Raw genomic sequence first — 71,857 nt, 5'->3', positions numbered from 1 at the left:
AATGCAAACTGATATCCGTGTGAGATAAAAACATGTCACGTCCATATGTCAATCAAATATTCGCACGGATATCTGTGAGAAAGTAGCAGTTGTTTGGCTCCAATTTTGCTGCAGCTGGTCAACAGTCTCTTTTCTTGCGCGGGCGTGCCAGCACCGTTCGGGTGCGATCGTCGGGGGTGTCCCTTGACCTGACTTCTATCAAGCGATTGTAGACGAGGAGAGCACCAACCTCGTCGTGGGATTCTTTGTGCCTCGTGGTGAGGACTTTGCTGAAGTTTCTTCTTGTTCACAAGTCGATACTCAATATTGCAGATCGAGCAGAGCGAAATCACCGGGAAGTATTGAGATCTTGCTAAAGCGTGACTTTAGCTTGGCTGGGTTGCTAGGGCGTTACCCTTGCTTGGCTGGTTCTGTAACCGTTGTGGTCGCGGCACTACCGTCGGCTCCCGAGGAGACTAGGACCGAAGCACGTTGACAGAGGGTTTGGTGGCACTGAAAGTCGGCTTCTGAGAAGACTAGGACTAGGAGTGTGATCACCGGTAAGAGAAAGAGAAGGAGAGGAGTTGCTCTTAGAGAGGTTGCTCTAGAGAGAACTTAGATCATCTTAGAGATGTTTTGATGTTGTGTTGTGAATGTGTGTCTTAGAATGAGAGGAGAAGGTGTTTATATAGGGAAGAAAAAGAAGAGTGAAATGATGAGTGGAAGAAAAATAATGAAAGTAGATCTAAGTTCACTTGTAAAATATGGAAAAGATAGAGAAAAGATGAAATGAAAGCAAAGCATGAAGGTGCAGCAACATGGAAGTGGTGATGATCTATTAAAGAGATTGTAGAAGAAAAATATATCCAAGGAAAAAGAGAAAAGCATCTAGCTTTCTTCATGTGGGTAGGAAACATGAACATGTGAATATTGAGCTGGTTTTAGGTCAGTTTCTGCCCCTTTATTCCTTCAATTATTTATCCAACAAGACTTCATTATATGCCTTCGACTTCTTCATATGAAATGTTCCACTATGAGTGTAGATCATCCTGACAAATTTCAGATTTTTATTCCATGTGGTTGGGCCGAAAATGCTGCTGGACCTCTTACAGGTCCAGTTTTCCAGTTTTGCTTCTGTAGAAAATTGGGCTGATTGTTTGAAGGCCTTCCACTCAAAAAAAGCTCTTGCACTCTTCATAAGAAATGATCCTTGGGCTGTCTAGAATGGATCTGGAAAGTTTCAGCACATTTTGATTTCATTTGGTTAGTCTGCCGCCCCTCCTTCCTTGTTTAATTCGGTTTCTCCTAGCCGAAGTAGGAAAATGTGCTAAAGTTAACTTTTCATGCTTCCATGCTTCCATAGTAGGCTTTATTTAGCCTCTAAATATATATTTCGAGCTTGTCGACAATATATAGCTTGAGCCACTGACATTGGCTCAATTTCTCCAACACATGCCTTGTCAGGCCAAAATGTTCATTTTGGGTCCAAACAGCAGTTGCTATAAATGACTGTGTAAAACTTCATACAGATATCAGTGGTTATTTCACATTCACACAGACGACAGTGTGGAAGTCGTTGTAACTGATGTCTCTATGAATTAAAACTCATCTTGCAAATTATAATTTTGCTATTATTTACCGATATTTGTGTATAAATGATTTACACAGATATCAGTATAGACAAAATACTTGGTACATCTAGACATCTGTGAGAAAATCTACTCACACTGATTTCAATGAGTAAATGTGTAAGCATTTTCTTGTGTGGGACCCAATCATTCAATTCTCACGAATGTCTGTATCTACAAGTTAAAACTCACTGATTTTTTATCAGTGAGAGAGTTAGTGTGTTTAAAATTTGTGTGTATTGCTCAGATCTGTTGAACTTCATTGTAAATTGCAAATTGATTTCAATTAATATTTCTGATATAATAGGGATGCATGAACATCAATAACACATGTACAGGGCCGGCCCTGACTTTTTGGAGGCCTAAGATGAACAATTGAAATGAGACCTCCACAAGGAAATTGAAATACATTTTTATTTTCTTCTTAAAATAAGTATTTAAAAGTAATTTCTCTATCGATCAAATTGTCAATATTCTAGGAGTTGTGTACTTATAAGAAAAACCCTAGCAGAACACGAGTGGTGTTTTGAGGCGGATCAGTGCCGTTTCCGGTGACTGTGCGTGGAAGCTTTTTGACCGGGATCAATGATGAGTCTTCGGGTTCTAGCATGGAACTATCAAGGGATTGTAGAGGGATGTCGACAACGAGCGTTGGTGGACCTGATCAGGAAAGAGAAACCTATTTGTTTTTGTCATAGACTCTGTGCTCTCAAAGCCAGCTTGAGACTTTACCGGTTCGGACCGTTTTTGACAACTATTTAGGCAATAAAGAAAGCGATGAGTCGCCGGGGGTAGCACTCCTCTAGATGAATGACGTACCACTGCGTATACGCAACTACTCTGCCCGACATGTGGATGTATCTATTGGCACTGCAGGTTCAACAGAGGAGTGGAGATTAACCGGCATCTATGGGTATGCTTAAACTTGTGACCACAATCGAACTTGGGAGTTGATGAGGCAATTGGTAGCGTTGTCTTCTCTCTCATGGGTCCTTATAGGGGACTTTAACGAAATCCTTTCCAAGAAGGAAAAATCTGGGGGGGCACAGATGCAGGCCTTCAGGGCAGCGATGATGGACTGTTCGCTGATAGACATGGATTTTTTCGGTAGCCCTTTCACTTGGTTCGATCATCAGACTAAAGAACGCCTTGATCGAGCCTTATGGACGGGTAAGTTAAAGGACTTGTTTCCATCTTCCTCTTTAACGCACTTGCCCCCGAGTACCTCAGACCGTAGTCCGCTGTTGTTACAGGTTTGCTCCAGTCCTCAACATTGGCGACACCATGGACGCCGCTTCCGGTTTGAGCAATTCTGGGCCACTCATCCAGTGTGTGAAAGTGTTACGCCGCGGGGTTGGGCAGCGGTGAGTCAGGGCGACCCACTTAGTCAAACAACTATGAAGATTAAGTAAACTGGTAGAGAGCTGCAGGCTTAGCAGTAGCCTACTTTCATGTTTAGGAAGGCAGAGATGAGAGCGGTGCCCAACCAGTTGGATAAGTTGTTAAATATGCCTTTCGACCCCACTCACAATGTTGAAATGCAAAGATTGAATGCTAGGTTTCAGGAGTTGCTCACTCAAGAAGAAACATTCTGGATTTAACGTTCCAAAGCTCTGTGGCTAAAAGCAGGAGACAGCAACACTGCCTTCTTCCACTGCAAGGCATCTAATAGGCAAGAATGCAATTCAATTAAGGGTTTGCTTAATTCTGATGGGGTTTGGGTGTCCGATATGAAAGAGATTGAGCAGGTTGTTATGGGATACTACAAGACTTTGCTTACATCGGAAGGACTAGTGCACAGAACAGCTTTGGATATTATTTTAAATACGTACTGTACAGTCTCGAGTCACTATGGAAATGAATCAGGAACTAATGAGCCATTATTCTGATGAGGAAGTGAAGCTAGCATTATTTCAGATGCATCCATCAAAGGCCCTGAGACCTGATGGAATGTCCCATTTTTTCTTTCAGAAATATTGGCATGTGGTTGGTCCAGATATGTGCACTGCGGTGAAGTTCTTTCTGTCTTCGGGAGTTTTACCAACTGAGATGAACTTCACACATGTGAACTTCACACAAGGTTTCTAAACCTAGCAAATGACAAATTTACGTCCTATTGCTCTATGTAATGTGCTCTACAGGATATGTTCAAAAGTTTTGGCTAACAGGTTGAAGCGACTATTACCGGATGTTGTATCTTCGTTGTAAAGTGCTTTTGTTCCGGGTAGGCTAATTTTGGACAACACTTTGATAGCTACTGAGGTTGCCCATTTTTTGCATACTAATAGGAGAAGGGAGGATGCACATTTTTCTCTTAAACTGGATATTAGTAAAGCCTACGATAAATTGGAGTGAGATTTTATCAGAAGCATCCTGTTGAAGTTAGGCTTTGTAGCTGCATGGGTTGATTTAGTAATGACCAGTGTGACTACGGTCAGTTACTCATTCTTGGTGAATGGGGAGGTTTATGGTTATGTAAAGCCGGCTAGAGGAGTTCGTCAAGGGGATCCATTATCACCATATCTGTTTATTTTGTGTGCAGAAGGATTGTCATCCCCCATTCAACATTTTGTGCGACAACAATGGATTAAAGGTATGAGACTTACTCCTATGGCCCCAGTGTTACATCATTTATTATTTGTAGATGACAGTTTTGTGTTTGGAACTGCTGATGAGAAGGAATGTCAGCAGTTCCGGAATATATATTCTATACAATTATGAAATTGCCTTAGGGCAACGGATCAATTTACAGAAAAGTAGTGTGGCTTTTAGTTGTCATCTGGATATGGGCAGACAACTGGCTTTAGCAAATATTCTGGGTGTTCAGTGATTTGATAAGCACGACCGCTATTTGGGTCTTCCTATACATGTAAGGCGGAGTAAAACTGCAGCTTTTGGTTATCTGAAGGAGACCAAGAAGTTAATTAGTTGGCGCGCTAAGTTGCTAAGTGGAGCGGGAAAAGTAATTTTAATTAAGGCAGTGGCTCAGACGGTCCCTAATTATGTGATGAACTGTTACATGCTACCAGTGGGTTTGTGTGATGATCCGCAACAATTATGTGCGGGTTTCTGATGGGGTGATACTGATGAAAAAAACAAAATTCATTGGCATTCGTGGGAGAGGCTCTGTATACCTAAGCATGAGGAGGGTATGGGCTTCAAAATTTTGCATTGGTTTAACATGGCTATGTTGGCTAAACAGGGATGGCGCTTACTGTAGAATCCAGGTTCGTTGATCTCACAATTGTATAAAGCCATTTATTTTCCTGTGAGTGATTTTCTGCATGCTCAATTGGGTTCGGGGCCATCGTTCTCCTGGCGGAGTATTATGGAAGCTAGGGAGGTGCTATGTAACATCCCGTATCTCAATTTACCCGTTTACTAGTCATTTGGACGGTAAACGACAACTACTTTCACTTTTCACTTTGTTTTGATACTTTTAGTGGCCTTAAAAGTTGACTTTTTGTTTGGATCAGTTTTTGAGAAAATTTTCTTCACGGAAATCGTAGAAGATGTTATACCGAGTCCGTGCATATGTGGTACGCAAAAATCAGAGTTCGTGTGCGAAAGTTATAAGCGGAAAACGGAAGTTATTGTTCATGGTAATTTAGTATATATTTGAAAAATTTACTATGGTAACTCTCTCTCTCCTCCCCCGAGCTCTCTCTCCTCCGCGTCGGCCTCTCTCCTTCTTCCATTCGGTTTGTCATCGTCCGACCACCAACCGGAGAGCCACCGGCCATTTTAGAACCACCTCCTCCTCCTCTACATGCTAGTGGTAGTGGGTCACGGCAATTTGGCCGGAAAATCACGAATCGGAGCAAACACATTCACTGTAGCAAATCGGAGTTTTCCGGTGATTTCTTCCTTATCCGACCATCTCCGGCAACAAAACTAGGCTTGATGGAAGCGCCTTGAGACACCCTTGAAGCCCTCTAAGTCTCTTGCAGCAAATCGAAGCATGGAAGACGAATCGGCGATTTGAATTTTTCACTGTTCAAATCAGGTACTTTCGTTCAACTCGATTTCCAGCCAAATCCAGGTATTTTCAGACTTCGATGTAGTTGAGAAAGTTGTTGGGCTTGTTGAGTTGCACCTGTTAGTGAAATTTGGTGACCAGAGGTGGAGTTGACCGGCGGCGCGTGGGCCACTTTGAATGGCACGTGGAGGCGCGTTGGGCAGAGATAAATTTCTATTTTTGGCTGGTTGAATCATGTTTGAGTTGTAGGTTTTGTAAATGTGATTTTGGTGGAAATTGGAGAAGTTTGTTATCGATTGTGAATTTCCGAAGTTTGGAGTTTCGGATGTCGATTTATAGGAATCGGACCTTCGGATTTCCCTTGTTTCCGCTATGGAATACTTTGATCGACGGATTGATATTAGTGGTGAAGTTTGGGTTGAATCCGGAAAGAAATGGAGATATTATTGGTTTATGAGGGGTTTTCGGGTTTCGTTTTAGATTCGTATTTAATTTTCAAATTGTCGTTTACGGAATATATTTGTGTACAGGACGATGTACCGACCCATCGCTCGACAAGAACCCTTACGCTTGGGTGCCACGTTAGCCGTTTACTGTGAGTGGACTTTTGTTTTAAATAATGATGAATGCGTTTGTTTCTTGAATTAGTGCTTTATTTAATTATCATATTATTTGCCGAGCATATTCATTAGTTTTAGATATTATTTGGTTTTAGAATATTTTATTCAAATATTGATTGGATTTCCATCATGATTTTTGAATGAGAGTTTTCTATGCTCGAATTTGAATTTACCATTTATAATGATTTTTGACTATTTAGTTTCAGATGTGATTTTCAGAATTGATTATATGTGTATTCATTGTTATTGAGATTTCTGAAAGGTTTTCGAAATGGGATTTCGACGGGATTGTATTTCTTGATTATTTATCGGCTTTCCGTTTTGGCATTGGGAATGCCTTAGTAATGATTTCGGATTGGGATGTATGATTTTATTTAATATTGACTTTTTGGTTATTAATTTGAGAATTCTTGTGACGTGTGGGACACGTCGTCGATTTACTTGATTTACCTGGAAACTTTTCCGAGTACGGTTGGGAATCGTACTCGTGTTTCTTTGAGAGATTTTAGGGAAGGCTTTATGGATTTACTGTTTCTCTCATGTTTTCTTTCACCATGCGTGGGTTGCTTTATATTTTAGTTCTCCTCCTCACGTGAGTTGCAGTTGAGGCTCCTCTTCACTTACTTTATGTTTGTGGGTTGAAGTTGAGGGTAGAATCTGGGAGGCTCCGACCTGAGTCTGGGAGACTCCATGTTGTATGGTGTAATTCTTCCCTATATCCTGCTGTTACTTGACTAGTGGGACTAGTCTGATTTTACCTTAACCAGTGGGGCTAGTCTTATTCTCTTGAGCAGCAAAGTTTTAGTTTTCTTAAATTGTTGTTTGTGACTAGCGAGGCTAGTTGGTTTTCTTGAGCTGATTATCATTCGGATTATTTTCCTTAATTGTTGCATGCATCGGGTTTTCGAATGATTAAACATGGCAAAGTATAAAATCTCTCTTCCTTACTATCATTTATTTTTGTCCACTCATGCTAACGTTTTTATGTACTTCCCCCTGGGCCCTTCGGTTTCAATTGCTCAGTCTGCAGAGTAGCTGGTACGGCATAGTAGGATTCGGGGCATAGCATCTGCTGCTGTTGTTATCAGATTGTAGGTTAATCGTTGAACCTACTTGTATTTTGAATTCTTTTCCTTTTAGACTTCTCTGATCACCTGTGGGAATTTTGTTTTAAAGTTTGGTAGATACATTTGTGGATTTGGAATATGTTTATTTCAGATTTCAATTGTTTATTGCGGAGTTGTTGTGATTTGGGGAGCAGAGTGGCTCCAGGAGAATAAGGATGATTTATTATAAGTGTGAATGTGTTTCTATAGATTTTAGGTAGCCATTTTTAAGGGTGACTTTACTGAACTTTCGGTAGAGTTATTCCTAAGGTAGGCCCCACAAGGCCAGCTCGGATTTCAGGGTGGAATTCGGGGCGGGTCCTGTCATACTAAGTCAAGGACTTGGATGGCGTGTTGGTAATGGAACATAGATAGACATCTGGCACGATAGATGGATTCCGGATACTTATCCCATGTGTCCTTCTCCTCTACCACGGGGGGCACCCAAATTTGTTTCAGAGCTTATTGATCCTATACTACATTGCTGGGATAAGAACAAGTTGGAAGAGTTTTTTACACCAGCGGATGTGGGTCTTATTCTTTCTATACCTTTGGGACGCAGGGGAGTACAAGATCGATTAATTTGGCACTTCCATCAGCACGGTTTCTTTTAACACTAACAGTGCATATTTTGTAGCTAGAGATGTTGCTCTTGGGACTGTGCTGGCTCCGCCGTTGCCATCGGATCCTTTTCGGCCATTATGGAAGGCTATCTGGGGTACCAAGGTTCCGGGTAAAGTAGGGTTACATGCTTGGAGGTGTTGTTCTGCTATGTTGCCTACAAGAACAGCTCTGAGTCAAGAAGGGTATATGGGTGACATGGGATGTTTGTTGTATCCGAGCCTAGTGGAGTCTGCAGAGCACCTTTTTGTGCAATGCCCGTATGCACAGGATTTGTGGGGTGCTGCCAATACTACTGTTGACTTGCATGGCAGTACGTGTATCAAAGAGTGGCTATTAAATTTGGCTACAACACAATCAAAAGACATGTTTGCAAAGAATCTCGTAGTGATATGGTCTATTTGGAAGAAGAGAAATTTGCAGCTCTAGGAGGGTAAGCAGCAGCACCCTTCTGAGGCTGCCATGCTTAGCCTAGGGTGGCTAGAGGAATATAGAAAGGCTCAAGCTGTGGAGAAGCAACCCTGTACCAGAGTGCCACAACGATGGTCCAAACCAGCGTCGGGTGGATCAAATGCAATATGTTGATGGTGCTTATCTAGCAGCGACACGAGTGGCAACTTCTAGGGTTGTGCTTCGGCTTGAGGATGGGAGTTTTGTGGCAGCTGTAGCAAAGCCTTTAAGGCAGATCACATCCCCATTTCATGCGGAGGTGATGGCCTTTCTGGAAAGGTTGAAATTAGCAGAAACTTTGCATTATGAAAAGGCTATTTTTGAGTCGGATTGTTTGTTGTTGGTGCAAACTATTGGCAAGCAAGTAGCTGATATCTCTAGCTTGGGTACACATTAGTGGAAGAGATCAGAGACTTCTTACTTCGAAAGCCGGACTTCAAGGTGTACTATGTACCTCGAGAAGTTAATACACTGCTCATAGGCTTGCCAAGTATGCTTCGACTTTGTTAGAGAGTCAAGTATGGTTTGTTCTTGCTCCTGGATTTATATGGGATGTCACTCTTAGTGATTGTAATCACTATTGAATTTAATGAAATCTCTTTTTTTTTTTTAAAAAAGGTACTTAAAAGTAAAAATATAACCTAGAATAATAAAAAATCATATAAAATAAAATTAAAAAATGAATTTGGGTGTCAAATACCCAAAAAATTAAGATTAAAAAGCATATGAATTAAAAGTATAAACAACTTCAAATACAAAAAAATAAAATTAAAAATTAAAAAAAAAAAAATATATATATATATATAGATCCTATCCAGAGCGGAGCTCCGCTTTGGAATTAACGTGTGAAGTTTGAGTTTTTGGTCACTTTTCAGTCGCACATCCACATCTCGACCATTCAGTTTTTAGATACTAGTGTATAGATCATCTCTGCAAATTTTCAGCCAAATTGATGATCGTTGAGGTATCTAACTCGCTTAAACCAATCGACGGACTGAATCTGTCAACCTGAACCGTACTAGCTTTAAGGCACTTATCAATGCCTTAACGATCATCATTTTGGCTGAAAATTTACAGAGATGATCAATACACTGGTACCTAAAAACTGAACGGTCGAGATGTGGATGTGCGACCGAAAAGTGACAAAAAACTCGAACTTCACACGTTAATTTTCAAAGTGGAGTTCCGCTCTGGATAGGATCTGTATATATATATATATATATATATGGTGGTTCTAGTTGTACCTCTAAATTTGATATTTGGACCTCCATCTTTTTTCAATTATCAATAGACTTTGTCAACTCATATGAAAAGACAAATAGAGAAAAAAGAAAGAAAAAAAAAATTGTTCTTGTTTAAGTAAATCCAAAATATGTATCTGGCTCAAACTCTAGGTTACTTGACCTAGTTGTAATAGAGTTTTGAATTAGAGATATTCTCTCCCAATTATCAATAAAAGTACGACATAATTCTCTCCCAATTTCAGTTTTCCTTAAACACATTATCAACATGAAGCCCTAATCCTGAAACCCTAAATTCGTAGTCTTCAAATTGCAGAAACCTTCGCCGCCCACCTTGAAGCCCCAAATCCCAGGAGTCCAAAACCGGCTGCGCCACCCCAAGAACCGGCCGGATTTATACCGAACCGGCCTCTAGAAGAAACCAAAAGTTCCCTGACCGGTTCGCATTCTTCCAATCCTCCTCCTGCCGTGAAATTTTTCCAAGACAGGCAGCCAAAATCCAGAAGTCGGGAACCGGAAATATTAAGGCAAAAACAGGCCGGAAAGTACTTGAACCGGCCGGCAGGACCTCTGCACCTTGAACCGCCAGCTAAACCTTCATCTGCACAAGTGAACAGTCACCCAGCCCAGACCTCGACGAGCCCAGCAAGCGAGGAGCCCAATGATGCAGCCCAGAAGGAAAAGCAAAGCGCGGCCCAGAAGGAAAAGAAAGAGAAGAACTCGGTCCAGAAGCAGAAGAGAAGCCCTCGGCCCACAACCAGGAGAGAAACCCTCGACCCAGAAGAAAAAAGAAGCCCAGAAGCCCACTGCCACGTCAGCACCCTATGCCGCGTCAGACCACACTAGACCTGCCACGTCAGCTCCGGTAGCTTTTCCGGCCGCTGCCGGCGACTTTCCGACGACTTTTCCAGCGACTTTTTCCTGCCAGATTTTCGGTGACCTATTTCGAAGGTATTTTTTCCTAAAAGTTCCCCTTTTTTTAGAGTCTTTTTTTAATTCAATTTCTCTTCTTTTCTCGGGGACTTGCAACCTCCCTTCTTCTACCCCCCTTTCTTCATCATAGGGGAGACCAAATTAGGCCGAACTGTGGGGGTTCGTGCTCACTCCAAGCTTGGAGCTTGTAGAGTCCTCCAAACTTAGAGTTTGTTAAGAAGAAATGATCGACCACAAACATCATTGTTTCGATCTAATCCAACCCCTCTTGGAATCGAATTTCTTGGAAACGACTATGCTCAGAAATTTTTATTGTTTTCGTGGTAGCCTTTTCGCTTCGCCTCTGGCGCCGCCGCCGTCCACGACCAGCCTAGGGCTGGTGCAGTCTCTATCCATGACGCCATGGATGGTGTCCATCATGGTGATGGCACCCTAAGTGATGCTGCAATCACCAACTTTGCTTTAAATAGCGTTTCAGACGCTCAGACCCAACCACAATCCTCATTGGTTGCTTCTAAGGCCTATTGATCAATTTACAAAGCCTGTTCCTTAGGGAAAATAGGACTGAGACCGTCCTATGCGAAGGAAATGAACATACTCATTCTGTTTTTACATAGAATCCGTGGGGATTTTGTGGACTAGTTCAACCAACTTGCGGACATTTAAATATCTCATGATGTTGGTTGACAAGCAAACACGTTGCTCACGTGTTGTGTCGTTGTCCACTTGTAATGCTGCTTATAATACACTCCTAGCACATATCATATGACAACGGGCTCACTCCCCGGATCATCCTATTCAGTCAATTGGATTTGACATTGCTAGAGAGTTTACATCGAAGACTTTCGATGGTTATTGCATATCACTGGGATTGATGTTGGACATCATATTCTCATGTACACACCCAAATGGTCTCGCAGAAACGACTACGATGGTAATCCGGATATTGGTAATGTGCACTCATCTCCTTATATCCGCTTAGGGTGATGCAATATCGCATGCAGATATGCTAATTCGTCTACGACCCACCGCCACTCAATCTACCTTTGCGTTATAGCTAGTGATTGGGTACAAGTATCGTACTTACGCATATTTGAGTGTGCCATTTATGTGCCAATTGCGCTGCCACAGCGCTCTATGATGGGTCCTTACAGATGAATGGGCAACTACGTTGGATTTGAGATTCCAACAATCGTCCGCCACTTAATGCCCTTGCTAGGCGATCTTTTTACTGCATGTCTTGCGGATTGTCACTTTGATGAGACAGTCTTTCCGTCATTAGGGGGAGATAAGAACACGAATGTTCAGCAGGAACGACAGGAATTGTCATGGTTTGTCCCCACTATGTCTCATCTCAATCCCTATTAAAGTGACGAGATCACATATATCTGCTGCAAACATGCCTGCAAGGATGGACGTCCCTACTAAAGGACGTAGCGCCACCCTACACGGAGGTACGCATGGCGCAACGCCAAAGAGAGTGGCACTCTGGCGTTACAGGCCATGGCCCCAGCAAGGATGCATGGGAGGCCCGTGTGTTTGAAAGATACTTTGGCACAACCCAATCCTTGGATCATCGACACTCAAAATCCGTCTCATGAAAATCTTCTAGATTATGGTTACCGTTGGGGGACGCCTCAACGTCAGAACCTATTCCTGAGAATATAGAGCTCAATGAAACTTACACTAGTGTACATGAGACGTGGGATAGAAACTCCATCATAATTGATGATGTAATTGCGCATGAGTTTGTTGAGTCAGATGATATCGAACCACGCTTCATTGATGAATGAATGCCAACGTAGAGAAATTTGGCCTAAATGGAAAGATGCGATCCAGGATTCTCTAACGAAGAGGAAAGTTTTTTGAGCCAGAGATGCCAACACCTCCTGACATAAAACCTGTTGACTAATGGGTCTTCGTTAGAAAGCGTGATGAGAAAAAGATATGGTAATCTCACCTTACAGCGCAAGGCTTCTCACAAAACGCCCTGGAATCAACTACGATGAGACATATTCTCTCGTAATGGATGTCATTACACTTCACTACCCTGTCAGTTTGGTAGTTTCCGAATAACTGAACATACAGCTTACAAATGTGGTCACTACGTATCTCTATAGGGATCTAGATACGGAATGTACATGAAGGTTCATGGTGAACTTCATTTACCCAAGTCAAGTGGCCTAGACCACGGAGCGCGTTTACAGTAAGATTGAAATGCTCACTAAAGTGACTACTTGATTGGGAAGGGATATGCCCACGCGTTTCCATAACAAGTTTCAGATTCCATCGCGGTTTATGTTGGACATGATCTTCATTGGAAGCCTTTAAAGGGTTAAGGGAAACCGCTGAACACTTAAAATCTGAGTTTGAGATGAAGGATTTTGGGAGAACACGATTATGTCTCGGTTTGGAACTTGAGCATCATATTGATAGATGCTTAGGCATTTTGACAAGGTCAAGCCTTCAAACACCCCCATGATCCTCCTTAGTCTTGATCCTGAAAAGGATCCTCTTCATCCAAATGATGATGACGAAGATGTGCTAGAGGCAGAAGTGCCTTACTTAAGTACAATAGGTGCATTATTGTACTTAGCTCAATGCACAAGACCGGACATCTCATTTGCAGTGAACTTGTTAGCTAAGATATAGTTCTGCGCCAACGCGACGCCATTGGATTGGTGTAAAAGATATCTTTCGGTACTTGAGATGTACGATTGATATGGACTTGTTCTATCCCTATAGAGAAATGATGGATTCGGACCCATCACACACCAGGAACGCCGCCAACACTGGCCTGCGTCCTCTATCCCCATCCTAAAACAACATGTATTTTGGAAGGTTTTGCTGATGTTGGGTATCTCTCTGACCCACACAAAGGTCATTCCCAAACAGGTTAAGTGTTCACCATGGGTAAGACCGCGATATCTTGGAGGTCTACAGAACAGACCCTAGTCGCTATATCTTCGAACAATGCGGGGATTATTGCTCTTCACGAAATGGTTCGTGAATGTATATGGATTGGATCCATAATTACGCATGTTCGAACAATTGTGGTTTGAAGTCTACCACAGATGAGCCTACGAGCATTTAGGATAATGCTGCTTGTTTTGAACAAATGAAGCAAGGCTACATCAAAAGCGACAACACTAAGCATAATCAACAACAATAGACTCTCCTCAAGATCAAAGTGAACCAGGTTCTATCTGAGGACAGTGTGGCAAACTTGCTCACTAAGTCATTGCCTAAATTCCACTTTCGAGAAACATGTTGGTAGCATCGTTTGCGGAAGTTATCCGAACTCCCATGACCGTAGTCATCAGGGGGAGATGCAGACATCAGGGGGAGATGTCTACATGTATGGTCTTGAAACGTGAAGGGTGTGTTGTGCTATTTTTCCCCTTCGACCGAGGTTATTTTTGTCCCAAAGGGTTTTTGTTACTCGGCAAGGTTTTTAATGAGGCAACGAGAGGAGCACCACGTTTGGGCGACACAAGGGGGAGTCTTTAAGTAAATCCAAAATATGTGTCTGGCCCAAACTCTAGGTTACTTGACCTAGTTGTAATAGGGTTTTGAATTAGAGATATTCTCTGAGTTATTCATAGATATCCGATTAATTGTACGATTATATTTTCTTGTACAACTCTGATTCTATGCCTTGTAATCCTCTATATAAAGAGGCCCCTATTATCAATGAAAGTACGACTCAATTCTCTCCCAATTTCAGTTTTCCTTAAACAGTTCTTACCTCCCCTAATATAACATTCAATTTTTTTCTTTGGACAATCGCATTAACATTCAATTTTTTTTGGAATTTCCTTATATTACCTATATCACTTTATAATTTACCTAAAATAATTAAGCAAAAATAATAAATTTCTATAGATGACCCCATTATTTAATAAAAAAGTAAATTCAAAGCAATTTGATTTGAAATTTTCTTAAACTAAATTTATTGAATATTTTAGTGTAGTTATTACTAATTAAGATCCCAGGTAAACGCAAACCCTAAGGCACCGCCACCTCCTCCGTGCGCTGCGCACTCCAGCTATGCTTCAAGGCAACATCTTGCTTTGGAACTGCAGGGGAATAGTAAATAATGAGATACAATGAGCCCTTCTTGATATCGTACTTGCAAAGAAACCTACCCTAATCTTCCTCTCGGAAACCTTAGCACAAAAAAGCACCATTGAGTCGATCACGCGCAAATTGGGCTTCAAAGATTGTTTTTGCGTTCCACATGAACAGGACTGGCCATTATTTGGACAGAGGATACCCATGTCAATGTGCGAAGTCACTCTCCAAACCATATTGATACAGAGATTGGTAAACCGGGCACTGATCTATGGAGGTTCACGGGTATTTATGGGATTGCTGCAAGGGGATTTCAAAACCCTAGCCATACTTGGCACTTAATCAAAAAACCCTAGCGGCTCAAAACAGTCCCCTACCATGGCTGATGGCTGGGGATTTCAACAAAGTTTTGAATCGAAAAGATAAGTCTGGAGGGCCTCCTCGAGCCCTATCGGCAATGACAAAGTTTAGGAGAACTATGACCTCTTGTGGACTCATTGACATGGGTTTTGTAGGTAGTAGATTCACGTGGTCAAACAGGTTTACCAAGGAAAGGTTGGATCGAGGTTTCCAAAATGTTCAGTGGCGCAACAGATTTCCGCACAGCCGAGTCATCACGCTCAACCCCTCTGAGTCTGATCATAGCCCTTTACTCATTGAAGCCTATAGTGAAAAAAAAATTCGAAGGAAAATCAACCGGCCTTTTCGTTTTGAGGAGTGTTGGTTTGGTCGAGAAGAATGCATGAAAATCATTCAGCAACATTGGGCGGCACCTACAACGGGTAACGCACTGCAACATATTGGTAACAAAATAAAAGTTCTGGGTGACAGTTTGAGTCGTTGGCATCGAACAGACTTTAATCAATAGCAAATGGAGATGAGGGAAATTCAGGAGAAGCTTAATGATCTAATGAAACAACCTCACTCCTCACAACTCTATGAGGAGCAAAGGAAACTTCAAGTTCGGTACAGTCAGTTGTCATCACTACAGGAGAAATATTGGAGACAAAGATCTTGTTATGTCCCGTATCTCAATTTACCGGTTTACTAGTCATTTGGACGGTAAACGACAATTACTTTCACTTTTTACTTTGTTTCGATACTTTTAGTGGCCCTAAAAGTTGACTTTTTGTTCGGGTCAAAATTAAATAAAATGTTCTTCATGAAAGTTACAGAGGATGTTAAACCGAGTGAGTGCATATGTGGTATGTAAAAATCGGAGTTCGTATGCGAAAGTTATAAGTGAAATACGAAAGTTACTGTTCATGGTAAATTGGGTATATATATTAGAATTTTACTGTGGTAGGTTTCCAAATCCGGAAACCCACCTTTCTCTCTCCTCTCCCCCGAGCTCTCTCTCTTTCCCTTTCGATCTCCGTTTTCTTCCTTTCGATTCGCCGCCGTCCGGCCACCTGATGGCGTGCCGCCGGTCAGTATAGGACCGTCTCCTTCCGCTGCACACGCCGGTGGTAGTGGGTCACGGAGATTTGGCTGGAGAAGTGAGGATCGACGACTTGAAGTTTACTGTAGCAGTTGGAGGTTTTCCGGCAATTCTTTCAATTCCGGCCATCTCTAGTCACCAAACCAAGTCCAATAGGTGCGCCTCGAGCCATTTGACTTTTCCCCTCAAGCTTCAAGCATCGATTTGCATTGTACAGGAAGAATCAAGCAAAATCCCGATTCTAGGGTTTTGAAATTTCTGGAATATTTTCATCGGCCAAATTCGAGCACTTCAAGGTAAAATTGGAACTTGTTGTAGTTGAGAAAAGTGTTAGGCTTGTTGAGTAGATGTTGTGGCTGAAATTTGGTAGTCGGAGGTGAAGTTGGCGTGGGCCCGCCACTGTAGGTCGCGCGTGGAGGCGCGTATGGCAATGCTATGGGTTCTGTTTTAGCTAGTTAAATCCTATTTTTGATCTAGGGCTTATATATGTGAATTTGGTGAAGATTGGTGAAGTTTTGAATCGATTTCTAATTTTCGAAGATTTAGAATTTTGATTATCGATTTATGAGAATCCGACCGTCTGATTTCTCTCGAATCTGCCCTAGAACTTGTAAATTAATGAAATGGTGTTGGTGGTAAAGTTTAGGTTGAATTGAAGGAAATGGAGATGTTGATTTAAGAGGATTGATTTTGGAATCGTATTTAATTGTCGAATTGTTGTTCACGGAATATAATTGTGTACAGGGCGCTATACCGAGTTACCGCTCGACGAAGAAACTCGTATGTGTGGTCACCTATATAGTACTGTGAGTGGACTTTTGTTTTAAATGTTGATGCATGCATTGTTTCTTGAATTAATGCTTTATTTAATTATCATAATATTTTATCGAGCATATTATTTTTAGTTTCGGATATTATTTGGTTTTGGAATATATATTTGGAATATTGATAGGATTTTCCATCATGATTTTAGAACGAGAGTTTTCTACGCTCGAATTTGAATTTACGATTTATAATGATTTTTCGAGGAATTATTTTCCGATGTGATTTCTGGAATTATATATTATATTTCTATTCATCGATTTGAGATTTTTAAAAGAGTTTCGAAATGGGATTTCGATGGAGATATTTTTCTTATTTACACATCGACTTTCGGTTTTGGCATTGGGAATGCCTTATTGATGATTGTGGATTTGGTTTTGTTTCTGAGTTACGATTTATTGATGATTGTGGATTTGGTTTTGTTTCTGAGTTACGATTTATAATTTGATCTCGCCTATTTGTTATGATTTTGAGAATATTTTGGCGTGCGGGGCCACGTCATTGGAATATACTTATTTTTTTCTCGTGAGATATTGGGGAAGCTTTATGGATTTATGGATTTACTGGTTTTTGATTGTTTTCCTCACCATACTCGGGTCGTTTGGATTGTGTCTCCTCCTCACTTACTTTGTGTTTGTGAGTGGCAGTCGAGGTGATTTATTCTCCTCCTCACGGTAGTGGTAATCGAGGTTATTAGTTCTCCTCCTCATACAATCTATGTGTGAGTGGCAGTCGAGGGTAGGTAGAGCCTGAGGGGCTCCTTTACCCGTATGGTGATATTTCTTCCCCATATCCTATTATTACTTGACTAGCGGGGCTAGTCCGATTTCTCTTAACCAGCGGGGTTGGTATGGCTTCACGAGATTTTGAGTTTAAAGAAATACGTTTTATAAACGTTGCATGCATCGAGGCTTTATAAGTTTAAATACATGGGAAAGTATTCAAGTTTGCTTCTTTTAATTATCTTGATTATTTATTTTTGTCCACTCACACTAACGTGTTTTTCAATACTTTCCCCTGGGCCCTTCGGTTTCTAATGCCCAGTTTGCAGGCGAAATTAGTTGAGGTCAGGCGTACACGGGTTGAGGCATAGTTGTCACTACTTCCGCATTGTAGGATCTATCGATCCTTCACCCTCTTTACTTTTATTTCTATTATACCTTTTGTTTTAGAATTGCTTTGATAACCTGTGGGATTAATGTTATTAAGTTGAGATTTGTGTAATGTGAATTGGAAGATGTTGTGATTTGGGGAGCAGGGTGGCTCCAGGAGAATAAGGATGGATTGCTTAGAAGTGTAAATGTCTTTCTACAGGTTTTGGGTAGTCCATTTTTAAGGGAAGTTCTGCCAAATTTTTAGTAGAATTTCTTCTAAGGTGGGCCCCCCAAGGCCACTTCGGATTTCAGGGTGAAATCCGGGGCGGGTCCTGTCAGATCTCGTGCCTTGTGGTTGAAGGATGTAGATCAGTTGAGCAAGTGGATGAGGTGGCAATTGAAACTGTTGTCACTGCAACTCCAAACCGAGTCACACAACGAATGAATGAAGCACTTTTGTCTCAATATACAAATGAGGAAATAAAGAAAGCCCTCTTCCAAATGCATCCTTCGAAAAGTCCTGGACCTGATGGTATGTCTCCCTTCTTTTACCAGAAATATTGGAATATTGTTTGTGAAGACGTTTGCTTGGCAGTTTGAAACTTGCTTGAAAATGGTGATATGTGGCCTGACTCAATCTATACCTATCTATGCTTAATACCAAAGATCCAAGATCCCAAAGAAGCAATGCACTTTCGACCTATAGCCCTATGCAATGTCATCTGTAGAATTAGTTCTAAAGTTGTGACAAACAGACTCAAACGTTGGCTTCCTGAGATTGTCTTTCCTCTACAAAGTGCATATGTCCCAGGTCGACTGATTTTAGACAATACTCTAGTGGCAAATGAAGCAGCAAACTTCATGCACAAGCTCAGACATCAGGAAGCAGGTTTCTTGTCTTTAAAGCTTGATATTAGTAAAGCCTATGACAGACTTGATTGGTCTTTTATTTTTGCTATCTTGACAAAGCTAGGTTTTGATTCTCGTTGGATTCGAATCATTATGAATTGTGTAACATCTGTTGCTTAGTCCATTTTACTGTTTGGTTAGTCGTCTCCTTTAATAACACCTACTAGAGGTATCAGACAGGGTGATCCACTTTCACCCTACCTGTTTATCTTATGTAGTGAAGGCTTGTCAGCGCTAATCTTACAAGCAGTGCAGTAACAAACCATTCAAGGACTCAAAATGTGCCCTCAAGCCCCTACACTGCACCACATGTTCTTTGCTGATGATAGAATGCTCTTTGGCTCTGCTACAGATGAAGAATGTGAGCAGTATAAAATGATCATGGATACATATGAAAAAGCCTCGAGGCAAAAAGTGAATTTTCAGAAAAGTAGTGTCGTATTCAGTAACAATGTCAATGAAGATAGACAACAAGAGCTAGCACCTATCTTGAGAGTGCATTGTGTCAAAGAGCAAGATAAATACCTGGGATTACCTATGAGAGTAGGAAGATCCAAGTCTGCCATTTTTGCCTACATTAAGGAGAAGCTCACAAAGAAACTGGTTAATTGGAAAGCGAAAATTCTAAGTGCAACAGGAAAAGAGATCCTAATCAAAGCAATAGCCCAAACCATGCCTTTATATGCGATGAATTGCTACTTGCTACCAAAAAGTCTTTGTGATGACATCCGCCAATTATGTGCTTTATTCTTTTGAGGAGACACTGATGACAAGAAGAAGATTCATTGGCGAAGTTGGGAAAAACTTTGTCTCACAAAAGATGAGGGTGGAATGGGTTTTAAGAACATCTTTGCTTACAACCTTGCCATGCTAGCTAAACAAGGGTGGAGGTTGATTACCAACCCAAACTCCTTGATTGCAAGACTCTACAAAGCCAGGTATTATCCCAATCACTCCTTCTGGGATGCAGATTTGGGTGACTCACCATCCTTCTCTTGGAGAAGCATACTCCAAGGAAGGCTAATATTGAAAGCTGGTGTTCAATGGTGCATTGGCAATGGAGAACAAGTCAACATTTGGAAGGATAGATGGATACCAAACTTTCAACAGTACTTAATCTAGAAACCACCTGAGTGTGTGTTTGAGTGGGTGTCGGACCTAATTGATTCTAGTACAAGGCAATGGATTCCTGCTGCCATCCATGCCATTTTCCCACTGGCTACTGCTCAACAGGTACTATGCATACCTCTTAGTTGTCAAACTACAGTTGACAAGCTTTGTTGGAGCCCTGAAAAGAAGGGTTTCTATTCGGTCAAATCCGCATATTGGATAGCTAGGACAAAGGTGTTGGAAAACACTCTTGCTTCCACTTCTCAGGGTAACCCTTATCAAGCATTGTGGAAACGCATTTGGAACGCAAATGTACCTGGAAAAGTAAGGATCTGCATCTGGAGAGCTTGCTCAAACTTGTTACCTACAAGAACCAAACTCTACACTGAAGGTTATAGAGGTGACCTGCATTGCCTCCTCTGTTCCCATTCCTATGAAGATATTGCTCACATCTTCTGCAAATGTCCCACTGCCATACAGGCCCTAACGACACCACCTCTTCATCTTGGGAGAAGTCTGCTGCCTAATATCGACTTTAGAGAATGGCTGCTTGATCATGCTTTGCACCTTAAGCAGGAGTTGTTTGAACAACTCATGATTGTCTTATGGGCATTATCGAAGAACAGAAACCATATGATATGGGAAGGCAAATGTCAGTCTGCAAAGGACTTGTCTCTAGCCTCATTGACATGGCTGGAAGAATTTGGTCGAGCTAGCAAAAAGAAGCATTGGCAGCCAGCAACCCAGGGACATTGGAAACTCAATGTAGATGGGAGTTTCCTGCCCCAAATCACTCTTGGTGGAGTTGGAGGCATATTGAGAGATGAGGCAGGAAACTTTTGAGCTGCATTTGCAGCCCCTGTTCACTCAGTTGCCTTGGCTAAACAAGTGGAGTTATGTGCTATTGCAGAGGGGCTCCAGCTTTTGAAACGTTTGCGGGTAAGCAATATTGTCATTGAGACAGACTGCTTGGAGGCTGTACAAGTAATTGCAGAAGAAGAGTACACTCATGTACAGACTAAAGGAATCATCGCTGATATTCGAACTGAGCTGCAATTGCTGCCTTACGTCACTTTGCAGCATACACCTAGACTTTGTAATAAAGTAGCGCACTGTTTGGCTAACTTTGCCTATGAAGCTTGTACTAGCTCCACTTGGCTTGATCATCCTCCAGACTTTATTCGGGATTTGATCGAGTTTGATAGTAAGCATATGGGATAATTATCCCTCCAATTAATATATTTTACTTGATTAAAAAAAAAAATTAAGATCCCAGGTAAACTCTTTTTAATTAGATTAATTGATCGATATTATTTATTTGAGAATCAAAGTCTTTTCTAGAACCATCCATATTGCAAAAAAAAAAAAAAAAAAACTATAACCTGTTTTAACAGGAAAATCTTTATAATTGTCTACTTGTTTGCCTCCAACTTTTTGGTTCCATTACAGAAAGTACACCAAAAAATGTAGGCAGCTCACTCATAAAATTCTTTGTGCGTGGTTGAATTGATAGAGAAAAAAAAACAAATTATTGAAGATACAAATTTAATTATTCAAGAGTGTTTTGGTAAAATTATGGAGGTGTACTTGGTTTTTCAAGTATTCAAAAAAGTGAATTGGAGGTTTAATAAGTAGGAGGTCCAACTAGAATCACCCAAAACAAAACAGGCGCCGGTGGAAAAAAAAAAAAAAAAAAAAGCCTTGGTGGGAATCTAGCCTGGTTATTTCCAAGGCCACTTAGGCACTTACCACTACAACTGAACATTCATGTTAAAAAAATTGACACGAAATAATTGAAAATATGAAGCCCCTTGAATTAGAGGCTCTGGGCCTGGGCCTAGCCAGCCTAGCTAGACCCAATGCCAACCCTGACATGTAGAAGCACGTATTAGATTGCATATTTTATTTATTAAATGATGTGGCTATTCCATAGGCTACCACATAATGTGACATCTAAATGGTATGTAAAAAGGTGATTCATGTAGCATTACTCTAGACACTAAATAACCAACATAATCGATGCTTGTAATATGATGGTTTAACAAGGATATTGTGAAGATTTCAAAGCTTAATTTCTAATACATCTTCTCCCTCTGTGAGTAGCGTCCCCCTTTTGAATAATAAAAGAAAATTATTGTAAGATGAGAATAGGATGCTCCCCTCTGACTGAGCTACGAAGTATTGTGTTCTAATTAAGGTCAGGACATGGCCCCTTTCTGCTGATCCTTCTGAGAAAGTACCCCATGGATAGCTTCTTTGTTCCACGCAACGAAGGGTAAGGTCTCCCTAGGGGTCATCAAGGGCCGGGCTAGAGCCGGCTCTACCCTAAATTTTAGGGCTTAGGGTCGGGCCGAGCCGGGCCTAGTCAAAATCAACAAAATTTAGGGCCGAGTAGGGTCGGGCCGGGGTTTAAATATGATAACTCTTACCTGCCCGAAAGGCCCGAGCCGCTAGGGCTGAAAGGGTCGGCCTTCCGAATAGGGCAAATAGGGCCGAAATGGGTCAGAAAGTGCCTTATTTTGTTTAACAAAAAGAAATACATTATTTTTTTTTTTCTCAAAATGTGGCCCAATGATTACATAGGTAATACAAGACTCATTATTTTTGTTGATCATATTTAACACACACACACACACACACACACACATATACATATATATTGGAATTAATTTATAACATTTATAAATATTAGTTAAGGTGGTCATATTCAATTAACTATGTCTCTAAATCTCCTAAAATTAATTGTTATTTAACAATGGAAACAAAAATTAAAGAAAGTAAAGCTTAGGAAATCAATTACAAAGGAAGAGATAAGTTGTATGTTATAGAAAAAAGAGAAACATATTTGAAAAATAGAAAAAATAGAAAATTATTAGGCTTAATTCGGCGGGCTTAAAGGGCCGGCCCGGGCTTGGCCCTAATGGGCTCAAACGGGTCGGGTCGGGCTTCGGCCCTACGGGCCGGGCGGGTTTAGGGCCAAAGGGTCAAATGATGACCCCTAGGTCTCCCCTTAGTGTGTAGGACCCTAGGAAGAGAAGATAAGATGAAGAAGAGGGGATTCTCTTTTCAGAGAGTCATAGCCTTTTTTCTTCTCTTTGGGTCTAGATCAAGGGACACTTTTTTTTACATAAATTTTGACACGCCTTGTGAGCCATTAGATTTTAAAATGTTCAATGGTACAGATTTATTGTTTGAATGATGTCAACATACAACAAGGTGACGTGGCAAATGGCATGGCATTACATATTTCTAATCTAAAATTAAACTTTTCTTCATTAAAAGAAAAAAAAAATTAAAAGTGGAAGAATCAAAATCAACAAAAACTAAAAAGAAATAAAAGAGGAAGAAGAATAAGGAGTACTATTCTTATCCAAGGTTTTAAATATCTGCGATATTTCCGATATATCCCCCGATATCTCCTTTTTTTGACGGACTGATATATCTTGGAGGGTAAATATCTTATCTTCTACCGTTTCTGCGAAATTTCTCCGACATCGTCAAATATCCCCGATATAATAGATATTTGCGATATATTCCCGATAAAGTGAAGAAATATCTGTAAAATTTGAGGTAAAAAAAAAAAAATCAGTAATTCTCTAAATGAAAATCTGTGTGAAGAGAGATCTCCTAAAGGCAAATCTGAGTGAGGAGAAATCCCCTCAAGGCGAATCTAGGTGAGGAGAAATACCCTCAAGGCGATTTTGGGTGAGAAGTAATTCTCTAAATGCAAATCTGTGTGAGGAGAGATTTGGCACTGTGTAGTCTGTGACTATGTCTGTAAGTCGGTATGTAGTTTGTAACTCTGTAGTTGAATAATAAAAAGAAGATAAAGCCATAAATGTTCAATTATTCAAATGAGGCCAAATGACATTGCAGAAGGAAGTCAAGGAACCATATATGGATGACATGATGAGAAGATAGTGCAGACTACAGAGTACGGAGTATTAAATTTTGGCTATGCATCTTGAAAAAGTGAGGAATAATAAAACTACTGTGTAGTCTGTGAGTGTATAGTCTGTAGTTGAATAGTATAAAGAAGCTAAACAGGCAAAGAATTTTGGCTTGTATACTGCTACTACAACATGAAGTTGCGGCTGCGAGATAAATAGGCAAAGAATAATGTGGTCAATGAAAACAAGTATATAGATCTACTTCATGTTGCAAGTGAGACGCTTGATAATGGCATCGATCCACTTCATGATTGGATTATGCCTGCACACCTCGATGATGAAGTTGGAAGACCTCTTCCACAAGTTGTAGAAACTGCAACTAATGCTGGAATCAACGTAGAGAGAGTCTTATCTGAAGAAGTTGTTAAAAACCCAGAAGATAATTCAGATAGTGATGATGCGTGGGGTGGTACAAAAACTCCAGATAGTTCTGAACTTCTGATGATGGTGGAGAGGGTGGAAGCGGAACTGGTGGTGGAGGTGAAAGATATGAATATGGACAATCTTCTGTGGATGGAGGATTCCAATTTACCTGTGAAGGTAATTTTGATCATACCACCCAAGATGAAGACCACGGAGTGAGAACAGCTAGTCGTGGTGCTCAAGAGAAGACCCGATATGGGAGGAGGACTAGAGGTGCAACTGATGATCAAAGTACCCCATCTGATGTTTCTTCAATCGCCTTAAGTTTTGACTCTATCAGTTTAGGCACAGAGCGCAGTGGGATCTCAAATGAATCTTATGAAGGCAACAATCAATTTGGTTATGATGCTTATAGATATAATCAATATGGAGAAGTATATGATCAGTCATCCAGTTTGGTTCATCCTTATTATCCCCTTATAGGGGAAACAGTCGGCAGCTCTAAAGAGATCTATAACTATCATGTTCATCACTACAATTCGCACTATATGGGTCATATGTCTTGGTCTGATTATTGCATTTTCGTAGACCAGCGAGCGGCTTTTCAACCGCCTAGAGTCTCTTTTTGGATGTAGATGAAGTTGACATTCATATGTAATTCTAAATTTCTAATAAATTGACTTTTTTCAAAAACGACATTTTGTTATTCTGTATCCCTGATATATCCCCGATATTTCTGATATCTCCCTTTTTCAAAGTACCGATAGATATGAAGATACGGATATTTAAAACCTTGTTCTTATCAATACTGTACACGATCAAAAGAAGAAGAAAAATAACAGAAGATCATGTCATTGAATCTCTTGACGCTCTTTAAAATTACCGAGGTCATCATATTCTTTCCACGATGCACGTACCTTCAAAATTGCCCAACTTTTCATCACCAAGAAGCTTGAGTGACAGCTGTTTGCCATCATAACTTGGATTTTGATTTTTAGGTCAATATATACTTACTTTGAATTGGTAGGGCACAATAGAATACCTTGCTTGTTGATCTTTCCAACACGAACATAGACAAGTGGAATGCAGAAGCACCTCGCTAGCATTCCAATTTCCGCCGTTTCAAAATGATATTCATAAAAAACTATTCTCCTATTTCGATCAATGTTCAAAAAACCTAGCCCAACAAATTCACCAAGCCATGCAGCAATCACGTTAGTCTAATTGCTACATACAATTTCAAATACATGCATTAATTTCTATAATTCAATACTCTTGGATTATGGTTTATAGCATATACCTGAGTTAACTAAGCCAGTAACCAAACCTCTACGGAATCATTCGAGGCCTTCATCTTCAACAAAGGCTTCAACCGCTTGTCGGCGAGTCGACACTCAAGGTTGGTGATGGAAAGCTGGGCAATTTTGAAGGTGCATCGGGGAAAGAATATGACCTGGGCAATTTTGAAGGTGTGTCAAGACCTTCAATGGCGTGATCTTCTTCTATTCTTCTTCTTCTTTTATTTCTTTTTAGTTTTTCTTTTTAGTTTTTGTTGATTTTGATTCTTTAAATTTTAATTTTATTTTTTTTTAATGAAGAAAAGTTTAATTTTAGATTAGAAATATGTAATGCCATGTCATTTACCACATCACCTTATTGTATGTTGACATCATTCAAATATAAATCTGAACAATTGAATATTATAAAATCTAATGGCTCACAAGGTGTGTCAAAATTTGTGTAAAAAAAAAAGTGTCCCTTGATCCGAACCCTTTTTCTTTTTGTCCACTTCAAGCCATTCTTCATGGTTACTTTATTGGACATTTGGTAGTTAATTTCAACTATTGCTATGCTCTAATTCAATGCTGTTGTCGTAAGTAACTAGAAATTTTGTTTGGGTGGTTGGTAAATTCGTTAATTCAATCCATTCCCACCAATTTGTTCGCTAGTGGGATTGATGAAAATGTTTCGGCCACATCCTTGAACAATGAAGGAGAAATTGAAAGCTATGAACATATCAATATTTGTTCTTTTCTTGTTACTAGTCTTTAGCAAACGTTCAAACCCTTGTACTAATTCTCCCAAAATGTACTCCGTTTTCTCTAATAAATAAGAAGTGATCGAGTTCAATGATCTTGGAGAAAAGTTTGATTCTTTAGTTTTTTTTTGAAAGAAATAGTACATAAATTAATATGACCCTTAATCATGGTCAAAGAATAGTACAAAGAGACTACTCCCAATAGACAATATATATAAGCTCCGAGTAGTCTATGCTAATAAAATCAACTCGCCTCGTAGGCAATCTATTCTACCTAACTCTACTACGCCAAGCACGCCATTGTGGTGCGAGAGAGCCAGGTACTTCTATAGAGACTTCTAGAGAAGCTCCCACTAGCATAGACATTATTCTAACTGCAACTAAACAACTCAAGCAACTAGTACCTCCTTACCCATGGAGGCTTTGGGTGTACCTTTCTCATTTGGCAAAGTAAACTCCAGGAGCCCATTCACCAATTTTTCTGTCTTCTTTGAAGCCTTGCTTTTCTTCATAGGTGAGGTTTTCACCACCTTGCAGTCAATTTTCACCTTGTTTTTTACACCTTGAGGACAACCCACTTCTTAGCACTCTCCTGAGAAGAATTCAAAACAATCCCATAGTAACATTGTCCAAATTGGTTCTGCCCATAGCTAGAGTGAACCTTGGTTTCTTTGGAGAGACACCATCTTCCTCCAATCTTTTCCTCCTCAAACCAACTACTGGCGACGTCATGGCCACAACCAATTCGCCAGACAAAGGTTTGGTAGTCTCGCCATCCTCGTTGGCCTCCAGACCATCAACATTAGCCTCGACTTCACTCTCCAGGTGCTCGGAACCCCGCACCTCATGACCATCACCCTCAGGTACCAACTTGCTACCGGAAGAGCCCTCCCCTACTGGTCTGGGTTGAAGCGCCCTCTAAGCACGGGCCTTTAGAGTCGAGGCCGGGATAAACCGATTCAGACCCCGATTCCCATCTCCACCTACCTGAGCTCCGAACACCAAGGAAGAGCCAACCGCCGAGGTGTTATCAACCCTAGCCATAACCTGATCCAGATTTCTCCTCGTCGGGGTAATAGATTCCCTCAAAGCCACATCTAGAGGCGGGCCAGAACACGGAAGTCCCATATGGGTGAACTTGCCACAATCAAATTGCAACGTCCAAACATATTCTCGAAAAAGAATTCCAGGTCAACATCAATCCCGTCTTCCACCGTGAAACAATGATGGAGGACAATCGGTTGCATGAGATCCACTTTCACTCAAATCCGGATTCGACCTGTGCAGAACTCAGTCGTGTCTTTTTGCAAATACCGCCCTAGGGTGTAGCCCAGCCTACGAAGACACCTATCAGAATGGAACGCAGGAGGGAGGCCTTTGATCTTCACCCAGAAAGCCAGTGAATTCAGCAGTACAACCCCAATTTGCCCAACACCATCATATGGTGCCAGAACAACAGGCGCACGATCGAAGCCCCAAGGACCTCCCCTAAGTATTCTATTCTGGTTCGACAGGTCAGACAGAGTAAAAAAGAACCTGTCAATCTGTCATCATGCTCTTGCACCATATATCTACCATTGAGTCTCCAAGCCCTTCTAAACATCCTCACGAAAGATTGCTTATTGAAAGCCCTAGCTGTCAAAAGCTTGCCAACCAAGTAAGTTTGTGAGTTGCGCAAGCCCTCTCCTCGTGGTGGCCTCAAGTCCACCGGTCTCCAACCATCAGCCAATCCCAGAGAGGCCACCAACCTCACCGCCATCTCATCCACAGCATCCATGATAGCAAAATTCAAACTTAGAAAAACATAGGGTTTTCTGCTCTCTGACGTACACTCGCTCTAGGCGGCTAGGGTTTTGTGGTGTTATAACTTTGGCTAATATATTATTAGTTTGGTTCTTTAGTTGGCAAGAACTGACCTGTGATAATCAATATTATTTTAATAGTAAATTTATGATCAGCTTATTGACATATATACCCTTCCTCCACATAAATGATGTGTTGGATGAAGAAAATGATGGAATTTAAATAGAAATGAGGAATTCTAATTGATAGAGTTGTAGATTCCATTATTTCAAAAATTTTACAGAACTAGTAATTATTTCATCTAAACGCACAAGCCAAGGGTGATTATGTAGAGCATTTCAAATAATTCAACAAATAAAAACAAATTTAGAACTGAAGAACCATGATATCAAGCTTGTTGTTGAACCATTTCTGTCCTCATGGCTTCGGAGTTTTAGGAATATGAAAGGGTGCTAGTGTAATTTTGTTATGCTTATAAATAGGCTGTTGATGTACTGTTCACAATTAACAGAGAATATGCGATGTAGCCCATTCAGTTTTATACGCTTTCTCTTGCCCTTTCTCTCATCTTCTTCTTCCTTCGTCTCTGGTTCAATAGCTCAGCTTTCACGGAGCAAGACCGGCCTTGAGCTTTTGAATAGTGGCTACATTAGTCTTGAAGGATAAAGCCAAGACATTGTCATCGATGTTGGTGGCAAACAAAGTGGTAGGAATTGACACGGTTCCTGCACTTGAACTTCCAAAGGCAGAGATTGCGCTATAGTAGGGTTTTCTGAGTCAGCATTATATTGGAAGTGCACGAGTCCCTTGGGAATAACAAACAGGTCACCTGCCTGAAGAGTCTGAGTAAAGAGGTTATTCTTTGTGTCGACAAAGCCAACTTCAAGGCTTCCGTCAACAAGGAAGAGGAGCTCAGCGGAGCGAGGATGAGTGTGTGGTGGGTTAGCAGTGACAGCTGGGAATATATGGACGGCATATGAAACACTCTGCCCATTAAGAGCAGGGAACTCAGCTGAGGTTGCATTCAGTACTGTGTGAAAGGTTTTGGGCTCGTCTCCTCCAACAAGAACACGCATGCCGGTGTATGTGAAGAAGTTTCCATCTACTGTTCCATTTGGAGGCGCAACAAAGTCACTAAGAATGTCTGGATCTCCTGCCAATGTCATTTGAACAATGGCAAGTGAACAAATTAGTAGTGAGAAGTATTTGAGGCTGGAAGTTCTTGAAGCCATGGTTTGAACTTGGATTAATCTTTTGATGTGTGCTGTGGTATTGCTGGATGTGATACTGGCTAGATAAACCAGATACTATTAATAGAGTTCAATTGGGTTGAAACCGCGTCAACTAAAAGAAATATAATGGGGTTTCAAATAGATTATTGCTGCAGGCCTTTCTGATATAAACTGGAGATGAATACAATGCGCTGTAGTAGGAGTTCTACAGTTGTTTATTGTTCATTTTTCTTGAAATAGATACCATGAACTCGACAACTTCTGCTTGCCACCATCGTTTTGTTCAAATAAAACTGGACAAAAGTTAGACCTTCTTTTCTTTTGGATGTTCGTTGGTTCATCCATTGAATTGCGTATGTGGTCTCAGTTCACAACATTCTTTGCTGACAATAATTTTCAGCAGAATAGAATCTTAATATATGTTAATTAATACTTTAATAGTAGTTCCAAGCAAATCTCAAATTTAAGTTAGTTTTATATATGAGGTCCAAGTTAGCCAATACTTGTGTCGATACAAATGTAGCAGACCTTGTCAGATAACCTAACGTGTCTGACTCTGTCAAAGATGAGGATACAAAAATAAAGGCCAAACACCATTGATAAATACTACAGGGAATATGTGAACAATATTGTTCTGCAAGAAAAGCAGACCAGGAAAGAACTAAAGATTTGACAAATAAGTCACCCTTTCTTTTTTGTTAACAACTTAACATTACCTCATAATGTGGCAGGCAGCGGTGACACCGGCGATACCACGTCGGGATTGGTGCGTGGTGGTGCAGCCGGAGTTGCTCAGTTCATGAGTTCTGCTGCTGTGAAAGGTCGGATCAAGGGTTTTAATGCTGAGATGGGTCTGGGTCTACCTTTGGTGGATCTAGGCTTTGGGCCTCAATTTTTGGGCTTGTTGTTAGTGTTTTGTAAGGTCTTTCAGGCTGCATGCTGACAGCCTTGGGGTAGTCCCCTTTGCGTAGGTGAACTCAGGGTTTGAGAATAAAAGTAGGGTTGGATTTTGAATTGCTAAGATAAAACTCTATTATTGTTACGTTACTAGCTTAATGTAGGTTCACCACAACAAATGTGGGCAACAGCCACATTTGTATTGCCACGAGCTGAAGGAAATGTTGAAATTGGGGTAGTTGGTGTCCATATCTCCCGCGTACAAACACAAAGTGTGGGTATGTTTTATTTTATAATTGTTAAAATTTTCTTTCCTGCAAACCCGTACATGACATGGTCCTAGCTTTTAATGAATTTATATATTTTCATTTTTTATTCATGAGTGGGTGTTTAAAAAATATTAAAGTTCATGGGAAACAGAACCTGATATTCGTTTCTCATCTCTCTTATCTATTCGAAACTCTTATCATCTTCCCTTCTCCTTGAACTCACTGAAACCATCAGTCTATCTCTTCTCTCTTCTCTCTTCTCTCTTCTCTTTAGTTATAGATTTAAGTGCTAGAAATTAAATGGGTTTCTTCTTTTCCCTTGCTTTTTAATTACTTTGTTTTGGTTGATAGTGAGAAAGTGGGTGGATTCAACACGAAGGTAGCCGCCATGTATTGTATTCTCCGCCTCCTAGATCTGGGACAACTCGGCAGTAAAACTATTGTTCTTAGTTGTATGATATCAAATTTGGTAAGTCTCTTGTACAGATCAGATTCTTTGCTCTATATATATGTATTCAGTTTGCTTTGATGTTAATACAACCTCTTTGATTTTGAAGGTCACAGGTTGCTGGAGGCCTAGCTTGTGGAACTCCTCATATGATCAGTGCTACGATTAAAGGCCTTGCTTGGTTGGCTTATGAGTTTTCTGACCTTGTTTTCAATTGCTAGCAATTTGCTACGATTAAAGTTCATTTCATTTATAATTTCTTTTAGATCTGAACAATTGCTTTGGTGCGTCGTCGTTTTCAGTCTCGGTGGAGGTAAGTTTGATCCGAGTTTGGATCTGGCTCGAGCTAGTAGTGGTATACTTCCTCTGTGGGTGAGAGCTGCGGCCTTGCCTGTCTCGTTGGTGAGAAGTTGATGGGGCTAAGAATTTTGGCTGATCTGCTGGTCGGTGGAGGTGGCCTTCGTAGGAGACTTGTGGGACTGGGTATAAGGCGAGGCTTTCCTCATAGGTTGTTGGGTGATGGTGATGCTGAGATGAGCTCGTTTCTTTAAAGCCACGGAGGAGGGCAATGGTTCTCGATTTGGGTGCGATTGCTGGTGGTGCTAATGGCAATGATTTGGCTGACCAGATCGACCTCATTAGAATATGATTTCAGGCATGGGTCTACGCCTATGATCTCTAATCCAAGATCTCAAATTTCATCAGAGTAGAGGCTGAAACAATGGCAATGACTGAATCCAAGCCGATCATCATTGAACCCATTCATCCCCAGAAATATGAAATAAAATGAATAAGATCAGGGATATCAGCCATCCATCCCCAGGAATACTCGATATTGGACCAGAAGCATTTAAAAAAAAAAAACAATTATAATAATAATTCCTACCCACCATTGTTGTTAGTGGTCCCAATGTGTCAGAGCTTCTCAGAGAAGCCACAGACAAGGAAATCGAGACTATTAAGGGGAAAGCCACCCCTCTACAGAGCACTGACCCTATTAAATGTGGCTGTAGTGTGGCTATGGCTGCTAGACACACACATGTGTGTCCTTTGAGGTCTTTTTGTCACGCAAGCTGTGTGTGGCCTTTGCCCATAATTGTAGTAGTGGTTGCTCTACGATTTCCTAAACAGTGATGCAAATCGATTGTGCCCCTCAGAGGTGGTCACTGTGTATTGCTAACCACATTTTCTATTAATGGATTGACATCCAATTTTCTTCAAAAAAAAAAAAAAATAACATTACCTCATAATCAAAATTCAATACATGTCTCATTAATGGACAATAGTGAAGACTTATCTGGGGACGCTAAGGAAATCGAGTCGAGAAGTTAATAGTTTGTCATAATTAGTGTTTGGCTCCAATTTTGCTGCAGCTGGTCAACAGTCTCTTTTCTTGCGCGGACGTGCCAGCACCGTTCGGGTGCGGTCGTCGGGGGTGTCCCTTGACCTGACTTCTATCAAGCGATTGTAGACGAGGAGAGCACCAACCTCGTCGTGGGATTCTTTGTGCCTCGTGGTGAGGACTTTGCTGAAGTTTCTTCTTGTTCACAAGTCGATACTCAATATTGCAGATTGAGCAGAGCGAAATCACCGAGAAGTATTGAGATCTTGCTAAAGCGTGACTTTAGCTTGGCTGGGTTGCTAGGGCGTTACCCTTGCTTGGCTGGTTCTGTAACCGTTGTGGTCGCGGCACTACCGTCGGCTCCTGAGGAGACTAGGACCGAAGCACGTTGACAGAGGGTTTGGTGGCACTGAAAGTCGGCTTCTGAGAAGACTAGGACTAGGAGTGTGATCACCGGTAAGAGAAAGAGAAGGAGAGGAGTTGCTCTTAGAGAGGTTGCTCTAGAGAGAACTTAGATCATCTTAGAGATGTTTTGATGTTGTGTTGTGAATGTGTGTCTTAGAATGAGAGGAGAAGGTGTTTATATAGGGAAGAAAAAGAAGAGTGAAATGATGAGTGGAAGAAAAATAATGAAAGTGGAGTATGAAAGTGATTTGTAAAATATGGAAAAGATAGAGAAATGATGAAATGAAAGCAAAGCATGAAGGTGCAGAAACATGGAAGTGATGATGATCTATTAAAGAGATTGTAGTAGAAAAATATATCTAAGGAAAAAAAGAAAAGCATCTAGCTTTCTTCATGTGGGTATGAAACATGAACATGTGAATATTGAGCTTGTTTTAGGTCAGTTTCTGCCCCTTTATTCCTTCAATTATTTCTCCAACAAGCCTTCAGAATGAGCATTCGACTTCTTCATAAAAAATGTTCCACTATGAGTGTAGATCATCCTGACAAATTTTCAGAGCTTTATTCCATGCGGTTGGGCTGGAAATGCTGCTGGACCTCTTACAGGTCCAGTTTTCCAGTTTTGCTTCTGTAGAAAATTGGACTGATTGTTTGAAGGCCTTCCACTCAAAACTAGCTCTGGAACTCTTCATAAGAAATGATACTTGGGCTTTCTAGAATTAATCTGGAAAGTTTTAGCTCATTTAGATTTCATTTGGTTAGTCTGCCGCCTCTCCTTCCTTGTTTAGCTCGGTTTCTCCTAGCCGAAGTAGGAAAATGTGCTAAAGTTAACTTTTCATGCTTCCATGCTTCCATAGTAGGCTTTATTTAGCCTCTAAATATATATTTCGAGCTTGTCGACAATATATAGCTTGAGCCACTGACATTGGCTCAATTTCTCCAACACATGCCTTGTCAGACCAAAATGTTCATTTTGGGTCGCAATAACAGATTAAGTAGATTGCTGTATTGTTTCCTAAATAATCTTGTGTTGATCACTTGATCTTTTCTAATTTATCTTTAACATGCATGAATATCAAAATGTTTAACGGGGGAGGATTCAGTGCACCGACGTGCACTTGCACCGACATAAATGGATGGTTAGATTATATTAAATACACTCTTAAGTTATTAATAAAAATATTAATTATAAATATCAAGGGTTCTTTGAATAAGGGTTTAAACTTAAAACTGTCTCGAGCGTGTTCTCTGGCTCTAGTTTTTATAACTGAAAGTGAAGTCCTTTAAAAAAATATTAGAGATGTGATCGTCGAATTTAAGCAATTAAGCATTTACTTGATTACTTCTGCAATTGAAATTTAGTGAGGAGAAGATTAGAAAAGGTTCCAATGTTATTGGGTACATTATTCAAAGCATGAAAAACAAACAGTACGACTACGACTACAACAAGAAACATCGGAATGTTCATCTCCAGTTGACATCAGATAATCAGATATAGCTCCATGCAAGAAAACAAACTCTCTTGCCTTTTTCCTGTAACTATAAATAATGTCTTTGTGGAAACCGAAGAACCTCATCCAACTACCCAATATCACAAGTCGATCTTCACATCATTAATCAAGTTTCCAACCATGGCTTCAAGAACTTCAAGCCTCAAATTCTTCTCACTACTAATTTCTTCACTTGCCATTGTTCAAATGGCAATGGCAGACCCGGACATTCTTACCGATTTCATTGCCCCAAATAAGACAGTAGATGGAAACTTCTTCACATTCACGGGAATGCGTGTTCTTGTTGGTGGAGACGAGCCTAAAACTTTCACAGTATTGAAGGCAACCTTGGCAGAGTTTCCTGCTCTAAATGGGCAGAGTGTTTCATATGCAGTCCTTGAATTCCCAGCTGGCACTACTAATCCACCACACACTCATCCTCGCTCTGCCGAGCTCCTCTTCCTCATTGAGGGTGCTCTTGAAGTTTGCTTTGTCGACACAAAGAACAACCTCTTTACTCAGACTCTTCAGACAGGTGACCTGTTTGTGTTTCCCAAGGGACTTGTGCACTACCAATACAATGCTGATTCACAAAACCCTGCTCTAGCAATCTCTGCCTTTGGAAGTGCAAGTGCCGGAACTGTGTCAATCCCTACCACTTTGTTCGCCACCAACATCGATGACAATGTCTTGGCTTTGTCCTTCAAGACTGATGTTGTCACGCCCCGAATTTTGAATAACAAATTCAAATCCGAAACATGAATTAAACAACTTAAACAAATAAACGTTCTGAATTTTTTTTTCTCAGAAACAACCTCGCCACTCACGCTCAAATTCAAAACTCGAAGACCTCGAGTTAATTATTACAACTCACTCGTACAAAGTAAATTGTAAAGCTCTAATGAGCATAACAAACCTCACAACTGAAAATCAGAGTATTACAAAGCAGCTACTCTACACGGTTCGATCACCTTCCTGAATTCTCCAGTCCTGTAGGATTATCCGCTACACCGTTTGAATAGTGTACCGGGATTGCAACAACACAAAACCCGGTAAGCTTTTGACAGCCAGTATGAGTAAGAGAAAGAATGGTTGATTTATTATAACACAGTACTTTTAACTCAAGTAACAACCAACAATTTCAACATCCACAAAGAAAACCACAATCTCGATAATCGATCACCAAAATCATTAACTCCAAATCATTTGAAATCACACACAAAGAAATCAAATGAATCACTCATCTCTACTCTTAACAAGATGTCTTTATCCCCACAATACGGAATAATATTTCTCAACTTTCTACAAGTCTCATCCATCACTGCACTTCCCAATTAAACTAATAAGAACATTAATCATGCATAGAAAATTAATTCAGGAAATAACCAACACGCATAAAATCAGAAGTCATAGTAATCCCTGCATATAATTTAGTTCAGGAGATTACATTAAAAACAAACAATAAAATGAAAACGAGAAATAAACGGGAAATCGAACCATAGAAATGATCAAGGAAATAAATAGAGATAATAAACAATATAACCGAAAAAGAAGAAAAGAGAAAAAGAATAGAAATTTAAACAAAAGAATTAACAAGGAAATTAATTAAAAACATCATCAACTCACACTAATAAATCCATCCAAAACTCAACACCTTTTACCAAAAGGACTCTTACAAGTCACATCGTGACAAAATCATAGGAAATGTTAACCTAACAAATCATTATGAAAATCCGGTCCAACCTGGACACGTTGGCAGACAGACTAGAGCTCTAACTGATCGAAATCACTAACCGGGCCAAAGGCGTAATTACGATATATTGCCTGAGGATGCAACCTGCAAACCCCGGATCTTTAGGCCAACCTGACCCTTAGATCAAAACATTTAAGCGAGTCGCACTGGACCCAAAATGTTAAAACAAATCAAACGGAGAAATCACAACCTGTGACTCTCAAATCCTCAGACCACCGGTCGTCAGATTAAAACATTTAAAATGGTCATACCGGACCTGAAATGTTTCCCAACCCAAAAGGAGAAATCACAACCTGCAACTCCCCAAATCCTCAAACACTTTTCAAAACAATAGAAATACCATTTCCCACGACATATTGTTTCCCGAAAAGTCATACCCAAAAACAATATATGAACTCACTCACAAATATTGTTTGCATCACAACAATTCTACCAATACATATATGTTTCCGACATATGTAAATATTCAATTCAATAATCCACATACCACAATGCCACACCATCCATATATATATTCCACATAAATATATATATACGTAATTATCCGCTCAGGGATAATCACTAATACCAACTATAGTCCACACAATAAAATCGTGAAATTCATTTTTATAGTTTAAATACATTTTACTTACCTATGGACCGTAGTTGATCAAGCCCATATGATTTAAAACAAATATTTATTTCATAAATATTTTCACACAATTACGACAAAATAAAGTAATTAAATTTATTCGGTTCGTAATATGAACCACGTGAGGTTTACTCACCTCTAATCCCGCTGCGTCTTCTTAACAGCTCAAAATACGATTCACAATCGTCCGCCAACTCAAACCGTCAATCACCTAATCAAACATGACCTTAACTTAGCCAATAACTCAAAAACATAATCAAACGACAATCCAACGGTCGGATTGAAATTAAATGATGATCCAACGGTCGGATCCTCACGGATCGCCTTCCTAATCACTGTTTTGCATTTATACGAAGATCCAACGGTCGGATCTTCGCCCATGACCACACAAAGCCACTGGGACAGTCATAAGATCATCATATCAAAACTACAAGTCCATCTGACGGTCCTAACTTCACAGATCACAAATCTAACGATCGAAATCGATCTAAACTTAAAAATTCATAACTTAATCATACGATATCCAAAAATTGCGTATAATATATCGAAATGATCGTATTGAAATATAGAATCTGAAAATGTACAGAAACCATATTTTTGATCCCCGGAGGTGGCCGGAAAGGTCCGCCGGAGTTAGTGGCAGAGCCGCCGCCGACCACCACCAATGGTGTCGGGGCGGGGCTGCTCTTCTTCCTCTCATCATGCTTAACAACTTTCATAACTAGCACGAAGTCTGAAAATGACCGGAAGGGGTCGAAAATTACCTTGAACAGTATGAAGGTGGCCGGAATTTTCCAGAAACCGGCGAGAAACTGCAGAAAACGGCGAGCTCCAATTCGACGTAAAAACGTCAATTTAAGGCTTCGATTCCTTCTGAAGAGTTGTTAAGAAACTCAAGAAGAACTCACTGGTTCAAGAATCACAGAAAAATATGGTCTGTAGCTCGAGATATACCGATCGAAAGCTTCGGTGGTCGGAAAAATTCCAGAATTTTGCAGAATCCGGCAAGGCTCGATTTCGACGTCAAAGCTTCAATTTCAGGCCTCGATGCCTTCTAGAGAGTTGTTAATAACATCAAGGGGAACCCACTGGAAAAAGAATCAATCAAAACCATGCACTACAGCTCGAGATATACCGATCGAAAGATTTTCGTTTCGGATTGAAAACTTACCGAGCTCCGACGAACGTGAAACCGGTCACTCTAGGTGCAATCCTCCTAGTATGATGATCAGCAGGTTGAGGGGAGTTCATGGAGCCAAGGATCGGAAGTTTTGGTGGCCGGAGCTAGGAGAAAACCGGCGTTGACCAAAATCGAGCTTAAATCGGACCGGGCTTGCCGCCGCCGCTACAGGCCGCGCCGCCGTGAAAGGCTGCCACAGACAGGTGCGCAAGGACCATACGAAGCCAATGGAAGAAGTTTGGTGAGGATCGGTGGCCGGAGGAGGAAGAAATCGTCGATCGAAGTTTTGGAGGCGATTTCCGGCGGGGAACTAAAATCGCAGCAGATTTTCCAATTTTGGAAAAATCTGTTTTTATTTTTGGAAATTTCCAAAAATGGAAGCTTTATACTAAATTGGAAACTTTTTCAAAAAATCATAACTAATTCATACGAACTCCGATTTTTGCGTTCCGCATATGCACGCGATCGTATCGACGAGCTCTACAACTTTCATGAAGAAAGTTTTCCCAAATTTTGAACGTATAAAAAGTCAACTTTCGCGAGCCCCTAAATAACGTTCGTTTTTTCGAAAATTAATCGTTCGAACTAATTCCACAACTTCACCGAGCCTCGTACTCGCTCCCACTATCGTGAAATCATTTCTAAAAATCCACGGAATTTAATTTGGATTTTTCGGGGTATTACAATCTACCCTCCTTAAAGAAATTTCGTCCCGAAATTTAAGCCCAAGTTAATTGCTCTCGATTACGGTTAACCTAACCATCGAATCTCCATCTTTCCCAAAACTGTAGTAATCTACAAAGCCACAGCCCTTTGTATAAAAATACATTCCTATGGCCACTAAATCCTTTCATCACGATGTAAATTCACAAAACAACTGCTCAACATCACTCCACATCAATTACACAAAATCATCACGTGGATCATCACATAGATCTTCACAGAGATTATCTCATAGATCCTCACATAGATCATCACCCTGTACTGGCATATAAGCACAGTAAAGATTCCCACAAAGCGTTTCGCTACTCCATTAGCATCACGGTAAATCTCTATAGTAAAACTTAAGCATGCACTATTCTACACAACAATAGAGATGCATCACTCAAAACAAATCATCCCCAAAAGTACGCCAATAAAATATGTCACCCAGTGATGATGACTTGGGCTTGCTCAATCCTTGGGCTAAGCATTAGGGCTGGCCAATTGGGCCGAAGAAACCGAACCATTCACATTTCGAACCGGCCCGAGCCAATTTGGGTTTAACATTTGGGCCTACCATTCGGGCCGAACAATTGGGCTTACTATTTGGGCCTACCAATCGGCCGAACAATTGGGCTTACCATTTGGGCCTACCAATCGGCCCACCGACTTCCAGCTCGGCTACGGTATGAAATTGTACATACCGTAGGTATACCGTATATACGTATGCATACCGTACATACCGTATATACGTATGTATACCGTACATACCGTATATACGTCCGTATATCAAGCATATACGGGATCCAAAAATATTTGTAAGAGGTAAGGTTCGAACTCCCGACCTCGAACACGAAGGTTTTGCTCCCAACCACTGAAGCAAGAGCTACCTTCATTAATATATGCTCACGTGTTATATTTATTATGTCATAAGCGACATAAATAAAATAACGGGGGAGGCAAGGTTCGAAACCTTAACCTGCTGCACGAAACCTTTGTCCCCAACCACTGGAGCACAAGCTGTGCTTAATATAATGTGTACAAATTTTATACTTATTATGTCATAAACGAACATAATAAAAATAAACGAGAGGCGAGGTTCGAACCTCAGACCTCTTGTACACAAACTTTACACTCAACCACTCGAGCACGGCTGCTCACGTTATTATCCATACCAATCCTTTTATTTAAACCAACTGTTTCAACTGTTTCAACAATTCGGCCCAAAACATCCAAAACTGTTTCAGAAACTCGGCCCATCATGTCCAAAACTGTTTCTGAACCTCGGCCCATCAGGCCTCCACCCACAGCTACAGTGATGCCTTGATCCGAGACAGGCCCAAGTACGACCCACTTGTGTCACGGCTTATCCCTTCCGTGATTTACGGCAGTCAAATCTGCTTTCGGCTACAGCTGTCTGCCACAGCGCCTCGAGATTCCCTCGGTCCCCTTACACGCTCTCCACGCGCCAACAACTTTTCCGGGTTTCAGGGCGACTTTAATCCAACGCGTAGAATGAATCACAGGAATCGTCCATCCAACGGTGGAGATCTGCTCACCTCGCTCTATAAATAGGTGCATTCTGGAGAAAAACTGTTCACACCAAAGAAAAGAAATTTTCCCCAGCCATTCTCTCTCAAACTCTTCAGCCTTCCTCTCGAAACTCAAATCCTTTCTTCATCAATTTCAATCCTTCTCCTCCCGATCTTCTCTTCCATCTGGTAGATTCAATCTCTTCTTTTCTCTGAACTTTCAGATCTCCAACCCACCATCATCATCCTTAATCCCTTTAACAACAACTCCTTCAAACACCCGACAACTTTACTCTTCGATCTTCACATCCCCTCAACCCATCACCATGGAACCACGAACTCTGCAACTGATGGAGCTACAAACCCAGCAACAAATCGAGGATGGAGGAAACAACCAAGCAGCCGGGAGTAGTGCCAACACAGATTTCTGGCGAAGCCGTGCCAGGTGGGTTCCTACTCCAGATCAAATAAGGATCCTCAGGGATCTTTACTACGACAAGGGAGTTAAGACCCCAACTACAGAGCAGATTCACGAGATCTGTCTCCAGCTGCAACAGTATGGACAGGTTGAGGGCAAGAACATTTATTTTTGGTTCCAGAATGTCAGGGCTCGAGAGAAGCAGATGAAGAGGTGCAATCAGGCTGCTCAAGTACCCATGGGAACTAGTTCTCTTGGTACTGGTGGATCCATTGATCTCAATTTTGGGTCCACTGGTTCTACTGGTGCTGGTGGATCCATCGACATCAATTTTGGGCCAGCTGGTGGATCCATTGACATCAATTTTGGGTCCACTAGTTCTACTGATGATGGTAGATCCATTAATCTCAACTTTGGTTCCACCGATTCTACTGGTAATGAAGGATTTCTTGATTTAAATTTGTTTCATATTCTTCCTCACCCTTCAATACTAATACCAGTACAACTCTTTTGGCACAACAGGAGGACAAACATCCCTGCAACAACGAGGAGGAGATCACCAGGAGGTTGAAACTCTTCCTCTGTTCCCCGTGCACGGCGAGGACGTCTTTGGTAACCCGAAGGCTACTTCCGAGGAAGGTAGCGCATTTGGTTACTATTCTGGTGGCTCAGGCGGTTACAACAGTGGCTCTAACGTTTCTCTTGAGCTCAGCCTCAATCCATCCGGAGCTGCTGACTAGGCTTAGCATAGCATAGTCCTCGTTTTCCTTTTTGTAATATAAAATCAATAAGATGGTGTGCATGTCGTTTCTTCTTTTTGTTAAACCAACAACAACACCAAGGATCAACCTTGGTCACCCAATACTATTTTCAAAACCATTGACAACTCTGCTGCACACATCAATCATAATGATTTATCACAAACAATCAATTAAGTTGCACAGAGGTCTAGCTAGCATCCTTAGAGTCAAACCAAACACAAAACAATTTCATCGCTAGAGTCTGGGATTAATAAAGCTAAACACATCCTGAGTTAGCTAGGAAAAACCCACATCTTTAGAGTTACTCTTACTATTCTTATAAAATCTCAACCATTTCCTCTATTAATTGCTCCCTCAAACTTACCACAATTCAACCTTAAGATTTCACGATTCAGAATCCGAATCAAACTCCATATCGCATAGTAATTCACTTGAACCACTATGGATACCCAACCATGTCACTAAAATCGATACCCAAAATTGCACTTAACCATTTCTCCTAAAATCCATAACCACATAAACACACTCTCGTCAAATATCATTTACAGAGAGTTGATTCTAAATCTCTCCACTAATTACCGACCAAGATCAACTCCACATGAGTCAAGAATCTATTCAAAAACATTAGTATATCCAATTTAAAAAGGCAAAATTACTATCGATTAATACTCGTATCCACATTACAGACGAGCATAGGTCCACACCATGCCTTCAACCAAACACTTCAACAATCAAAAGAACCTCATTTCCATAAAACAATTCTCACTGACTCAACAGAGTTAAATCCGAAGGTTTCCATTCCTTAAAGATTATAACTCGCGGCAACTGAACTCATTCTAATACGAACTTCCAAAACAACTTTAAGGTTCAATGTACTACCCCTTTCGAATATCCATCACCTAAGAAGGATAGTATGCTTGGCTAATACACGTATAGCACTTAAAACACGGCATGAGTCAAATACAAGTCCATATTAGCCAAGTCAATACTACAGGGAAGGTATTCACGTTCCTAAAACGACCTAGCGGCCTAAACAACTCCCAACACTCACGCATACCCAATGACTTAGCCAATACCGAAGAGCACACGATGGGGATCCGCTGCAGACGGGCCATCACTCGGAAAGTATTGACACATCACCAAATATGCACCTTACGCTCTGATACCAAACTGTCACGCCCCGAATTTTGAATAACAAATTCAAATCCGAAACATGAATTAAACAACTTAAACAAATAAACGTTCTGAATTTTTTTTTCTCAGAAACAACCTCGCCACTCACGCTCAAATTCAAAACTCGAAGACCTCGAGTTAATTATTACAACTCACTCGTACAAAGTAAATTGTAAAGCTCTAATGAGCATAACAAACCTCACAACTGAAAATCAGAGTATTACAAAGCAGCTACTCTACACGGTTCGATCACCTTCCTGAATTCTCCAGTCCTGTAGGATTATCCGCTACACCGTTTGAATAGTGTACCGGGATTGCAACAACACAAAACCCGGTAAGCTTTTGACAGCCAGTATGAGTAAGAGAAAGAATGGTTGATTTATTATAACACAGTACTTTTAACTCAAGTAACAACCAACAATTTCAACATCCACAAAGAAAACCACAATCTCGATAATCGATCACCAAAATCATTAACTCCAAATCATTTGAAATCACACACAAAGAAATCAAATGAATCACTCATCTCTACTCTTAACAAGATGTCTTTATCCCCACAATACGGAATAATATTTCTCAACTTTCTACAAGTCTCATCCATCACTGCACTTCCCAATTAAACTAATAAGAACATTAATCATGCATAGAAAATTAATTCAGGAAATAACCAACACGCATAAAATCAGAAGTCATAGTAATCCCTGCATATAATTTAGTTCAGGAGATTACATTAAAAACAAACAATAAAATGAAAACGAGAAATAAACGGGAAATCGAACCATAGAAATGATCAAGGAAATAAATAGAGATAATAAACAATATAACCGAAAAAGAAGAAAAGAGAAAAAGAATAGAAATTTAAACAAAAGAATTAACAAGGAAATTAATTAAAAACATCATCAACTCACACTAATAAATCCATCCAAAACTCAACACCTTTTACCAAAAGGACTCTTACAAGTCACATCGTGACAAAATCATAGGAAATGTTAACCTAACAAATCATTATGAAAATCCGGTCCAACCTGGACACGTTGGCAGACAGACTAGAGCTCTAACTGATCGAAATCACTAACCGGGCCAAAGGCGTAATTACGATATATTGCCTGAGGATGCAACCTGCAAACCCCGGATCTTTAGGCCAACCTGACCCTTAGATCAAAACATTTAAGCGAGTCGCACTGGACCCAAAATGTTAAAACAAATCAAACGGAGAAATCACAACCTGTGACTCTCAAATCCTCAGACCACCGGTCGTCAGATTAAAACATTTAAAATGGTCATACCGGACCTGAAATGTTTCCCAACCCAAAAGGAGAAATCACAACCTGCAACTCCCCAAATCCTCAAACACTTTTCAAAACAATAGAAATACCATTTCCCACGACATATTGTTTCCCGAAAAGTCATACCCAAAAACAATATATGAACTCACTCACAAATATTGTTTGCATCACAACAATTCTACCAATACATATATGTTTCCGACATATGTAAATATTCAATTCAATAATCCACATACCACAATGCCACACCATCCATATATATATTCCACATAAATATATATATACGTAATTATCCGCTCAGGGATAATCACTAATACCAACTATAGTCCACACAATAAAATCGTGAAATTCATTTTTATAGTTTAAATACATTTTACTTACCTATGGACCGTAGTTGATCAAGCCCATATGATTTAAAACAAATATTTATTTCATAAATATTTTCACACAATTACGACAAAATAAAGTAATTAAATTTATTCGGTTCGTAATATGAACCACGTGAGGTTTACTCACCTCTAATCCCGCTGCGTCTTCTTAACAGCTCAAAATACGATTCACAATCGTCCGCCAACTCAAACCGTCAATCACCTAATCAAACATGACCTTAACTTAGCCAATAACTCAAAAACATAATCAAACGACAATCCAACGGTCGGATTGAAATTAAATGATGATCCAACGGTCGGATCCTCACGGATCGCCTTCCTAATCACTGTTTTGCATTTATACGAAGATCCAACGGTCGGATCTTCGCCCATGACCACACAAAGCCACTGGGACAGTCATAAGATCATCATATCAAAACTACAAGTCCATCTGACGGTCCTAACTTCACAGATCACAAATCTAACGATCGAAATCGATCTAAACTTAAAAATTCATAACTTAATCATACGATATCCAAAAATTGCGTATAATATATCGAAATGATCGTATTGAAATATAGAATCTGAAAATGTACAGAAACCATATTTTTGATCCCCGGAGGTGGCCGGAAAGGTCCGCCGGAGTTAGTGGCAGAGCCGCCGCCGACCACCACCAATGGTGTCGGGGCGGGGCTGCTCTTCTTCCTCTCATCATGCTTAACAACTTTCATAACTAGCACGAAGTCTGAAAATGACCGGAAGGGGTCGAAAATTACCTTGAACAGTATGAAGGTGGCCGGAATTTTCCAGAAACCGGCGAGAAACTGCAGAAAACGGCGAGCTCCAATTCGACGTAAAAACGTCAATTTAAGGCTTCGATTCCTTCTGAAGAGTTGTTAAGAAACTCAAGAAGAACTCACTGGTTCAAGAATCACAGAAAAATATGGTCTGTAGCTCGAGATATACCGATCGAAAGCTTCGGTGGTCGGAAAAATTCCAGAATTTTGCAGAATCCGGCAAGGCTCGATTTCGACGTCAAAGCTTCAATTTCAGGCCTCGATGCCTTCTAGAGAGTTGTTAATAACATCAAGGGGAACCCACTGGAAAAAGAATCAATCAAAACCATGCACTACAGCTCGAGATATACCGATCGAAAGATTTTCGTTTCGGATTGAAAACTTACCGAGCTCCGACGAACGTGAAACCGGTCACTCTAGGTGCAATCCTCCTAGTATGATGATCAGCAGGTTGAGGGGAGTTCATGGAGCCAAGGATCGGAAGTTTTGGTGGCCGGAGCTAGGAGAAAACCGGCGTTGACCAAAATCGAGCTTAAATCGGACCGGGCTTGCCGCCGCCGCTACAGGCCGCGCCGCCGTGAAAGGCTGCCACAGACAGGTGCGCAAGGACCATACGAAGCCAATGGAAGAAGTTTGGTGAGGATCGGTGGCCGGAGGAGGAAGAAATTGTCGATCGAAGTTTTGGAGGCGATTTCCGGCGGGGAACTAAAATCGCAGCAGATTTTCCAATTTTGGAAAAATCTGTTTTTATTTTTGGAAATTTCCAAAAATGGAAGCTTTATACTAAATTGGAAACTTTTTCAAAAAATCATAACTAATTCATACGAACTCCGATTTTTGCGTTCCGCATATGCACGCGATCGTATCGACGAGCTCTACAACTTTCATGAAGAAAGTTTTCCCAAATTTTGAACGTATAAAAAGTCAACTTTCGCGAGCCCCTAAATAACGTTCGTTTTTTCGAAAATTAATCGTTCGAACTAATTCCACAACTTCACCGAGCCTCGTACTCGCTCCCACTATCGTGAAATCATTTCTAAAAATCCACGGAATTTAATTTGGATTTTTCGGGGTATTACAGATGTAGCCACCATTCAAAAGCTCAAGGCTGGTCTTGCTCCCAAGCCATGAGAATAGAATTACATAACGCCAGTAGTAGAACAATTTGTTCTTCAATTGCTTCCTCTTCTTTTGGCATGGTTTTTCGTTCTTTAATTAATCTGCTTTGAATAATTATCCTTGAAGGTGTGCAATGGATATGTTGTCAACTAGTACTACTTGGAAGGAAAGGGAATGATTACGGGGTAAAAACATTCCTGCGTTTACTAACACATAAAGGAATCGCAATGATTCCGGGTAAAAGAAATCCTGCGTTTACTAACACATGAAGGAATCGGAATGGATGTAGGTCTCACCTCCTTATCAGGAATCGATTCCTGAATACTTAGGAATTCGATTACGAAGGGGGGAGATGGGTTTAGGAATCATTCCTCCGGAATCAATACCGATTCCTTTCTTCTCCCATTCCACTTGTCTCCGATTCATGATTATTTTCCATTCCAAGTAAGTAAACGTGCCATAGTTAGCATCCCCGCACATTGCTGCGGGTTTATTATTTGCCTGTATACAAGAAAAGTATTCATTTACGACCCGAGATTTATGGCGTGCATTAAATGTTCGTGCCGTAAATGAGTATTGTACGTTTACCGATGAATAATAAAAGAACGCTATGAATGATACTTTTTGACGACATTTTTTATGACGTGCAGTATATGCACGCCATTAAAGTTACAATTTTGTTTACATTAAAGGCGTTCTCTGATGGTACGCCATGATTGTGCGAAATGCGCCAAAAGTTTCGGCGAAATATACTGCCCTCTCGAATGAAAAAAAAAAAAAAAAAAACAGAAAGAGATATAAGGCTGGCCAAACTCCCCTCACTTTCTCCCTCTCCCTCTCAAAATCTCCTCACTCTCTTCCTCTCCCTCTCAAAAGCTCAGCGACAGTCTGAACCCTGACCATGGCCGCTGCTCCTCCTCCGCCGCCGCCAGCCTTCCATCCTCGTCTTCTAGCTCATCAATTTTTTTTTCTTTCACAATTATAAATTTAAATTTGCCTATTTGAGGATATATAACGAAAAATAATAGAAAGAAGAGGAGGAGACCAAAGGGTTTTGTTCATGGATTGATGAGAAAGAGATGTTGTTCGCAAAAAGAAATCAGTGTTGGTCCTAGGTTTTATTTTAGTACCAAATTGATACTCGATATAGGTGTTAGTTAAACCAATTTGCTGCATAGATTTTAAAAATTAGACAATCTGCTACCTTTCCGATTTAACTTGTTTATGTCAATTCCCCAGTCTAAACATTAATATGTGGACAACACGTGGGAATATTTTGGTAGTTTTGTTTTAACCAAGTTTGTTGCTCTTTGTGTTAATGGTACACAAGCAACTGACAAAAATTCATTAATTTGACATATTGGTAGCAGGTGGCTAATTTTGAAAACTTAAGGTAACATATTGGCTGAAATATATAAAACTTAAAGTAAGTATTGCTAATTGACATTAAGATGAAACTTAAGATAGCAAATTGAACATGCTTTTTTAATCACCAACAATTTTAGTGATTATACTTGTACCCACTGGCGGCCTCTATGAACAGTATCAATTGTTAATGGCTCCCAGTAGATCAAGATCTATGAGGAATTACTCTCACGCGTCCCAATTCTAATAGAAGAGATAAAATCAGTTTTTAAGCATTCCTTTATCATATGTATTTGTCTTTCATGTACTTACGTCCTCTGTGTTCCATGTAAAAGTCGGACAGTTCGTGCTATTGCTTCTATTGCATTTTCATGTACATACCGTCAATGATTTATTACTTAGTCTTGTATAGATTCAAATTAAGCCTCTCCCTTTTCATACGTATTTGAAGCTAGCAGCTCCCACTAATCAAGATCTATGAGGAATTACTCTCACGCGTCCCAATTCTAATAGAAGAGATAAAATCAGTTTTTAAGCATTCCTTTATCATATGTATTTGTCTTTCATGTACGTACGTCCTCTGTGTTCCATGTAAAAGTCGGACAGTTCGTGCTATTGCTTCTATTGCATTTTCATGTACATACCGTCAATGATTTATTACTTTGTCTTGTATAGATTCAAATTAAGCCTCTCCCTTTTCATACGTATTTGAAGCTAGCAGCTCCCACTAATTAACATTAGTTGAAATAGAGCTAGGGCTCTAGGGCAAGTGGTTGATGAACTAGCTGCTAGCAGGCTTCAATAATTTTGAAGATTATTGTTACCCCGCAATGAACATAGAAGCTACGGATCTTCCTGATTTTATTTTTTTTTCAAAAGAGAGGAAGATCTGAGCATATGCTTCTACCCCGCAAGGATAGATGGAGATGATCAAAAGTCAAAATATGCCTTTAAGTTCTTGGTATCTAGCTATTTCGATCAAGAGAAACAAAACAACTGTAAATTTGCAGCTACAAAACAAGAAATGCTTTGTAATTTTCATCAGTATGCCAGTTGACACTATAGGTAGGCCGGCCTGCAGCAACACTACTATGTTCAACTCCAATCACACGATTGAAAACTCTATAAATAGCTCTTCATCCATCTTAGAAGTACCACATCCAACAATACAAATCACATTATAATACAACTATACAAGTCAATCAAATGGCCTCGAGAACTTCCACCCTCAAATTCTTCGCATTACTAATCTGTTCTCTTGCAATCGCCGAAATGGCAATGGCTGGAGATCCAGATATTCTTAGTGACTTCATTGCGCCTCCAAATGGAACAGTAGATGGAAACTTCTTCACATACACTGGCATGCGTGTTGTCTTTGAAGAAGATGAGCCCAAAAACTTCACAGTTCTGAAGGCAACCTCCGCTGAGTTCCCTGCCCTTAATGGTCAGAGTGTTTCATATGCAGTTCTTGAATTCCCATCTGGCACTACTAACCCACCTCACACTCATCCTCGCTCTGCTGAGCTCCTCTTCCTTGTTGACGGTACCCTTGAAGTTGGCTTTGTCGACACAAAAAACAACCTCTTTACTCAGACTCTTCAGGTAGGTGACCTGTTTGTTTTTCCTAAGGGACTTGTTCACTACCAGTACAATGCCGATTCACAAAACTCGGCTACAGCAATTTCTGCTTTTGGAAGTGCAAGTGCAGGAACTGTGTCAATTCCTTCCACTTTGTTCGCCACCAACATCGATGACAATGCCTTGGCTTTGTCCTTCAAGACTGATGTAGCTACAATTCAACAGCTTAAGGCTGGTCTCGCTCCCAAGCTATGAGGAGAAGATTATTATAAGTAGTTTAATTAGTATTGCTTGGTAGTTCTGTTTTACTTGTTATGATTTTCCAATTTTAATAAATACCCTCAATAAGCTGGAAGGGTATTCAGCAACATGTGTTACTGTTATAAAGTGTTAAAAACATTTCTCACAATTCATTTATAATCAATTATATAGATCCACTTTTTGTTCGATCTATTTGTGAGTCTGACTTTCTTTGTGAGTCTTTTGAACTCCATTGTAAATTGCAAAATGATTTCAATTAATATTTCTGATATAATAGGGATGCATGAACGTCAATAACATATGTACAAGGCCACCGGTCCTGACTTTTAGGAGGCCTGAGGCGAACAATTGAAATGAGGCCTTCATATGAAACTTTAAATACAATTTTATTTTCTTCTTAAAATAAGTACTTAAAAGTAAAATTATAAGGGAAAATGATAAAAAAAAAAAATGTCACTTAGATGTGCCTTATGATACTTTAGGAAACAAAATATTACTTATAATAATTTAGGTCATCCCTTAGTAACCTGACACTAAAAATAACAATAATTACAAAAACTGTGACTGACAGCTCTCTCTCTCTCTCTCTCCCCCCTCCCGTTTCCCAAGCTCGTTTGACCATTATAAAATGAATTCCGTGTTTTTTATGCTCCCGGGCAACGTCATTCTGAACGTCTTCCACAAGCTTGTCGTCTGCTTGCCTAGCCTCCTCCACTCTGGCATCCTCTTCAAGAATTTCAATTTCGGCCTCGAACGTGAGATCGACCCCGTCGACAATTACCGCCCCCAATCGGAGCCATGCTCTAGCCAAATTCACCAACCACTGCCGCAACTGCCTCCTCGAGCAAATCTACACGTGGTCCTAAACAAATTGGTATTATGAATAACTGTTTTCGAGAATTAGAACTAAATAGACCATAACAAAAATCGAAACTCTCAAAATGATAATTCATCAAAAGCTTGAAACTATATCAAAATGCGCTCAAATTTCATAGATTACATCGACTCGATAACTATAGCAACTTATCGAAAAAATGGGATCGATCCAACGGTCAAATCTTCCCGAATCGAAACCCGAATTCCCGAAACTTCAAAAATTCCTATCAATCTCAAAGTTCATCGTATTGTTATCAAGCTATATCCACATGTTCGTAACGATGATCTCTACCCAGCACACTAAAGTAAAACACCAGAAACTGCCGAGCGCACCCTCATGCGCTACCACAAGCGGCTGTGTGTGGGCCACACTCGCCATCACCTCCGACCCTGAATTGGGTCACAATACCTATGCCAGATTGTTTCTTACAATAAGCCCAACCATTCATAAAACTAGAACAAAGTCAGGATTTAAGCCATTTGGCTGGAATTACCTCTAAAGCACACGGGGTCCGATTTCTTCAATGCTTCGATTTTCACTTCTCCAATCAAATTGAGCTATGAGGCTTGTACTGGGAAGATCAGAGGAGCATGGGCTCAAAACCTAGGTGGTGGCATTGCCGTAGGTGGCCGGAATTCGACAAACAAAATTGGTTTCTCCATTCGGCACCGCGAATGGTTTTCTTGTCGTTTCTCATTCCTCACGGCTGGATAGCCCGAATGACACCCATGCGTATGTAGAGGAAAAGAAGGCAGTTTGAACGGCAACGGCGCCGTGGTTTGAGGTGGCCAAATGGCGGAGAAATTTTCAGATTTCCGATTCGGGTCGGGTAGGTAATCTGGGTCTGTCTCGGGAGAAAATGCAAACGTTGGTGCTGTGATTGAAATGGAAATTACTAAAAATGGAAGGGTCAACACTCAACATACTGCTATTTATACTTTTATAGTAGGTTCCCCAAATTACTTTTCAGAACGTAACTTCTTCATTCGAACTCCAATTTTAGCATGTCGCATGTCCACAAACTCGGTTTAACGCCCTCTACAACTTTTAGAAGAAAGTTTCCTCAAAATGTGAACAAAATAAAAAGTCAACTTTTAATTCCCCAAAACTATCGAAACAAAGGTAAAAGTGAAGGCGATTGCTGTTCACCGTCCAAATAACTAGTAAACCGTTAAATTTGGTTGTGGGGTATAACAATTTGGGTTTTAATTTAACCAATTTCCTACAGGTTTTCAAAATTTGACAATCTGCTTCACTTCCGTTAAATTAACTTGTTTATGTCAATGCCCTAGTCCAAACATTAATGTGTGGACAACACATGGGAACATTTTGGTAGTTTTGTTTTAATCAAGATTGTTGCTGTTTGTGTTAATGATACAAGAGGAATTGTCAAAACTTAATTAATTTGATAGACCGGTAGCAAGTTGCTAATTTTGAAAAGATAACAAATTCGCTGAAATATATAAAACTTCAGGTAATTCACTGAAATATATAAAACTTAAAGTAACAAATTGACATTAAGGTGAAATTTACGATAGCAAATTAATCATGCTTTCTAATCCGCAACAATTTTAGTGATTATTGTACCCACTGGCGGCCTCTATGAGCAGTATCAATTGTTAATGGCTCCCAGTGGTCTTGGTCTCAACTCGAGATCTATAATGAATTACTCTCACGCGCCCCAATTCTAATTGAAGATATAAAATCAGCTTTTATGCACTCCTTTATCATATGTATCTATCGTGCATGTACGTCTTCTGTGTTCCATGTAAAAGTCGGACAGTGCTATTGCTTCTATTGCATTTTCATCTACATACCATCAATGATTTATTACTTAGTTTGTATCGATTCAAATTATGCCTCTCCCTTTAGGTTTTTTACACGTACTTGATGCTAGCAGCTCCCACTAATTAACCATAGTTGATGAACTAGCTGCTAGCAGGCTTCAATAATTTTGAAGATTATTGTTACCCTGCAATGAACATAGAAGCTACGAATCTTTGTTTTTTTTTCAAAAGAGAGGAAGATCTGAGCATATGCTTCTACTCTATTCCATTCTGTAGTTAGTAAAGACAGATGGAGATGATCGAAACATGTCTTTAAGTTCTTGGTATCTAGCTATTTCGATCAAGAGAAACAACTGTAAATTTGCAGCTACGAAACAAGAAAAACTTTGTAATTTTCATCACTATGCCAGTTGACACTATAGGTAGGCCGGCCTGCAGCAACACGATTGAAAACTCTATAAATAGCACTTCATCCATTTCAGAAGTACTATCACATCCAACAATACCAATCCCATTTCAATACAAGTCAATCAAATGGCCTCGAGAACTTCCACCCTAAAATTCTTCTCACTAATAATCTGTTCTCTTGCAATCGCCGAAATGGCAATGGCCGGATATCCAGATATTCTTAGTGACTTCATTGCACCTCCAAATGGTGTTGGAAAATTTGGTCGATGGATGCTACTTCTTTCTCCAGATTTCACCTCCTACAAGATCTCAAAAATACAATATATTAATAACAAATAATAATGATAATATTATTGTCATAATAGATTAAATAACAAGGATTATAGAACTTATCTATTGGATTTGTAGGCTTCCGAATGACACATTACTCGAAAAGAGTTTAAGGTTGAGGCATGTAAACACTGCCCTTAAGAGTAGATTTCGCCCCTCGGAGACAATGTCTTGGTGTAGCAGGTTTGTGGCGCCCTACCCTCCAGGGTACAACAACTGTTAATCCTTGTAAGCGTACACTCGCAAACTTGGATCCTAGAAATGCTTGATTTTTCCTTTGGCATTATGGAAGAGGTTTATGGAAGAGCATGCAAGAACAAAGAACTTACTAGAGAAATGGCTATGGAGAGAAATATAGAAAATAATGAGTTTCATTGTATATGTAAGACCAAGAAGTGATAGGTATATATAGTAGATGAAAAGGCTTAGAGATATGATGCAAATTTAATAAGATAATTATTGGAATATTGTAACTCCCGTAACCTTAATATGCCCTAATATTATGAACATAATGAATTAGTAACGTTTTAGCATAAATGTATAGTAAATAGTTTTTCAATGAATTGGGTGTTACACAAAGTATTTTGAAATACACAATCAAAATTTCCAACAAATGGAACAGTAGATGGAAACTTTTTCACATACACCGGCATGCGTGTTATCTTTGAAGAAGATGATCCCAAAAACTTCACAGTTCTGAAGGCAACCTCCGCTGAGTTCCCTGCTCTTAATGGTCAGAGTGTTTCATATGCAGTTCTTGAATTTCCTTCTGGCACTACTAACCCACCTCACACTCATCCTCGCTCTGCTGAGCTCCTCTTCCTTGTTGGCGGTTCCCTTGAAGTTGGCTTTGTCGACACAAAAAACAACCTCTTTACTCAGACTCTTCAGGTAGGTGACCTGTTTGTTTTTCCCAAGGGACTCGTGCACTTCCAATACAATGCTGACTCAGACAACCCAGCTATAGCAATTTCTGCTTTTGGAAGTGCAAGTGCAGGAACTGTGTCAATTCCTTCCACTTTGTTCGTGTAATACCCGAAAAATTCAAATTAATGTCCGATGACATTTTGGAAATGATTTCGTAGGCGTGGGCACGAATACGAAGCTTGAAGGAGTTGTGGAATTAGTTCGAACGATTTTATTTCGAAAACGAACGTTATTTAGGGGGTCTTGAAAAGTGACTTCTTATACGTACAGAATTTGGGAAAACTTTCTTCATGAAAGTTGTAGAGCTCGTCGATACGATCTCGTGCATATGTGGAACGCAATATTCGGAGTTCGTATGAATAAGTTATGAATATTTGAAAATTGGGAATTTTCTATAAATATCAAAAAAATGTTGACTTTTTTCATTAAGGACGAAACTTTTCTGTTTTTGCGGAATAGTCCCCCGGATTCTCTCTCTCTCTCGATCGAAACCCTCAGACCCGGCGGGTCGTGTTCGACCCGACCCGGCTGGTTCTCTCCCCTCCGGCCTCCTCCAGCCCCGGACCCGGACTCCTCCGTGATCGCCGCTCCACGCCCAGCCGTCCCCTCCCATCGCTTCGCCCAGACGCTGCTCCAAAAGCTGGATCGAAGCCACCCAGACTCTTGATTCGGACCCGGCCGGAAAACCACTTTTCCGGCGTTGCGATCGTTCCCATTTTTGTGATCTCCTCCTCATGCTGATCATCCCCATGTAAGCCTTTCATCACGATTTTGTGTATAGAACGCTAGATCATGGTTTGACTTTTTCGACGTCCCTGATTTAATCTGAAATCTGATCGGACGCACAGGATTAATCCGACTTCCAAGCTTGATCTAGGACGATCTAGGCCAAACCAGACTTAGCTCCAGGTATGGAAGTCGACCACCCTTTCATTTTGAACCAGTTTGTAGTTGGTCACTTTGCCATCTGAGGTGGTTGACCGGCGTTGACCGCCGCGTTGACCGCCCACTGACCACCGCTTGTGGCGGCGCATCAGACCATATTTCGAGTTTTCATTATCTGGGCGATGATCTATGCATCCATACGAGCGTTTTGATATATTACAAGGTTATGTTAGAAAAAGTTGGTAAATAGTGGATTTACGTTTTTACGTTACTATTTACGGTTTTTACGTTTTATCTTCGGTTTACGATCTACGAAGATCAGACCATCGGTTTTACTTCAAATTTTAATATGTTGATCGTATGACTGTCCCGGTGACTTTGTGAGGTCACGGGCGAAGATCTGACCGTTGGATCTTCGTATATTTGAGAAATAGTGATTCGGAAGGCGATTCGTGAGAATCCGACCGTCGGATTTTCATATAATTTTGTGAAGATGTTAGTAAGGGCGATTCAGGAAGATCTGACCGTTGGATCTTCGTGATAATTTTGGAGGATGATCCTAAGGGCGATCCGTGAGGATCTGACCGTTGGATCATCATATAAATTTGATCTGACCGTTGGATCATCATTAAATTAGAATCCGACCGTTGGATTTCTGTATATGTGTGGTCTATGAATGATTTCTAAGTTAAGATCGTGTTTGACTAGGTGGTTGATGGATTGATTGGTGAACGATTTCGGATCGTTGTTTTTGAGCTGTTAAGAAGACGCAGCGGGAATTTAGAGGTGAGTAAACCTCACGTGGTTCATATTACGAACCGAATAAATTTAATTACCTTATTTTGTCGTAATTGCGTGAAAATATTTATGAAATAAATATTTGTTTTAAAATCATATGGACTTGATCAACCACGGTCCATGGGGAAGTAAAATGATTTTTATTATACAAAATGAATTTCACGATTTTCTTGTGTGAACTATAGTTGGTATTAGTGGTCATTCCTGAGTGGGTGATTACGTATATATATATTTACGTGATTATATGTGGAATGGTGTGACATTGAAGAGTGTGGAAATTGGGATGATTAAAATACTATGAATTGAAATTTGACTTATCATATTTATATGTGATGATCATGATTGATGAGTTCTTGTTAATATTCATGATTTACATTGGAGTATGTATAGAGTTGGAGAATGTAGGATTCTGAGGACGAGGTGTCCGAAGTTTGACGGTTATGGATAACCGGAGTGTTTGTGTACTGAGGACAGGGATGTCCAAAGTGCGACGGTTTATTATTAACCGAAGTTGTGTACTGAGGACGGGGATGTCCAAAGTGCGACGGTTTATTATTAACCGAAGTATATGGTGCTGAGGACGGGGATGTCCAAAGCGCGACGGTTATAGTGTTAACCGAAGTATTTTGCCGTTGCTTGACCCTAGGCCAAGGTGTCAGAGGTAACGAGGCAGTTAGAGCTCTAACGTGTTATTGGGATGGACCAGAGTGGTGTTATGTGGGTTGGGTGTTTACAGGACCAGTGTGGTGTATTGTGATTTGAGGATTGTGAAAATGTATTCCTTGTGGTTTCCATGAGTGGGTTGATGTCTCTTTGCAGACGTAATACTGTTGAATTTTACTTGAATTGTAATTTAATAAATCAACAGTTCTTTCTTGTTTACTCATACTGGCTGTAAAAAGCTTACCGGGTTTTGTGTTGTTGCAACTCCCGGTACACTATTCAAATTGTGTAGCGGGTAATCCTACAGGACAGGAGAACCAGGACGGTGATCGTGCGGTTAGAGCAATGGTTATAGTTTTACAGCAATTGTAATAGTGAGGCGAGTTAAGCTCATTTGAGCCTTACAATTTGATTTGGTGGGAGTGTGCTGTAATAAATAACTTGAGGATTTGGGTTATTGTAAATTTGAGAGTTGTGAAGTGTGGTTGTTTGTGAGAAAAAAATTCAGGATGTTAGTTGTAATTTGTTATTATTCATGTTTCGGATTTGAATTGATTATTCAAAATTCGGGGCGTGACAGTTTGGTATCAGAGCGTAAGGTGCATATTTGGTGATGTGTCAATACCTTCCGAGTGATGGCCCGTCTGCAGCGGATCCCCATCGTGTGCTCTTTGGTATTGGCTAAGTCATTGGGTATGCGTGAGTGTTGGGAGTTGTTTAGGCCGCTAGGTCGTTTAGGGAACGTGAATACATTCCCTATAGTATTGACTTGGTTAATATGAATTTGTATTTGACTTATACTGTGTTTTAAGTGTTATACATGTATTAGCCAAGCATACTATACTCCTTAGGTGATGGAGATTCGAAGGGGTTGTACTTAGAACCTTACAGTTGTCTTGTAGGTTCGTATTGGAATAAGTTCAGTGGCTGCGAGTTACAATCCTTGAGGAATAGAAACCTCTTGATTCAACTCTGTTAAGTCAACGAGGATTGTTTTATGGAAATGAGGTTCTTTTGATTGTTGAAGTGTTTGGTTGAAGGCATGGTGTGGACCTATGCTCGTCTGTAATGTGGATACGAGTATTAATCGATAGTAATTTTGCCTTTTTAAGTTGGATATACTAATGTTTTTGAATAGATTCTTGACTCATGTGGAGTTGTGAGTAGTGTTGCGGTTAGGGAAGGAATTATTGCGGTTACTTCTTCCTTGTGCTTGTAAGTTGTTAAGCAGGGTTTAAGGTGCGAGACAAGAATTTTATTTTGTGCTCGATGGTTAGAGAGGAGAGACCATTGTTTTGGGTTGTCGTTGAGTACTATAATTCCTTCAGAATCAGGATTGTTGGTAGAATTGGAATTAGTAGTAGTTTTGGTGATTCTGAATTTGAATTGAGTTCGCGAGATGTGTCTTATATACGTGGTTGATGTTACTTGCATCATTTTGGAACGATACGTTACGATTCACAAGGAAAACTGGATTTGAAATTTATTCATTTGAACACCATGGGTTGATGACCTGACCGTGACTTGTGAATATAGTTTTGTTCAAGTGAATGAAATTGAATTTTGTGGCCTTTGTGTGGTGAACTAGTTTTCTTAAGTTTTGGATCGTAGTATGGAGATGGGCTGCAGTGAATTTGAAGTTGTTGTGTGTTTTAAGTTTAAGTAGGCGGGACACTTAAAGTTTTGCAATGGAGTTGATTTTGGTGTAATTAATTGGGAGAGTTAGAATCAGTTCTTGTGAATGATGTTGGATGAGAGTGTGTGCCTTTGGTGATTGATTTTAGGTGTTATAGTTAAACGCAATTTCGGATATTGATTTTAGTGATTTTGTTAGGTATCCATAGTGGTTCAAGTGAATTACTATGTGATATGGAGTTTGATTTGATTTCTGAATCGCTAAATGTTAGGGATTGAATTGTGGTGAGTTTTTGTTGAAACAATTGATAGATGGAATTATCGAGATTCTATAAGAGTTGTAAGAGTAACTCTAAAAACGTGGGTTTTTCCTAGCTAACTCAGGATGTGTTTAGCTTTATAAATCCCTAATCCTATCGATGAAATTGTTGTGTTTGGTTTGACTCAGAGGATACTAGCTAGACCTCGATGCGACTTAATTGATTGTTGGATTCTTTTTGAGTGATTGTTTTTATTGCATCATTATGAAAGATGTGTGCAGTAGAGTTGTTTATGGTTTTGAAAACAGTATTGGGTGACCAAGGTTCGATCCTTGGTGTTGTTGTTGGTTAAACAAACAGGAAAGAAAACATGCACACCATCTTATTGAGTTTATATTACAAAAAAAAAAAGAAAAAAAAAAAGAAAAAAAAAAGCGAGGACTATGCTATACTAAGCCTAGTCAGCAGCTCCGGATGGGTTGAGGCTGAGCTCAAGAGAAACGTTTGAGCCACTGTGGTAACCGCCTGAGCCACCAGAATAGTAACCAAAAGCGCTACCTTCCTCGGAAGTAGCCTTCAGGTTACCAAAGACGTCCTCGCCGTGCACGGGGAACAGAGGAAGAGTTTGAACCTCCTGGTGATCTCCTCCTCGTTGTTGCAGGGATGTTTGTCCTCCTGTTGTGCCAAAAGAGTTGTACTAGTATTAGTGTTGAAGTGTGAGGAAGAATATGAAACAGAATTTAAATCAAGAAATCCTTCATTACCAGTAGAATAGGTGGAACCAAAGTTGAGATCAATGGATCTACCATCATCAGTAGAACTAGTGGACCCAAAATTGATGTCAATGGATCCACCAGCTGGCCCAAAATTGATGTCGATGGATCCACCAGCACCAGTAGAACCAGTGGACCCAAAATTGAGATCAATGGATCTACCAGTACCAAGAGAACTAGTTCTCATGGGCACTGGAGCAGCCTGATTACACCTATTCATCTGCTTCTCTCGAGCCCTGACGTTCTGGAACCAAAAGTAAATGTTCTTACCCTCAACATGCCCATACTGGTTCAGCTGGAGACAGATCTCGTGAATCTGCTCTGTAGTTGGGCACTTAAATCCCTTGACATAGTAAAGATCCTTGAGGATTCTTATTTGTTCTGGAGTAGGAATCCACCTGGTACGGCTTCGCCAGAAATCCATGTTGGCACTACTTCCAGCTGCTTGGGTGTTTCCTCCCTCCTCTGTTGGTTGCTGTTGTTGTGGTTCCATTTGTTGCGGGGTTTGGAGCTCCATTAGTTGCAGAGTTCGTGGCTCTTGGGTCATGGGGTGAGAGGATGTGTAAATCGAGGAATACATGGTTTAGTGTTTGAGGGAGATTTTGTTAGAAGGATTGGAGTTGTTGAACTGGTGATTGGAGATCTGAGATTCTCAGAGGAAAGATGAGATCGAATCTTCAAATGGAAGAAAAGATCTGAGAAAGAAGGATTGAAGATTTGGAGGAAAAGATTGAAGATCTGAGAGTAAAAAAAAAAAAAAAAACTGGGGATTTGAGAAGAGAAAGGCTGAAGAGTTGAGAGAGAAAGACTTGAGCTCGGAAGAAAATTTCTTTTCTTTTGGAGTGAACAGTTTTTCTCCAGAATGCACCTATTTATAGAACAAGGTGAACAGATCTCCACCGTTGGATGAACGATCTCAGAATTTGAATCCACGCGTTGGATTAAAGTCGCCCCGAAACCCGGAAAAGCTGTTGGCGCGTGTTGAGCGTGTAAGGGGACAGGCCGAACCTCGAGACGCTGTGGCAGACAGCTTTAGCCGAAAGTGATTTGCTTTCCGTAAATCACGGAAGAGACGTGTCGTGGCACGTGGAGTGTACCGACAGTTTGTTGTTATTCTATCGCTTATGATAGAATAAATAAAAGAAGTTGCATGGATAGTAACGAGAGCAGCTGGTGCTCTAGTGGTTGAAGAGCAAGGCTCTTGTACAAGAGGTCAGAGGTTCGAACCTTGCCTCTCGTTTATTTTTATTATGTTCGCTTATGACATAATAAGTATAACATTTGTACACATTATATTAAGCACAGCTTGTGCTCCAGTGGTTGGGGGACAAAGGTTTCGTGCGGCAGGTTGAGGTTTCGAACCTTGCCTCCCCCGTTATTTTATTTATGTCACTTATGACATAATAAATATAACACGTGAGCATATATTAATGAAGGCAGCTCTTGCTTCAGTGGTTGGGAGCAAAACCTTCGTGTTCGAGGTCGGGAGTTCGAACCTTACCTCTTACAAATATTTTTGGATCTCGTATATACTTGTTATACGGACGTATATACGGTATGTACGGTATACATACGTATATACGGCCTGTACGGTATGCATACGTATATACAGTTGTACAGTATGCATACGTATATACGGTCTGTACGGTATACATACGTATATACGGTATGTACAATTTCATACCGTAGCCGAGCTGGAAATAGTAAGCCCAATTGTTCGGCCCGATTTGTAGGCCAAAATAGTAAGCCCAATTGTTCGGCCGATTGGTAGGCCCAAATAATAAGCCCAATTGTTCGGCCCGAATGGTAGGCCCAAATGTTAAACCCAAATTGGTTCGGGCCGGTTTAAATGTGGATGGTTCGATTTCTTCGGCCCAATTGGCCAGCCTTAATGCTTAGCCCAAGGATTGAGCAAGCCCAAGTCATCATCACTGTGTGACATGTTTTATTGGCGTGCTTTTGAGAATGATTTGTTTTGAGTGATGCTAATTGAGTAGCGAAACGCTTTGTGGGAGTGTTTATTGTGGTTGTATGCCAGTACAGGATGACGATCAGTGTGAAAACAACAATATGTGCAATGCCACGTGGTGATTTGAGTGTGGGTTGCTTGAAGCAATTGTTGTGTTGTAATTTTGAGAAATGATGCGGTGAAGGAATGTCATGTTGATGACTTAAGTGGGAATGAGGATTTCATTTGTGAATTCTAGTTTTGTGAATTTACATCGTGATGAAAGGATTTAGTGGCCATAGGAATGTATTTTTATACGAATGGCTGTGGCTTTGTGGATTACTACAGTTTTGGGAAGGATGGAGATTCGATGGTTAGGTCAACCTTAATCAAGAGGAATTGACTTACGCTTAAATTTCGGGACGAAATTTCTTTAAGGAGGGTAGATTGTAATACCCGAAAAATTCAAATTAATGTCCGATGACATTTTGGAAATGATTTCGTAGGCGTGGGCACGAATACGAAGCTTGAAGGAGTTGTGGAATTAGTTCGAACGATTTTATTTCGAAAACGAACGTTATTTAGGGGGTCTTGAAAAGTGACTTCTTATACGTACAGAATTTGGGAAAACTTTCTTCATGAAAGTTGTAGAGCTCGTCGATACGATCTCGTGCATATGTGGAACGCAATATTCGGAGTTCGTATGAATAAGTTATGAATATTTGAAAATTGGGAATTTTCTATAAATATCAAAAAAATGTTGACTTTTTTCATTAAGGACGAAACTTTTCTGTTTTTGCGGAATAGTCCCCCGGATTCTCTCTCTCTCTCGATCGAAACCCTCAGACCCGGCGGGTCGTGTTCGACCCGACCCGGCTGGTTCTCTCCCCTCCGGCCTCCTCCAGCCCCGGACCCGGACTCCTCCGTGATCGCCGCTCCACGCCCAGCCGTCCCCTCCCATCGCTTCGCCCAGACGCTGCTCCAAAAGCTGGATCGAAGCCACCCAGACTCTTGATTCGGACCCGGCCGGAAAACCACTTTTCCGGCGTTGCATGGGCCGATCGTTCCCATTTTTGTGATCTCCTCCTCATGCTGATCATCCCCATGTAAGCCTTTCATCACGATTTTGTGTATAGAACGCTAGATCATGGTTTGACTTTTTCGACGTCCCTGATTTAATCTGAAATCTGATCGGACGCACAGGATTAATCCGACTTCCAAGCTTGATCTAGGACGATCTAGGCCAAACCAGACTTAGCTCCAGGTATGGAAGTCGACCACCCTTTCATTTTGAACCAGTTTGTAGTTGGTCACTTTGCCATCTGAGGTGGTTGACCGGCGTTGACCGCCGCGTTGACCGCCCACTGACCACCGCTTGTGGCGGCGCATCAGACCATATTTCGAGTTTTCATTATCTGGGCGATGATCTATGCATCCATACGAGCGTTTTGATATATTACAAGGTTATGTTAGAAAAAGTTGGTAAATAGTGGATTTACGTTTTTACGTTACTATTTACGGTTTTTACGTTTTATCTTCGGTTTACGATCTACGAAGATCAGACCATCGGTTTTACTTCAAATTTTAATATGTTGATCGTATGACTGTCCCGGTGACTTTGTGAGGTCACGGGCGAAGATCTGACCGTTGGATCTTCGTATATTTGAGAAATAGTGATTCGGAAGGCGATTCGTGAGAATCTGACCGTCGGATTTTCATATAATTTTGTGAAGATGTTAGTAAGGGCGATTCAGGAAGATCTGACCGTTGGATCTTCGTGATAATTTTGGAGGATGATCCTAAGGGCGATCCGTGAGGATCTGACCGTTGGATCATCATATAAATTTGATCTGACCGTTGGATCATCATTAAATTAGAATCCGACCGTTGGATTTCTGTATATGTGTGGTCTATGAATGATTTCTAAGTTAAGATCGTGTTTGACTAGGTGGTTGATGGATTGATTGGTGAACGATTTCGGATCGTTGTTTTTGAGCTGTTAAGAAGACGCAGCGGGAATTTAGAGGTGAGTAAACCTCACGTGGTTCATATTACGAACCGAATAAATTTAATTACCTTATTTTGTCGTAATTGCGTGAAAATATTTATGAAATAAATATTTGTTTTAAAATCATATGGACTTGATCAACCACGGTCCATGGGGAAGTAAAATGATTTTTATTATACAAAATGAATTTCACGATTTTCTTGTGTGAACTATAGTTGGTATTAGTGGTCATTCCTGAGTGGGTGATTACGTATATATATATTTACGTGATTATATGTGGAATGGTGTGACATTGAAGAGTGTGGAAATTGGGATGATTAAAATACTATGAATTGAAATTTGACTTATCATATTTATATGTGATGATCATGATTGATGAGTTCTTGTTAATATTCATGATTTACATTGGAGTATGTATAGAGTTGGAGAATGTAGGATTCTGAGGACGAGGTGTCCGAAGTTTGACGGTTATGGATAACCGGAGTGTTTGTGTACTGAGGACAGGGATGTCCAAAGTGCGACGGTTTATTATTAACCGAAGTTGTGTACTGAGGACGGGGATGTCCAAAGTGCGACGGTTTATTATTAACCGAAGTATATGGTGCTGAGGACGGGGATGTCCAAAGCGCGACGGTTATAGTGTTAACCGAAGTATTTTGCCGTTGCTTGACCCTAGGCCAAGGTGTCAGAGGTAACGAGGCAGTTAGAGCTCTAACGTGTTATTGGGATGGACCAGAGTGGTGTTATGTGGGTTGGGTGTTTACAGGACCAGTGTGGTGTATTGTGATTTGAGGATTGTGAAAATGTATTCCTTGTGGTTTCCATGAGTGGGTTGATGTCTCTTTGCAGACGTAATACTGTTGAATTTTACTTGAATTGTAATTTAATAAATCAACAGTTCTTTCTTGTTTACTCATACTGGCTGTAAAAAGCTTACCGGGTTTTGTGTTGTTGCAACTCCCGGTACACTATTCAAATTGTGTAGCGGGTAATCCTACAGGACAGGAGAACCAGGACGGTGATCGTGCGGTTAGAGCAATGGTTATAGTTTTACAGCAATTGTAATAGTGAGGCGAGTTAAGCTCATTTGAGCCTTACAATTTGATTTGGTGGGAGTGTGCTGTAATAAATAACTTGAGGATTTGGGTTATTGTAAATTTGAGAGTTGTGAAGTGTGGTTGTTTGTGAGAAAAAAATTCAGGATGTTAGTTGTAATTTGTTATTATTCATGTTTCGGATTTGAATTGATTATTCAAAATTCGGGGCGTGACAGTTCGCCACCAACATCGATGACAATGTCTTGGCTCTGTCCTTCAAGACTGACGTAGCTACCATTCAAAAGATGAAGGCTGGTCTCGCTCCCAAGCCATGAGGAGAAGATCGATATAATTAGTTAATATGGTTCTGATATAACTTGTAATTCTTTTTTTATTTGAATAATTACCCTCAATAAGTTGGAAGGGTACGTCGCCACCTGTGTTACTGTGACAAAGCATTTATCACAATTCACTAATCATCAACTATCCATATTTTTATTTGATCTATTCGTGAGCCTGACTTTGTTTGTGATGAATCTATTGAACTCCATTGTAAATTTCAAAATGATTTGGATTTCTGATATAATAGGGAAGGGATGCATGAACATGAATAACACAAACTTAACTTAACCATGGTAATTTTCTGTAAAATAATTTTTACAGGGAAGAATCTTCTCGATCTTTATGAAAGGCTGCTTGTTCTTTTAAATTTTATCCCTGGTCCAAAGTTAATTGGTGAGAAATTCTCACCAGCAAAAGCTTCACTCCGGTGCTCAGGAATTGGTGGAGGCAAGTTTCAGAACTTAAGCAGGCAAAGGCAAAACTCCTGGAATTGGCTTGTATGGACTTTTTCAATGAAAGCTTACCATTGGAAAGTCTTGATCTGTATAAATTTTACCTTATCTAGTATTTGGCCTAATTCTGCTAGAAGAGATAAAGGTAGTTGCCTCCCTCCACTCGAATTTGTATGTATATATTTTTTTGAAGTCTGCTTCGATCATCTTCTGTGTTTTCATCCTTCAGTGGATTAATGGAATGGTTTAGTTTTAGTTTGGTTGAGCGAGCTTCTGCTCGCCTAGGATGAACGTCATCCTTTGGCTAGCTGGCTAGTAGGAGTTGGCTTTCAATCCTTTCATGTTTCACAAATGGATGGATTGGTTCATACGCTGCAAGGTCTTATGCCAGTTTGTACTCTGAAACACATCCCATTATTTACATGAGCTGTTCTTTGAGTTCTCTCGTACTGAGCTTGTATGGACTTATTGGTTCATTGGTTGTAATGATATTACAAAATCCAAATGAATGTCTAAACATGAAAATTGATCGAGCTCAACAATTAAAATGATATTGAGACTTTTTATCTGATCGACTAACCACAGTTAGAGGAATCTGTTTGTATATTATTGACAATAAATGAATACAAACAGTGGAATGCAGGTAGGTGGCTTACCCTTTCAAAAATCGACACATAATGCTTAATTATTCAAAGCAACATCAAAAACAACAAAACAATGAAGAATCAATTTTGTGATTCTATCTTCATGGCTTCGGAGCAAGTCCAGCTTTGAGTTTCCGAACGGTGGCTACATCAGTCTTCAGTGACAAAGCAAGGACATTATCATCAATATTAGTGGTGAACAAAGTGGGAGGAACTGATACAGTTCCAGCACTGGCGCTTCCAAAGGCCGAAATGGCTAGAGCCGGGTTTTGTGCATCAGCATTGTACTGGTAGTGCACAAGTCCCTTGGGAAACACAAACAGGTCACCGGCTTGAATAGTTTGAGTAAAGAGGTTGTTCTTTGTGTCGACAAAGCCCACTTCAAGGGTGCCATCAACGAGGAAGAGGAGCTCAGCAGAGCGAGGATGAGTGTGTAGTGGGTTAACTGTACCAGATGGGAATTGAAGGACAGCATATGAAACACTCTGCCCGAAAAGAGCAGGGAACTCTGCCAAGGTTGCCTTCAATACGGTGAAGGTTGTGGGAGGGGTTCCTCCAACAAGAGCACGCATGCCGGTGAATGTGAAGTAGTTTGCATTTACTGTTGCATTTGGAGTAGGTTTAATGAAATCCGAAATAATATCCGGGTCAGCCAATGCCATTTGAATTATGGCGAATGTAGAAATTAGTAGTGAGATGAATTTGAGTGTAGATGCCATGGTTGGAACTTGATTGGTTTGTTGAAACTAATCTGATGTGCTATTGCTACAATGTTGAGTAGTCAGATGAGGTGCTATTTATAGAGTGAAGGTTATAATATACTATTGCTGCAGGTCTTTCTATTGCGTAGTCAAGGTGAAATTTACAAAGTCTTTCTTGTTGTAGTTGCAATTTTACAGTTGTACTCTTTCTTGAAACTGATACAGGAATGTGACTACTTCATGTTTCTTATTTTGTCTTTATCAACAGTTCAACACAGCTTAAAATGGAAGATAGTAGAAGTATATGCTTAAACCATTGATGTTTTAGATGTTCCTCCGTTGATTCCTGATAGGGTAGGTTAAGTCATAATATTGCTGAATAAATGGATGTACATATGAATATTGTTTGAAATTCTTCCTCAATTTTTTATGGTAAAACAAATTAAAGTTATTAACTTTGAATTTAGGCCTCGCTTGGTTCACGGAAAGGAAAGTAATTCCTTTGTCTTTCCCATGGAAAGGGAAATAAAATTTTCCAAGAACTTTCTATTCCGATGATTGATAACGTAAGAAAAGTTATCAAGAAAGTTGTTAAAAAGGTTGTAAATAATGTAATAAAATAATATGTTGTGAGTAATAAATGCAAGGAAAGAAGAGAAAAAAGTGATTCCTTTGGGATTTGGAATGAACCACTTTCCCCTTTATTTTCCCTTCCTTTAGAAAATGAAATTCTTTCCTTTTGCATCTCAAACACAAGAAATGAAATAAAGCAGGAACAAATTTCCTTTCCTAATGTTTTACTTTCCGCGAACCAAACGTGGTCTTAATTTATCCACGGCTATAACTCTGTGTCCAAATCAATGTTACTGAGGCATTAACTTTAGCCCTTTCTTGTTGTGACATTGTCATGGTACGTGAATAAAATTAGAAACCAAAATAGTATGGAAGGAAAAAAAATTACAAGAGAAATATGAAGACAAACAGAAAATTGAATAAAACAAACCAACAGAATAAAGATATGTCTCTTTAATATAATTACAAAGGATCAAGGAGTGTTAACTGCTCTGCATGATTTCCTGATCTCCCCTTGCGTGCCTGTAAGTACTCCCACTGCTCCCAACTTAACCATGGCCTGCCCAAATTTCGCAGAGAAGCCAAAACTATTGGCAATTGTTGTCACTGTGGACTGAGTTATGGGGTCGAAAGCTAGCTCTTGGTCGATTTGAAGAATTCCTCTCCTGGCTCGTATTTGCTTGTAGAATGAGTTGTCAACAATGAACGAACTTGGTACGTACTCGTTCTGGTCAAGATCAGCAGTTTTACTGCCTGCTGAATTTTGAGGGCAGATAGATCTCAGCTTTCGCAGCAATGATGAATCCATGCTCCGGTCAGGTCCGCCAGTGTTTTGGAAATTGTATAGACGGTCTTGGAAGAGAGAACAATGTGCCACCCCAATGGTGTGACCGCCTGCATCGTGAACAAGCATGCATATATTAATCCCATAGGTCTACGTACACATAAATATGTGGGTAATTAAATTGCCTCACATGTCGATCATATTGTCAAACTGTCAATTGAGCAGTGATAAGGTGTAATTATGCTTAAATCTGTAACCAAATTGATGTTGGACAACATAACAAGTCAGATATGTCCAACAAGATAACATTTGCAAACAAAATATTGAAAGTTTGAGATTTGAAACTTGAAGAATAAGAAGAAGAGGCGCTGATGAGTATGTATTGTTTAGTACCAAGAAGATAAACCATGTCAATGGCATTGAGTCCTTTTCTAGCAAATGCTGCCACAGATTGATTCACTGAAATTGATGGAGCTGGGAGATCAACATTTGATGCAAGAGATACAAAGCCATCTCTTCTCCCAGTTTGAACATTGTATCGCACTCCTCCACTCTGAAATTAAGTACATAATCCATGTATCACCACCATGAATTAGCCAAGAACTTAATATACTCCAGAAAAGAAATACAGATCATATTGCTTACCAGACATACAGCTTCTCTGGTAGCCATTACAACGATATCGGAGCAGGAGACCTTTCCTGGGCATACAACTTCAACTGCAGCTTTTGCGGCATCAATGACATCATAACCCCGTACACTGAGATTCGGAGGAGCTGTTTTCTCACTGGAGCTTCCATCTAGCAGAATGGACGCATCACATCCCTTTTAAACAAAAACATATAAGCATGCATTAGCTCTTGCAGGTTAAAAGAGAAACACTATCGTTTATACCATATGCATATCAAACATAAATACCGGAAGGATACGATCAACTGAGCCACCGGAAGAGGTTTGGGTCATAACTACTCTAGAAGGTAGGCCCAAAGCCCAACACATATACTAGTCTCACATTCCAAACCTTGATAAGCCACATCTAGTTCCACATGGGAAAAGGAAGGGTGACAAGCCTAAACCTAACACTATATATACGTGTTTCCCCCCTCATTCAAGGTAATTAAGCCTTCATTCTATCTACTCCTATCTTATCAACTTTCCTACAAAGTGTTTGACTTAGGCATCGGAGAGTCGTAAACCAGCAACCCCGGTCTACCCTCTGACCTTTATTTGTGGTTGACAAGTGAAGGAGCTCGGAGATGGTGTGCCCTTCCGGTGATTCTTGGTACCCACTCAGGAGCCACGCAGAAACAACTATGAATTCATGGTGATAAATTATAAGATTTGTTCTCCTTTTCTTCTCAACATTTTTAGTACTTCTCAAGGTATTCGAAGAGAATTCTGAGTTTACTACCTCTATCAGTTTAAGTATGATGTGGAAATAGAATCATTTTTGTGGCATTGAATTCTCTTCTAACTTAGTAGATATATATCTAAACTTGTTAGGCAAAGTAAACCCTAAAAGCTAGTGTTAAGTTGTGTTAAGCTAGGCTAGCTAGCTCCAACAATGTATACCAAATTAACACCATCTTCACGTGCTAGCTTTTACCCCACCTTGCACGTGAAGCATCGGGTAGGTGTGAACGGACAATAAGCCAACAATATATCAAGCTAACATAATTAGCGTTAGGGATTGATGATCACAAAATGAAATATAGAGAAGAAGAAAAAGATGGAAATTAAGAAAGTTACATTCACAAAGCAATCGTGGAACTGCATGCGAACGAGAGCAGCAGCAATTGTTCGGTCCATTTTGTACTTTGCCTTGACTACATCAGCTACTACTTTTTCAACATCAGCAAGGCACTTTCTCTCGTAGAACCCTACCTCTAGTGCCCCATAGCACTGCCCTGTGAGGCTTACAAATATGAGCCCAAATATCCCTACTGCCACTAGAGCACTGCTAGACATTTTCATCTTCTTTAATTTTCAAGCTACTAAACAAACAATCTCTGTGTGAATCAAAAGCATACATATCACCTGCATTTATAGGAATATCAGGAACCATGCATAATTGGAAACTTGCAAGCTTGTGTGGTTTGCACGACTTTCTGTAATTGGTCATCTTCATTTGCATTTTGAGTCGGCTATAAACGTGAAGTCATGTAAGTAAGAATGTGTATATAAATATAAGCCAACAGTTTCTTAATAGTTGACATGAAAATGAGCCAACAGTTTCATTTTATTTTTTTTTATTTTTTTTTTATATTTTTACAGCGGGCAGAAATATTGCTTTAATTTCTAGTAAGAGCCGTCCTTATGTTGAAATAGGTCTATCGCTCAACTCACACACCCTTTAGAAGATCAAGATTCCAACACTCAGTGTCTTTCCATCAACTTATTCGTACCAACCTTACGACATACTTGCGTTCATGTCACTTGACTTTTTCTTTATAAAAACAAAAACAAAAAGTTGAATGGTGGTTGGGTCTTTGTGGAGTTGTGTCGTACATTGTATGTAGTTGAAAGATGGAGGAATCAGTGTAAAGAGTAACTGGAGAAGAAGATTGTGTAGCAGCAAGAAATTTCTAATGACAACCGATAGCATTTCATATAGTCAATGCATCCTATAGCCACAAGTTCACTAGGAATATATAAATTAATATAGATATCTTGTTGAATGAGGAAGAGGGGTAGGAGGTAGAGTAGTTGATGCCTAACGTCGTGCAAACCCAATGGGGATTCATTTAAAGGACATCCATCCATGTCGATCGATAAGATGGAGGGTAGCAGCCTAATATGTATTTCGCAGTGGATCTAAAACTTGTCCATCCATGGTCTTGACTCTTGAGATTCAAATTATTGAAGATGAGTATGAGAGTGAGAATTGCGAAATGAACCTTTCATTTATCTATACTCGCCATAATTCCTCAGACGATTTGAAAAATTGGTATCACTAGCATTTCCAATATATAATTTCTTGGGTTTTTGTCCATTTATCCCATTTCTAGGGATTTTTTTCCCTTACCCTATTAAGTTTTTTTTTAATTCTCCCGTACTCAAAACACTCTAAGGAAGTCTTCCCTAATACCCCATTAAGTTTTTTTTTTTTAAGACTATTTTACCCTCACCCCTTTGTTACTTAAAGAAAGAGAGAGAGAAATCATAAGAGACTTTACCGGAGCCCGGTCACCGGAATCCAGCCAACTTTCGCCAGAATCCGACAAATTTTCGGCGGAATCCAGTCACCAACCGCCGCCCACCGGACTTTTCTGAAAACCTCGCCGGATGTCCCCAAAGAGGTTGTCGGAGATCTCATAGATATACATAAATCGCCGAAAATGTTTATTGCCCCCAATAGACGTCTATTACCCCCCAATAGAACTTTCGGTCACCGGAATGTGAACTAATCTTTTTAAAATTAGACAAATAAAACTTTGATTAAAGAAAAAAAAACGAGGAGATTACATCAATTCAAAACGTCTATTGCCCCCCAATAGACATTCAAAACCTTTTTTTTTCGTTCCTTCTACCCCATTACTTAAAAAAAAAAAAAAAAAATTGATTTGGGCACCAAGAAAATGCTCCGGGCACCCAATCTTCTTCTTCTCCCTTCTTCCACGGTTGCAGAGCCGGGACGGGAACCTTAAGTTCACAATTGTGATTCTTTACAACATATGAACAAATCGAGATCCAAGTACCAAAATCTCGTGCAAAGGCTTCGAATGAGGGGAGCTGTGGACGATGATCTTCTGGTTCAAGACGACAACTCGCGCAGGAGCTTGAGTCCCTGACCTACAACGGAGGCTTACGTCACGCTGCTGCACGACAACGAGTTTCTGTTGGGCGTCCGAGTGGTCGAAAAATCCATACGCGACCGCAGATTCACCAAGGACATGGTCGTCCTAGTCTCCGACGGCGTTTCCGACTGCACCATGAAGCTTAGAGAGAGAGAGAGAGAGAGAGTGTAGATCGGAGACCTTCTCAAGCCCACATGAACCTCATCGTCTCCGATTCTTGCTCCCCAAAGAAGGACCGAGGCGGGAGTGACCTGAGTGACTAACTCCTTTCGCTTTTTCTACACCACAAGGAGTACTCGTTCCCAAAATTCCAAGCCTCTCTCGCTTTTCATTGTTAGAGAGAGAGAGAGAGGGAGAGGGAGAGAGAAAGAGAGAGGTTGTGACAATGGCGTCTCCGTCGTCCCCAACGTCGTCGTGCAGCTATGCGCACTCATCGACATTTGCGTCGTCCAAATTCTCAGACCTTCAGGTGTGTCACTTAGGGAGAAAATCGTCAAGAAAATCCTCAAGAATCGCGTCACTCTCATCGTCGACGAGACCGGAGAGGGATGTGAGAGAGAGAGTGCAGATCGTGGAGAGAGAAGAGAGAGAAAGAGAGGGCACATGTAATTAATTAATTAAGTCAAGGGCAAAACTGTCATTTTACTTTAAATAGAGTGCAGATCGTGGGAATAAAAATTTGTTACTAGGGTAAGTGGGATAATTTTGGTACTTTGGGTCAAGGACCCTAATTTCTTTAAAAAATCTCTCTCATAAATATGAAAAATTAAGTCGACTTCCCCGATATAGTCGGAGTGACTTAATATTACGCCCCATATCTAAATTTACTCGTTTACTGGTCATTTGGACAGTAAACAATAGTTACCTTTACTTTTTACCTTCGTATAGAACTTTTTAGGGGTTTCAAGAGTTGACTTTTTGTTCGGCTCAGTTTTTGAGAAACTTCCTTATACAAAGTTGTAAGGCACGTTAAACCGAGTTCGTGGACAAGCAGCACGTTAAAATTAGAGTTGTAACGAAGAAGTTATAAAGATTAAAACTTAGTGACAGTTTTTGTAAA

The 71,857-nt window shown here is 40.3% G+C and overlaps 5 protein-coding genes, 3 long non-coding RNA genes and 1 pseudogene across 8 annotated transcripts; 4 read left to right on the top strand and 5 right to left on the bottom strand.

The window, feature by feature from the left end:
* Window positions 1–28,397: 28,397 nt before the first annotated feature.
* LOC133734722 (putative germin-like protein 9-2) lies at window positions 28,398–29,429 on the bottom strand (annotated as a pseudogene).
* A 942-nt stretch (window positions 29,430–30,371) lies between these two features.
* On the top strand, window positions 30,372–32,137 carry LOC133733880 (uncharacterized). Its single transcript, XR_009857950.1, has 3 exons — window positions 30,372–30,568; window positions 30,911–31,028; window positions 31,117–32,137. It is a non-coding gene; the product is annotated as an uncharacterized LOC133733880 (long non-coding RNA).
* Window positions 32,138–34,346: 2,209 nt separating this feature from the next.
* Window positions 34,347–35,262, top strand: LOC133734126 (putative germin-like protein 9-2). The gene has a single exon (XM_062161764.1). The coding sequence runs from the start codon at window positions 34,386–34,388 to the stop codon at window positions 35,004–35,006; it is 621 nt and encodes a 206-aa protein (XP_062017748.1). The 5' UTR covers window positions 34,347–34,385; the 3' UTR covers window positions 35,007–35,262.
* A 1,423-nt stretch (window positions 35,263–36,685) lies between these two features.
* On the bottom strand, window positions 36,686–38,389 carry LOC133734749 (uncharacterized). The gene is made up of 3 exons (XR_009858549.1): window positions 37,800–38,389; window positions 37,393–37,716; window positions 36,686–36,839 (listed from the first exon to the last, which is right to left on the bottom strand). It is a non-coding gene; the product is annotated as an uncharacterized LOC133734749 (long non-coding RNA).
* Window positions 38,390–44,119: 5,730 nt separating this feature from the next.
* LOC133728078 (uncharacterized) lies at window positions 44,120–45,499 on the bottom strand. Its single transcript, XR_009855604.1, has 3 exons — window positions 45,232–45,499; window positions 44,825–45,148; window positions 44,120–44,271 (listed from the first exon to the last, which is right to left on the bottom strand). It is a non-coding gene; the product is annotated as an uncharacterized LOC133728078 (long non-coding RNA).
* A 2,979-nt stretch (window positions 45,500–48,478) lies between these two features.
* On the top strand, window positions 48,479–49,360 carry LOC133734038 (putative germin-like protein 9-2). The gene has a single exon (XM_062161698.1). The coding sequence runs from the start codon at window positions 48,536–48,538 to the stop codon at window positions 49,160–49,162; it is 627 nt and encodes a 208-aa protein (XP_062017682.1). The 5' UTR covers window positions 48,479–48,535; the 3' UTR covers window positions 49,163–49,360.
* Window positions 49,361–53,221: 3,861 nt separating this feature from the next.
* Window positions 53,222–53,602, top strand: LOC133730692 (germin-like protein 9-3). Its single transcript, XM_062158238.1, has one exon. It carries the CDS (start codon window positions 53,222–53,224, stop codon window positions 53,600–53,602), a length of 381 nt encoding a protein of 126 aa, XP_062014222.1.
* An 11,281-nt stretch (window positions 53,603–64,883) lies between these two features.
* LOC133733909 (germin-like protein 9-3) lies at window positions 64,884–65,712 on the bottom strand. The gene has a single exon (XM_062161555.1). The coding sequence runs from the start codon at window positions 65,659–65,661 to the stop codon at window positions 65,044–65,046; it is 618 nt and encodes a 205-aa protein (XP_062017539.1). The 5' UTR covers window positions 65,662–65,712; the 3' UTR covers window positions 64,884–65,043.
* Window positions 65,713–66,573: 861 nt separating this feature from the next.
* On the bottom strand, window positions 66,574–68,994 carry LOC133728854 (peroxidase 60-like). The gene is made up of 4 exons (XM_062156282.1): window positions 68,750–68,994; window positions 67,646–67,825; window positions 67,394–67,553; window positions 66,574–67,110 (listed from the first exon to the last, which is right to left on the bottom strand). Exons 1-4 carry the CDS (start codon window positions 68,972–68,974, stop codon window positions 66,689–66,691), a joined length of 987 nt encoding a protein of 328 aa, XP_062012266.1. The 5' UTR covers window positions 68,975–68,994; the 3' UTR covers window positions 66,574–66,688.
* Window positions 68,995–71,857: the final 2,863 nt, after the last annotated feature.

The sequence above is a fragment of the Rosa rugosa genome, chromosome 2 (genome assembly GCF_958449725.1).
Source record: "Rosa rugosa chromosome 2, drRosRugo1.1, whole genome shotgun sequence".
Taxonomy (NCBI): Eukaryota; Viridiplantae; Streptophyta; class Magnoliopsida; order Rosales; family Rosaceae; genus Rosa; species Rosa rugosa.
This window is presented reverse-complemented; position numbering and strand designations above follow the sequence as displayed.

Bases quoted from the DNA above. Each gene is read 5' to 3' on its own strand.
- LOC133734126 (XM_062161764.1), top strand. From the start codon at position 34,386: ATGGCTTCAAGAACTTCAAGCCTCAAATTCTTCTCACTACTAATTTCT.
- LOC133734038 (XM_062161698.1), top strand. From the start codon at position 48,536: ATGGCCTCGAGAACTTCCACCCTCAAATTCTTCGCATTACTAATCTGT.
- LOC133730692 (XM_062158238.1), top strand. From the start codon at position 53,222: ATGCGTGTTATCTTTGAAGAAGATGATCCCAAAAACTTCACAGTTCTG.
- LOC133733909 (XM_062161555.1), bottom strand. From the start codon at position 65,661: ATGGCATCTACACTCAAATTCATCTCACTACTAATTTCTACATTCGCC.
- LOC133728854 (XM_062156282.1), bottom strand. From the start codon at position 68,974: ATGAAAATGTCTAGCAGTGCTCTAGTGGCAGTAGGGATATTTGGGCTC. The intron at 67,554-67,645 runs GTAAGCAATATG...ACTTAATTTCAG, and splicing joins CCAGAGAAGCTGTATGTCTG to AGTGGAGGAGTGCGATACAA. The intron at 67,111-67,393 runs GTACTAAACAAT...TTCACGATGCAG, and splicing joins TGACATGGTTTATCTTCTTG to GCGGTCACACCATTGGGGTG.